General features: G+C 36.7%; 1 protein-coding gene across 2 annotated transcripts; it reads left to right on the top strand.

The window, feature by feature from the left end:
- The first annotated feature begins 12,235 nt into the window (after positions 1–12,235).
- pax2b (paired box 2b) lies at positions 12,236–39,110 on the top strand. Of its 2 annotated transcripts, none has more exons than XM_026914534.3 (10): positions 12,236–13,124; positions 14,457–14,622; positions 15,540–15,737; positions 19,567–19,646; positions 20,056–20,175; positions 27,460–27,635; positions 29,858–29,972; positions 34,292–34,393; positions 35,129–35,215; positions 36,343–39,110. In XM_026914534.3, exons 1-10 carry the CDS (start codon positions 13,082–13,084, stop codon positions 36,450–36,452), a joined length of 1,197 nt encoding a protein of 398 aa, XP_026770335.1. In that variant the 5' UTR covers positions 12,236–13,081; the 3' UTR covers positions 36,453–39,110. The 2 variants fall into 2 exon arrangements, with proteins under 2 accessions (XP_026770335.1, XP_026770337.1); XM_026914536.3 differs by having other exon boundaries at positions 12,237–13,124; positions 36,324–39,110.
- The last annotated feature ends 32,979 nt before the right edge of the window (positions 39,111–72,089 follow it).

The raw sequence follows: 72,089 nt of genomic DNA, 5'->3' as shown, positions 1-72,089 counted from the left end.
TAACCAAAATCATTATATATCTTAATATTATTGTTATTATTGTCATAATCAAAAGTACAAGATATATGTATTAAATGCATAATGATAGTCTGTGTTGGATTTTTGTCTGCATGTTATAGAAATACAGGTGTACACTGTCCTCAGACAAACACAGCAGGTTGTCCATTACATTTTAATTGATCATCAGAAAGAATGGAGAGAGAAATGGAGTTTAAAATGACTGTGGAGCCATTCCCTACGACTCTCATTACTGAGTAACTGCATCCATATTCATTATTGCTCTCCTGTGACTCAGAAAACAAAAAGACGAAGCGATGCAGACATCATCGTCCCACTCACATCTCAATGACATCATGGAACACTGACAGACACAATCCAACCTGCAGTATCAAAAAACACAGTGATCCTGAAATAATAATCAACCAACTGACACTACAACCCATATTCGTTTCATTTATCTGAAACATCGAGAGCAAGGCTTAATTTATAAAAGACCAAATCAAACTGCTCACCTAGTGGATAGATACAGTAGCTTACTGCAAGTTTATTCCAGGTGTTTATATGCTTTGATCATCTTTTCCACATTGGAATGAACTTCCAGCTACATTGAGCACAAACTACTACATTAATCCAGTTTAATGGACATCTCACCACCAGCTCACCTGTCACAGCCAAGCTAGCAGCACTTAAACAGGCAATAATACAAAACCAACATACTAGCAGTAGATTTCATGAGAAATGCATATAATTATGAATAATTAGTTGAAGGTACAAATGCTAACTTCGCCCCTAACTTTAACATTCATTACTTTTCACACTAATGCATACAAATTGCTGAGAAAAACTGAATATCCCCTCTGCAATCAACAGTCTCATGATTGTAAATATTTAAGAATTCATTAACTCAAATTGTACAAATGGTTCGGCATTCAGAACTTTTACATGAAACTTCAATTTTAACTTCCAGTGATTTTTTTTTTTTTTTGTGAGACTGGGTTGCTCTAAATAAAATAACAAGGGTTTAATTTATGGATAAGCTAAAATAGAACTAACTCAAAGCATTCAGCACAGAGATTTATTCACTGAAATGGCACATAGCAAATGCCTTATTGACTTATTGATTTAACTCTATTCTAGGACTGCCTGTACTCCCAAATTTGTTTTCATTTCAAATGATTTATTATAGCAAACATGTCTGACACCATTGGCCTTTATCCTAAACCTAAAATACATGAATTCAGTTGTCTTTGAACAGAATTATAACACCCTACAGTGGTTATAAACTGCATGGTATATTCTGCTGTACCCTGAAGGACAACATGTTTTCTATTAATAGTTGGTATTTATTAGAATGTCTAAGCTATAATCACAAAAAGAAATAGCCAAACCATTGTAGGTAAGTGTATGGATTGATATGATGTAAATAATGAAATTTACTATTTTCTAGTGAGGGGGAAAAAAAAGCAACAATATGCCATTTATTCTGAACAGAAGCTCCACATGCTGAACATTACTGACCAAACAATCAATCTGGGTGTCTGTCTCAGACACACACATTTTTCTCAAACACTATTCCTTTGTCTCTCGTTGAAATGTAGATAAATGTGTGCTTCCAGAGATTGAAAGATCAGTGTGAAATAGTGATCTGCATTTGACCTTGGTTTACAACGTATTCCTCTATTCATATCTAAATTATTGTCTCTGCAACAGCTACATAACACTCTGATGATCCCTCAGCTCTTTCATATGAGCTTTCATGTTCATATTTTATGAATGTAATTTAATAAGAATTTCATATGAATATGAAAAGAGTGAGTATGATGTGGTTGGATTTCGCTAAGTCTTATATAAAGGTACAAGGGCTGGTCTGTATCCTACAGGTTACCGTATGTAATACATTTTTCCTTACAACTTTGCCATTTACAGCTACAACGTTTTTTTTTCAGTACTTCCATTTAAGTTACGAAGCTCATTTTAAAAGTGAACACTTTAGAAACTTTTATTATAAGCAGTGTTTTATTTCTCCAGCATGTCCTTTTTGATTTAATCTGGCTTATTAAACATTAAAGCTATTTACATTGCATAATAAATGCTAATGAATGAGTCTAACTGGCATTTATTGCCTTGCAAAACTTTCGATTTTTTTTTTTTTTTTGTATAAAACAGTTTTAACAGACATGTACAGTAATAGGACTGAAGTGATACACTGATACTCTGTTATGTTAGGGTTAATACAACACAGTATTAAGAAATATTAAATTTTTATTGAAGTCAATAAAGCAATGACACCATTACAATCCCCATTACTTAAGGGTTTTAACGTACAAATACACTAATACAGGAGCTAATGGAGCAATATCAATCCAACACACAAACAAATAAGAAATACAAAAGAAGTTCTTGTTAAAAAGAATATATTCACATACCTGACATAGCAATAGACTTAGACTATTTAACTTTACTGCACTATCCTTAAACATAAAGACACAACATCTAATGTAAACCACACCACACTTATATTAACTTACTCTGTAGATTTGCCAGTAATCTCATGAAAAAAAGAAAACAATAAAATGTTCAGCATCCACTATAAACAGTGCCAATCACAGCTCAGTTTAATAATTAGCATTTACAATCATTGCTAATTTTATCTTTGTAACCAACACAGCTCCTCTTTAAGATTAGGGTTAGGAGTGGAATAAGAGGACTGACCTTTTCTTCAGACATATCAATATAAAATCCAATCTCACCACTGTTCATTGGGCATATACATTTTATATACATTTTCGGCAGCACCGATTCTCTATAAATGGACTGTACATTTCAAAGTAAGTAGCCTTAAATTAATAACTGATAACATCACGCTAATAATGGATAATACCACACTAATGGACAATAGACAGTAACCTACGAACAATGCCTTCAAAAAACTGCAAAGTTAAAACTTGCTAAAGTTTTTTCATTTTCTTTTTTCCTCATATAGCCTTGTATAGTGGATCTAGGCCTTGTCAAATGCAAAGTACAATAAAAAGTAGAAAAAGATTTACAATTGGTAGTTTATAAATATCATCAGTGTCTCCAACTATCAATATGTGATAAAATCCATCAACTTATGTACTTCTCTTGCTAATTTGCACATGCCAAAAACCAAAATAAGTTTAAAATCACACAGGTGTGTACGATGTCCAGCTCTCCAATTCCTGACAAGAGTTGTGGTGTTTGTTTTTAGGAGCTCCAGACTGCATACTAAAACTGTTCCCGGCGTTTTTCTGGTCTGAGAGAGAGACATCGATCTCACTTTAGAGGCACAGACACAACGCTGGATGTGAGGGATGTGGGTGCTGCTGGAGAGAGATGATGCCTATTCTTCAAATCCTGCTCACTTCACACACTCGAGCAGTCGTGAGTGCACACTGCTACTCTCTGTAGGCCTGGACAGAGTCCTGAGGAACTCTACATGCTGAAACTTCGAGCATATGCTGTTGGGATTTTGTGTAAAATGACTGGAATAATTGTAATAGGTAGGTATAGGTTTTAGTTTGTATATTTTATTATTTAAAATAAAAACAGAAGCCTGTATTTCTATGGAAATTAAAAAAAAAAATTTTTTTTACTTCACTGATAGAGCTCTCTCAAAAGAGAGCTCTATTTTGCGCTCTTAAACACACACACCCACACACACAAACACACACACCTTTGAAGGTCTCAGTGGGACAGTGATACATTTAAAGCCCTGTGGGATCAGATGGAATATCTCATAATGCACCATAAAAGCAGAGAGCTTCTCTTTAAACTACCATATACCCTCAAACTCCAGCTTTGAATAGTCTGAGGCAAACAGTACTGCAGGCGAGGTTGCCAGGTCTTAGCAATATTTCCAGCCCAAAAAAAAAAAAAAAAAAAAAAAGACCTGCAGATAGCCCTAAAGTTCAGGCATCAAAATGGAATTTCATTTGAATTATTTGCTTTAAAAGTAGATCTTGGCAGCCTCTGACTCTCTGTAAACTAGTAAACAAAAATAGAAAATCATTAGAGACATGAAAACAAGGAAGTAGTAAAATAGCGTGGAAAGACAGCTCGGGATTGAATACATGATAAAGAGCTTGACAATAGTTTGCAAATACAAAATAAACACAGAGGGTCCAAACATACAACCTAATGAGGAGAACACTAGACAGAGGTAAACACAATACGGGAATTAACCAATGACAACACACCAGTAAAGACCAAAACAGTTAAAACTGTTGATCCAGGATAGAGAAGGTTGAGATCATGCCAATGTGTTTTCTTTGGTTTGAACTGGCTAGGAGTAAGATTTGCTTTTAAAAATACATAATTGGAAATTTCAGGTTATAGGGGTAATATATGGGTTTTGAAATTTAACAAAAATCAGAACCCTAAAATCAAATGTCAAAAATTGCAAATACCAAAATACAGATTTTTATGTAAATTACGCCAAAGGTGAAGCACCTGGGATTGCCAAGGAAAAGTATACACTTTCACACTGGTCTAACAAATAAAAAAAAATATATGTTTTACTCTAGCATGTTTCTACAGTGATTTTAACATGGTACAGCTTAACATTGTGCAGCTTAACTTTTTAGGCAATGTTCTAGCTAGTTCTAGCTACCTCAGGATTAGCTTGCTGGCAAAGGTTAGCTGCTTAATAATTTTGCTATTTTGGTAGAACATTCAGTAGCTACACTTGCCTCATTAAGGTTCATATCTACCGTTTTCACTCCACATTACTCCACGTCTCTTCACTTCATGGACGCAAGTGTGGCAGATGACCACGATTGACTAAATGCTGGGTATGACCACTCTGAAATTGTTTAAGGATGCTTCACGTTTGGCCTAATTTACAACAAATCTGTCTCTTTTTTTTTTTTGAGATTTGTATGTATGGTCCTAATTTCTCAAATAGTCAGGACCGTAACCCGTAATTTTCAATTATATGTTTTTCAAGGCAAATCTTACCCCTAGCAAGTTTAAAAAATAAAACACTAACAAAAAAGTATATTTATTAATATACCGCAGGATATAAATATACCAAAAACTTTTGTCAGCTTCCAAGCTCTATATTTTCTGCAGCACACCAAATGTAGGCCTGTTTTATATTGATTTCACCCAGTGTGGCCTTTAGCTGGGGTCCTAATACCTCATTATAGACGAATCACTAGTTTGTCACTGTCTTCATTACTGTAAAAAAAAGAGTATAAGTACAACTAATAAGCATCTGTGTTAAAGGTGCAGTTTGTAATTTTTAACAGTGTTTCTAGTCGTATAATAATCTTATAGATGATTTTAAATTTGTATAGTCATGCAGTGGATTGGGATAGTTTCTTTGTTTCAGGCTCCTGATTATATTTTTATGGCCTGAGAATTAGTTTTGAGGGAATGAGAAGCCTTGTTGATGTGTGCCCAGCAATTGCAATTCACTTTACAGGAAGCAGAAGGAACAAAAAAATTACAAACTGTTCCTTTAATGTAATATCTGTGTTAAAGTGGGTTTTGCTTGTTTTCTCTTACTATTACAAATATGCATCTAATAGAGTCATGACAACAGTGAGAATTTTATATGATTACAGCTTTATTCTCATATCTCAAGTCATTCCATAAGCATACTAATGTGGTTATAAAACCTGAAAGATCCCAAGAAGAATAATATTCAGGACCAGTGCATCTGGTGTGGTAATGACTGTAGTGTACTAATCAGTGTACTAATGACTGTACCTGTATAAATTGTACCAGGTTCACCTGTGATCGCATGAAGCCGTGGTGACAGCACCAGGCACGAATGCAGCAAATGTTTAGCAGCAGGTGAACTCACCAGGACTAGATATGTTGAAGCAGACTACTACATGGTCTCTCTGAAAGACTAAAGGCACATAAATGGCAATATAAGAACTTTTGTTCAGCAGATTGGCATCATGGTCACACATTTGCAAATTCAGAACAATTAAGATTAAGATTTAAGGTTAAGATAAGAAGTCGGGTTGTGCCCTTTCTTAGAACCTTATTTCAAAAAACATTATATATTCGGATAAAATCCAAGCATCCCCTGCTTTGTTCATGTACATGGACATAACTGTCTCAGTTTAGACAAAAATGTGTTGATACACAATTATTCTGATCACTGAGACAGAGAGCCACTTGTGAATTATGTATATGTTTGTTCAGTGAAAAGAAAATCAGTTGGTTTTGTCGTCTGTGTCACTGCATGGATGAAACCACTAAACACAAAAGAAAACGAAACAAAATCATTAAAAAATCATAATCAAAATCATATCCTTAGTAGTAACTTAAAGCCTTAACACTGGAGATATGCAGATGATATGGTGGTCATTATGGTTATATGGGAGGGGCTTATGTTTTTAGATCGGGTTATGATCCATGTAGTTTCATGTGTTATAGTTGCATGTGTTTATAAGAGCTTCAGATTCATGACAAAGGTAAAGGTTGGGATTAGGGAGAGCTTTCAAGGTCAAATGTTTTTTCTGACTTCTAACTTAACTTTAACTGTCAGCATACATCAAAAATATTCAGCAAACTTCTTCTGTTTCTAATTCCTGCTGAACACAGTCTCTCTTCCTTTTTTTCCAGTGATCACAAAGTGGAAACACTGTATTTTTTTAACACATAGATGTTTATAGATGTACACACACTGTCCTATTACTATGTAATATTAAAACGTGTTCATTTTAAACAATTTTACATTTGTTAATTGCCTACTATTACAATTTTTTAAATTTCTACAATTTCTACTTTTCGTCACTGTCTGACTAGCCCTCCATCTGCAGCCTCTCTTACATTTTCAGTGAATGGTCTGTTAGATGATAGCACCATATGACACCATAATCATTTGGTAATTAAACCATTGCTAATTTAAACATCAAAACCTGGCACTCACATACAAACGAGATGTCATGTGAGTATCCTGGAGATTCGCCAGCACCAGTTTCTATTTTCTTTTAATGGAATTTTCTTTATAAAAATCATTTCCAAAGACAAAAAATATAAATATCAAGAAAACTAACTGTTCATGTAAAATAAATAAGCTTACTTACTTTAAAATTCAGTAGTTGTCAGGGCAATGATAAACTAAGTCTCAATAATAATAATAATAATAATAATAATAATAATAATAATAATAATAATAATATTGTACAAAGAAAACTCTGTGTTTAGGGAATGAGGGGTTTCTACTGACACTTAAATCACCATTAGATCTCTTCTCATACACACACAGACAGAGAGAGAGAGAGAGAGAGAGAGAGAGAGAGAGAGAGAAATAGCTCAAGCCTACAATGGTTTCCCAGAGATGAAGGTTACAGTTTCCGTGATCATTACCTCACTGAAAGTGACAGCAAACATTATATGAGAGCGATCATGAGCTAGTATAAGAAGACCGCTTTATGGCTATATGATGTTTCAACATTTTCCTCTTACATTTCTCTGGGTCTCTCATACAGAATGTGCATAAACCCCCCAAAGATCCACCAATCAAATACAGACATACACCATCAAAACCATTCCAAGCAGGAAACCCAGACCTCTTTTATATTATTATCCAAGTTCACTCATATTGGTGCAGAGCTCTTTAAATTCTTACCCATACTCATTATAGACAGCCCATAGCCAGGAGGGATCTCATGAACAAGAGATCGGGACTCAAAAGGCTGATTTATGATCAGTCTATTAGCATAACTATAGGCAAACTGAGGTGGTCTAATATGCCAGAGGGCAAAACACAGTGAGAAAGCTGTACATCCAAATCTGAGGGAACAGGAGGCCTGATTCCCATATTGCAGCAATACGAAGGAAATCTGTTTCCTGTCCAGGCACAAGTTTATTTCAGGGCACACGCTGACACAGACACACACATACACACTCACGCAGCTTTGGACTTCATACAGAATCTGTGTATGATGCACTGGCTCACAACACCACAATAAGACACAATTTAAAAGATTCGGAAAAACAAAACTTATTTGTCTGAACTGTACAAACCTTGCTGTTTCACTTTACTGTCTTAAATTAGACTCAATGACCTTCTTGTACAAGTGTGAATAAATGAGGTTGTGTGTGAAATGCAAGATAAAATAGTAGTTTAAACATGTAACAACCAGAAGCAGCATAGCCTGTTGGTGTTTGTGTCTACATCACAGAAAGTCTCAATCACTGAAAGTTAGTAAGATGACTGATGATTCCTGACCATACTGCAGGAGTAGATAACTTAGAGGTGGCAAAAATAACACCAATGATATTATATACACTAATAACTACATTTATAGAAAAAAGAACAATTCAAGGAATCTTTAAAGTTTTTCTTGGATAGTTAAAGGTTCTTAACTTCAGATAAGGATTGAGCTCAGAATCCTTTCTGATAGGGGAACACTTTTCCAATTCACAACACAAAGAACCTTATATTCTGAGAATGTAATACCACTACCACCACATCTCCATTATTATTATTATTATTATTATTATTATTATTATTATTATTATTATTATTATTATTATTGTTATAAGCTGTTAATTCTGGCAAATTTTTATCATCATCATCATCATCTCTCTCTCTCTCTGTGTGTGTGGGTGTGTGTGTGTGTGTGTGTGTAAGGTGCTACCACATCGGCCCACAATTCAGTTCCAGCTGTCAGCTGTCCTGTGAAACATGCTCGTTTAGATACTTATCCTAATTTACGTTTTTAGGATGTTCTGTTTTATGACTCTACTCAGAGAAGCAGATTTCTGCAGTATTAATTTTATTATCTGAAATATGAGCGCTGGAGTTGTAACACTTAAACATTGAATATCATGTACAATGACATTTGATTTTTTTCCCCCGGAAAAAGACAGTAACTCTAAATGTACAGGAAGATGCAGAATGACAGATTTTCCTTTATTTCAGGTCTTTAAACATATTAAACATATTAAACGATTAAAAACCGCATAGTTAATACAAACATTAAGAGCAGTTATGATGTGTTATGTACAAACTGAGCACCAGTATGAAGTGAACACTTCCGCTTTTCTAGCCTTTTTGCTAATTAATACACATCTAAATAAAAAAGTAAACCGATTCACCTTTTAATCTGAGCTCTTAATAGTAAGATCAATGGGAAGCAGTTGTAATGATCTAATTAATGATGTCGAAATGAAAAGCTCGCGCAGGGCGGAAGGGAAACTCTCCATCTGTTCAGCCCTCCAACCATTTCACACTCTTCCCATCCACACGCTTTCCCCTGCATACACACACACGCTTTTCAAAGACAGACGATTTATTCTCTATAAACAAGCTATAGCTATAGGTTTATTATTCGCACAAAATACTTCAAAAGGATGAAGACAAAAATCCATAACGTGGATTACTAGTTCCTGTATTGGAGGATAATTATCAAAAGTTGTTTAATTAATTTCGAATAAGAGAAACAACAACAACAACAACAACAACAATAATAATAATAATAATAATAATAATAATAATAATAATAATAATGATAATAATAATGTTATTCTTATTATTCTTATTATTCTTATTCGTATTCTTCTTCTTCTTATTGTTCTTGTTGTTGTTGTTAGAAATATATATTTTAAACAATAATATATTAATATATCATTAATGACGTATATTACCCTTCACTACACAGTCAAACAACAAACAGCTGATCCTGAAAGGTTTGTTATTTAATTTGACATGGTCACTCACATGCAATTAAACCTTAACAACGCCGATTTGGTGTAACGCTGTTGTGCTAATTTTACAGCCTGTCATACGCCAAATACAACACAACATACAGTGAATGAGTGTCTGGAATAAAATCCAAACACCCACAATAAAATAAGAGACAGACTGTGTTCCGTTCAGGACTGTATGGGGTTGTGTTATTTATTTATTTATTTATCTATCTGTCTATCTATTTGTTTGCTTTTTGTTTGTTTGTTTGCATAATTCCTACAAAAGTAAATGTATCTGTGGTATACTGTCGCAGAAAGTCTTCTCGATATGTACAAAGATGTGCATAAAAATTCCTTGGACACGCATGCGCTCTGGGAACATGACTTCTGTCTAAATGACGCATCAATAGTAGGCCTATGTTCAAATAGTACGTCACCAGTGGTTACTATAGTTACCAGAGTACAGATTACTATTTGACACAGCTAGTTAGTACGGTAGTACATGTGTTTTTTGTCTGTTTAGCACATATTCGGGAAGCAGAGTATGGAAACTGGAGGACATCCTTCTCCCTGAAATCAAACTTTTCTCCATGTGCATCATGATGCTGACAAGAAACCACCTCATCTGGTGGGATGTGGAACATGCTGTATAGTCAGATGCTGTACCCATGTGGTGCTTTTTTTTTTCCTGCTCTTTCTTTCAATCCCTCCGAGGAAAGCGGCTGAGAGGAAAAGAGGCAGCATGCGACTGAAGATGGATCACTTGCTGTCAGTCTGCGAGGCCCTTATGAAATTAGTTCTCACGTTTTACATCACGCGCATTACATTCTGCTCTTTCTGTCCTGCCTTATTCCTCTCCTTCCTGTTCAGGCACATTCATTCGGCGGAAATGATAGTAAAATTTGCCTTTTTAATTTTTATTTTTGCCAAATTGTAGGTCTAGTACGAAATCTCAGAATCAGAACAAAACGAAAAAACAAACAAACAAACAAAAACCAAAAAAAAACCCAACAAAAAACAACCTACACATATTCGTGCTATCACATATTACCTTTAAGTTCTTGCTGCATGAAAAAAAAAAAAATCACACAGAGAACAAAAACAATATTCATGTAGTGGGAGCATTCTCTGCGCGCGTGCTAATGTAAACAGTGCGGTAAGAGGACACGGGCCGCTCTAATTGCCTAATAACGGGGTTAAACGGCACAGCGCGAGGTTCACGCGCCGCCCCGTGCAGGCTGACCGGAGTAAACAAAGCCGTGATTCACTCTATCTGTTTACAATCCGTTCGAGATTTTCTTCACACAAAAACACCGACACTTCATTTTAGTACGGAAAGAGGAAAAAACGAGTAGAGCACAAGGGCAAGTGGGGAAAGACGGGAGAGGAGGAGGGGGGTCTCAGAGAAAAAAAATGTAGCTGTGGGGTAAGTGTGCAGCGGAGGGTGAAATTGCAGCCCGTAGTGCTACATATTGTAGCAGAAAACGCCTCCAAAAGCGGTGCGAGCAAGAAAAATCATCCCCTAACCTAACTAGGAGGCCTGCACCTCCACCCCTTTAGCCCTGAGAGATCTCTCTAAAAAACACCCGAGTCCTGCGTCTGCTCCATCCTCGCTCTCTCTCTGCTCCTTTCCGAGGTGCGTTCAATGACTTTCAGCTGTTTTACCTCTAAATAACAATATCACAAAAATCATGCTGATGTCATCGCCTTATGGTGGACATGCTTACAATGAATTAACTCGAGAAGCACAATTACAGGTTGTTATAAAAAAAAAAAAAGAAGAATAGGCTTGTCTGCTCATTTTTGATAAATAAATAAAATAAATAAATAACTTGCCTTACAAATGATATTAGTGCAGTTTATCTGTGATACCTCTAGAGTCCAGTGGCTTCAAGTTCCATGCTGTGCAATGATACATATTTCTGAAAACAACAACAACAATAATAATAATAATAATAATAATAATGATAATAATTATTATTATTATTATTATTATTAATAATAATAATAATAATAATAATAATAATAATAATAATAATTACGTAATTATTATTAATAATAATACTTATTAAAATAATAATAATAATTATTATTATTATTTTATCAAAATATTGTGAAGAATTGCATGTAAAATGACTCTCCATGATCTTGGATAATTCGCTTCAGTGAAAGCGCATCAGTAATGTCAATACCCTATCAATAATTTGTGGACCTCAGTGGAAGTTTTTATCCTTTTTTTCCTCAGCAGCATGAAAACGACAGAGCGCCACCTACAGCGGAAGTGGTGCGACATCTGCGTCCATGGAAATGAAAAATACACTGAGATAAATAGAAATATAATAATAATAATGAACGAATAAAAGCTAGATATCTAGAGTAATGCATTATAGGTATAATTTAATTTAATCCTTGACACTGAAGAAGAAGAAGAAGAAGAAGAAGAAGAAGAAGAAGAAGAAGAAGAAGAAATTTGGTCAAATTTTAATTAAGCAAAAATGACTCATTTCACGCGCATTATATGTCTCACTGCATCACCTTGGCTTTTACAGTTCATGTTATATTTTATCATCAACATTTCACATGAACAATGTTCTGTGTTATAGCTACTAAACTGAATTCATTCAGAGAGATAGCACGAAGGAAATAATATCATCTGCAGAAAATGTAAAGTGTTGCTAGATTGCTGCTGAAGTCTCTAGCTGGAGCAGAGCTGAGAGTTCACTGCGCATCTCCCTCCCCCTTTTTGGAGTGACAGGCGGATGGCCCTCCTCATTTTAGCCGCTCGCTTTTTACGTTGGCGAATCACAAAGTGTTGGAATCTGCTGCCTTTGTCTGAGAAGTCATCCATATAAGCAAAGAGGGGATCTGCAGCTTTTAGACACCGACACTCCCGGCCCGGGGCTTCAGTCCCGGCCCACGCATCTCTAGCCCACGCGCATCCCGTTAGTCTGTGCTGAGAAGGTGACCGAAGGAAAGCCCTGTATAGCTTTCCGCATCTTGTTGTCTTTACCCGAACTAGCCGAGGCCACCCGGGATTTAGGACGCGACCAGGCTCGATGGGACCATCCGTGCTGCTCGCGGTTTCCGTGCGCGCGCGCTGAAAACGCCTGCTTGTGTAAACATCCGCTTCGGTTTTGGTTGTCGGTGTCACTTTACCAAACAAGCCTGGGTCATGCTTGACACCTGACATACCCTCCGTCCTTCTGCGTTTTCACTGAGCGGCCAGTTTGTCAAGAGGGAACTTTTCCCCCCTGAAGTTTTGCGGTCGGAACCCGCGGGAATCGCACTGCTCTTCTTCACAAACACACCTGCGTCTTTTTGCTTCTCTTCTTCATAGTTTGAGCTACAGAAGGAAAGCGAGACGGCGACTTCAGTTGATTACCTGTCTTTTCTTTGCTATCCAATGGATATTCACTGCAAAGCAGACCCCTTCTCCGCCATGCACCGTAAGTTTCACACGTCTGATAAGACCTAATGATGACAATTTATTCATAAATGTATCAAAAAATAACAACTTAGCTGAATTCTGCATAGGCTCTCCTGAGATATCACTATCTCACACTCATAATTCACCATTAAAATTAAGCTGAGGAGAAAACAGTTTATGTGATAACAATCACAACAACAACAACAACAACAACAACAATACTAATAATAACAATAACAACAACAACAACAATAATAATAATAATAATAATAATAATAATAATCATGGTAAATATCCAGATATGTTTGGTAGTAGAATATTTTAAGGACACAGAATTAAAAATAATTCAAGCAATTTTCTAAAATTGATGACAGCCATCATACTGTCTTCAGAGTCATTTCATTCAAAATCAGCGTGGACTATTTTGCATTAAAGAACTCATAAAATCCAAAACCTCAATAAATAATAAAAAAAGACTACTTTTCCATGGAAACAAAACAATCAGCTTTTTCAACAGCGTGATCTGCGGCCGCCGCCTTTCATTCAGCATTATTAATTTAAGATAATGAAGACATTCTTTTTAGAGATGTGTAACAGGAGGAACTCTTAATTATTTATAATAACGGAGTAAGGAATATGAATAAGCTCGTAATGCAATAGCCCAGCTAAGGAGAACAAGGCACTGCTGGGATCAGAAAGAAGAAAACAACATGGAAGAAACTGAATAACAAAAAATATCATTGGAATAATAAGACAAAGAACATGTGCCTCTTACCTCAGTGTTTATTAAAAAAAAACCTCCACATTAAACAGTACTTTGCTGAAATGATGCCATAATTATTTGCAGCACTCTAATAATAATAATAATAATAATAATAATAATAATAATACTTGTTACTTTTTTTTTAATCTCTCAAGTATTTTAAAACATGTAATTTACACATGTTTTATTGTTACAAGGACTTCAAAGATACACAAATATATTCTTTTTTCCTCCAAACTGATTGTGGGCGCGTGTTCTATTAACAAATAAATTAAACAAAAAATGAATTACTTTCCTATTACATGCATTCTACGTACAAATCATACAGCAGTTTGGTTTAAGGCACTCTGCAATCCACAATCAGAGCTTCTATGCAAGGCAATACTCTTCTTCTGTTTTCTAATTAAAGCCTTAACTTGAAATAAATATATACAAAAAAATAAATAAATAAACATGTATTTTGGTTCACATTCTTAATTAAAATGCTTTAATATTTATTCAAATGGAAGAAGAAAGTCTGAGAAATTGAGCTCCATGTGTGTATTCTTCGTGGCGTGTGTGTGTGTGTGTGTGTGTGTGTGTGTGCAGGGCATGGCGGAGTGAACCAGCTGGGCGGTGTGTTCGTCAACGGCAGGCCGCTACCGGACGTCGTGCGCCAGAGAATCGTGGAGCTCGCGCACCAGGGAGTGAGACCGTGCGACATATCACGACAACTGAGGGTCAGTCACGGATGCGTCAGCAAGATCCTGGGCAGGTGAGGGAGAGAGAGAGAGAGAGAGAGAGAGAGAGAGAGAGATATTCAGTTCTCTATACATTCATAATTAAATCCTAAAAGTCTGTCAGAGTTCTCAGAGTCATGTGTGTGTTTTGTGCATTGTGCATGTTGCATGGATGTGAGCAGGGCAGCTGGAAAGACCACAGATTTAGTATTGACCTCAAGTCCAGAAATTTACTACTGCAAGATTACTTGCACATATACAGCCACTTTCTCCTCAACTTAAATGTTTTACTTTTAACAGATCCTGGTACATCTAATAAATCCATCTAATGTCTAATAAATAATGATCTAATATATGCTATCTAATAAAAACAGACAGCATTCACTCTAACCCACCTTCAACCCCTAATAAAACTAGATTTTATTCTAGGCAAATTATTGTTACACTATAAAATATTTAGAATTTAGATGAGGCTAATCACAACTCTGGGCCTTTTTGTCCAATCAGTGAAGATTCATAAATATTCTTAAGAAAATACAAGAAAATCTGTTTGCTTTAATAAATTTATATTTTTACGAAACTGGGTTACGTCTCTTTTTTTAGGTCTAGTTTTATTTTTAACCTTTTTTTTTCTAAATTATTATTATTATTATTATTAATTTTTTTTTTGAGCCAACATGTCTTAATCCAACACATTTCTTAATCAAATAAATAACTTATAACAGGCCACCTCGTCTGAATAATAAGAAATGTTATTTACATTAGTGTTTGTGTTAATGAAGTTGTGTTAATGACAAAGAGTAAATTCTAATTTCAATACTCAGTGTATTAGTTACATGCTGTATTTTGTGTGTGTGTTTGCAGATGTGAGGAATTATTGTTGTGGATTATACTACTGTGTACTGAATTGCTGTAGGTCTGCATGTACCATTATTCCTTCTGGGTGCTGCAGGTACTATGAAACTGGCAGTATAAAGCCCGGAGTGATCGGTGGCTCCAAGCCGAAGGTGGCCACTCCGAAAGTGGTGGATAAAATAGCGGACTATAAGAGACACAACCCCACCATGTTCGCCTGGGAGATCCGGGACCGGCTGCTGGCGGAGGGCATCTGCGACAACGACACCGTGCCCAGCGTCTCCTCCATCAACAGGTACGCAGCACGGCCATTCATTATTAAAGCTCGGACCATGAGGGCGCAGTGGGGGAATTATGGCAGGGAGCAAATATGGCAAAGTAGCAGCAAATATAGAAATTCAAAATAAATAAATAAATAAATAAAAAAATCATTAAAGTAAATAGGGCGTTATGGCACCACAAATATGCACAAATTATCACTATTATATATTATATATTATATATATTTTATATATTATATTTCATATTATATATGAAATAATGAAAAACTTACGAAAGGGTTTTTTTTTTTTTTTTTTTTTGATAGTTATTAAATCCAACCCGATCACATCACCCTCCTGCATATTCTTACACAGTTTATTTTCAGTTGATTGATTGATTGATTACCAGGACATTTTTTTGTACTGGTGTACCGGAAATGGTGTGTGTGTGCTACTGCTCCTATACAAGTTTGGTCAATTTTCGTATCCATATTTATCTCATGAGAGAAAATTGAGTCCCTTTAGTTCCACTTTGGTTTGCAATCCGCGCTGAATCTGGGGCTGTAACCCAAACAGCTCCCTATCATATTAAATAGCATGTCAGACTAATATGGCAGCGGATTTGACGTGTTACTCAGGATGGCTTCCACAGCGCCACCATCACTCAGCAAATAACCCGAGCACAAAGACAGTGAGATGTAGTCGGATTTCATACGAAACAGAGACACAAGCATTAAGCATTGATAACTTTCATACAAGTGGATGAACAAAATTATATCAGAGGAAAAGCTGATGGCAAATAAATAATGAAAAGTTGCATGAAGCTGTAAAATATAGGTACTTTGCTCCTTTCTGTGGAATGAATGAATGGATGAACGGATGAATGAATGAATGAATGAATGCAAAGCAAAGCAAAGCAAAGCAAAGCAAAGCAAAATACTCCACACAGATTTTGTAGGAATTCTAAAGAGGGACGAAGGAGTCTGCATGTAGCTCCACACAATATGTTCAACCAAGCAATAAATAATCAAATCTGGAATTAGGCTCCATTGCAGAAGTCTGAAGTGAAAACGAGACGGTGGTTATTGATAAAGAGCAAAAGTGCACTGGAGTAAAAGCGTCAGGAGAGGAAAAGAAAGGCCTGTGAGCTTTGGTTAAAAGTCACTCTTCCATAAAACCAGCCTCGGCATTATATTTTAATGAGCCTGAATGCCAAAGAATAGACACGCCTCAGACAAGAAAAGGGGGAAAAATCATTTCATGCCTTGTGATTGCTTAAAAAACAGCTTTTGACACAAATGGATGAGAAATTCAAAATGTAGCCGCGTAAATACAATTAAAAGCACCTCTTTAAGCTTTTCTGAATTTCAATCAATTCACGCTGGCTATATAGAAATGGAAAACTGAGGCTTTGTTTATGAGTAAAATTAAAATATGAACATGAGGTTTCCATTAATAAAGAAATCGTGTATAGGCCCTGTTCCATACTTTCTTAGATAATTTATAAACGTTAAGAGTTTTTCGGTTGTCTCGCTGAGGGATTCCTTAAAGGTTCTTTATAAACCCTATAACAGTGTTCCCCTATCAGATAAGATCCCAAGTAGAACCCCTAATTATCCAGTGTAAGAACCCTCGAAGAACTCCACATGTGTACGCTGACAGCGTAGACTGACAGCAACAAATATAAATCTGAAGAACCCTTGAAAAATATCTGATGTGTTGTAATATGCAGATTTATTTTACAACACCTTTATGCAGAACATAATTCATTATACAATAACAATCTCAATAAAATAGTTGTTTTTGTACTTGTATGTGTAAGAGCACACGTGTGTGTGTGAGTGTGCATGTGAAACTCTGAGCTTGGGGCTGTTGACAATGAGAGGATGGTTCAGCTTTAAACACCTTTCTTTGGCATGCATTATTAACTCTTACAGAGTTCCTGTTGCACTGAGGTTTCTGCTCCTCTAGTCACTCACAACACTGACCACAAGATATCAAAACAGCCCTCAATGGCACTCAATATTATTGATTCCCGTGTAAGGCAATTTTAATATTTCTTCAGGGAATGTTCAGCTATGGGAATGCCATTAATTCATTCTCTCAAATTACTTGTTCAATAAGAACCCAAATAAAGTGTTCAGATTTATGGAGACCGCACTAGTGATGGGGTCAAATTATTGTTATATATAGAGAGAGAGAGAGTGAGAGAAAGAGAGAGGGAGGAACAAGAAGAGAGAAAGCGAGAACAAGAAACAATAAATAATTATTGATATGTGATCACTGGTAAGGCTAAATCAGTTTCTTTAAAGCTGTGGCCTGAGGGCAGAAGTGACTGAGGTGACAGCAATGCATAATATCATGATATCAATGGTAGCACTGTCATTTTAATGAGTACATTTCTGACTTTTAAACAGGACAACCACAAGACAAATGTTACAACAGCCAAACTAATTCATAGTTTAACAATTATTTGTAAAATTAGTATTGCCTATGGATCATAGAATGAAAAATACTCAACCTCATAAATGTTTAGTATTGCAATATGTGAAGTAAATTTATTCAGCAAATAAAGAAACAGTAAGAAAGTCTGTATGTTTATGTCTGTAAACTAATTAGGCAGTTACACTCGCATAGCCAGCAAAGGGAAAATGAATTTTCCAGACCAAGTTTTTTATGCCAGATTTTACATGTTTGAGCTAAAACATACACAGTGGCACTTATGATAAATGAAGCTCCAGTTTACAAATAAGTGTGACAGCCTCCTCTATTCCTAAAGTGCCTCTCAGATTAAAGAAATCAGATGCTGGCGTAAGCTGGTGCAAAGGCACTAAGCAACTATTGCCTTCCTGTCACATGTAATTTATAGCCTTCTATTTGCATCTGTTTGCCCATGTGGCTAATCCTGAACTTTTTATTTCTGTGTTTGGATCAATAAAACCTCATCCACACCAGCTATGGGGTTTTCCTCAGGAAGACATAGAGAGAGAGAAAGGGAGAGAGAAGGGAGAAATGAGTGCCTTTGAGTGTTTGAAAAAGATAGAGCAAAAAAGATATGATTAGTGCAGGACAGAGCTTTCATACTTTTTAACTTGGTTAAAAAATAGACACACCTGCGTTCTCTCCCTTGAATAACTATAACCAACGTCCTTTATCTACAATATAATAATTCCAATAAAAACTCACCAAAGGAGTGATGGAGCTTAATTACTTTACTTATATACTGTTTTCGAGTATCTGTACTTCAGAAATGTACCCATTAAAAAATTGTTCCGAAACAATTGGAAGTTGATCAGACAGCTTCAAGCAGTTTAAATTAAGTCGATCAAGCAGATTAACAACCTTAACAAACCTAAGATCGATGGATATGGAGCATTTTGTGTTTATTTGTAATGTTATTTTCATGTTAGCTAACAGTGGTATTGCTGCCAGCTTTAGTGAATGTTTGACAACATTGCTTAGTTTCTTGGAAAGATGCACTAATTAAAAAAATTAATGTGGGATTTGTGTACCAATTTCTTTTTTCAGATATATGTTTCTTCTTGTACTTTTAATTTAATTTCATTTTCAATTAAATAAATTGAAAAGATTTAATTTTTTTTATTTAACCTTATTAAAGAAGGCATTGTTCCTCCCAAGGTTACTTCTTCTTTACTCCATCTATATGATTTGAGACAAATTCCCTATACAAATAAGCTTTTTTGTATTCTATTGTGTCTTGTCACATATTAGACTGTTTCTGCTGCACCTCATGATACATACAAAATCTCATACAAAGTCTTCATTCAGTATAATTAAAAACTATGCAGTTATAGGCTCTACAGGCGCTGAAGCTTTGTGACCTGTATCATTTTTCTTTTACAGGATTATTCGCACTAAAGTTCAGCAACAGTACCACCCCTCTCCTGATGGAACATCTCTCTCAACACCAGGACACACTATAGGTGAGATCATCCTACTGTATCCTTAGCATATATTGTTGTATTAATGTGTACTATGGTTTGATTTTTTAAAGCAGGTTAGGATTTGACTTGGCTAACCGTAGACCTGGTGTATGGTGTTATACATACAGCTGAGCAAAATTTACTTTAGAACATAATCAGTCTGCTTTTAGAAATATAGGCGTACATGTATGAGTGATAGAGTTTAGTCCTTTGTAGCTACAGCAATAAACATGAACAAATACACACTCAATTTGATTGGGTTTCATAGATTTAAAACCTTTTGGATATGTAGACATAGATAAGTATGAAGAATCAGTAAATTATTTATGAATATTCATAAATTGTCTATAGGCAGTTCTCAAGCAAGATGGTTCTTAGCTTATTACTCTTCTCCTGTATCTCTTTATAGTCCCCAGCACAGCTTCCCCTCCAGTATCAAGTGGATCCAGTGATCCTGTGGGTTCCTACTCTATAAATGGCATTCTGGGCATCCCTCGCTCCAATGGAGAGAAGAGGAAAAGAGATGACGGTAAGCACATGGGTTTTCTACATGTGTTATCCTTTCCTGCTGGATGAAGAAGCGATAACTGTAAAGATCTGACCCTTATTGATGCTTCTGGTTTTCCCAGAAATTCAAAAAAACTTGCAGAACTTTTTTGTTAATTTAAAAATAGCTTAATAGTCTTAATAATTAGCAGCTTCTCTATTTTATAAGCATTTTTTAAAAGAAATAATTGGTCAAAGCTTGTTGTATGGTTTTAGGATTTCTTGTTAGGCTTCAAATATTTGCGAATTGATCAAGTTTTGCTAGAAAACATTAATTTAGATAAACTACTGCTAAATAAACTATATTTACTGCTACTGGAAGCATATATGTTTTTGGCGGCACAGCTTTTTCTATTCAAATGAATTGACTTATTTTGCAAGACAAATTGCATTGCTAAAGTCAGAGCTGAAGGTTTTTTTTTGTCCTTTAAAGTCTGCAGTAGCATTAAGTATTATGGATTTTTGTTGTTTATACAATGGCATGCCAGTGTCGTGTTTTACTCTTGATGCAGTTGTAGTCTGACCTTAAATGTTATTTCAGGTTTTTAGAGATTTCTTTTTATAATAAAGCACATGACCTTTGTCTCTCTGTACTCTGGCTGTGCTCTTGTTGGTCTAGAAGTATGAGGAAGCGTTGATCTACTCGACTTTGCTGTGATTAAAAGCTCTTCAGTAATTGCATGTCAGAGTCAACTCTGTGAAAACAAGAGTAGTCAGTCTCAAGAATTCAGCTCACAGATCTCAAATGATATTCTCTGTATTAAAACAGTACATATACACACTTAAAGTGGTCTTTTGAGAGGCAATGCTCTTTAAAGGCTATCGATAGATATCTCTGTAGGTACCTCTTTAGCTGTGAATGCTCTTTAGCTAGAGCATGTTTACACGCCATCAATACTGCACATCCAGTCCAAACAACCACATCAGATCATATCGAATCTCATGACTAATTTGAGTTTTGCAAAAAGCAAACATGAGCACATCATGAGCACCCAAGTGCTGTTATTTTACTCCATGAGGTCACCATTTTTGCAAGGTTTCAATGCTGTAGTGCAATCTGATGGTCCTATGTACAGGGGGTAAATGGCCTACTGTATGTAGCCCGTAGCTGCTAAATCACCTCAAAGAAGAGTACAGCGCTCAGTGTGAAGCTGATACATACGGCAGATGCATTTAGTGGGCGTATGGTACAGAGATCTGGGAAAGAGGTCATTTGCCTGCTTAGAGTATCAGTCACTATGGGATGCTTCCATTTGTTCTGTCTCGGTTGGGCACGGCAAGCGGCAAGGGCACAGCGCCACATTACAGCTGAACCACGGAAATGATGGGAGCTTGGAGACTGGAGATATGTGTGTGTGCGTGTGTGTGTGCGTGTGTGTGTGTGTTCGTGTGTGTGCGTGTCCCATGTGCTAGAAGATGACTGACTGTTTCAGGGGTTTTCCTCCTTCTGAAATGACCCTCCTGATGGGAGCCTATTTTCTTGATTTAAGTATCGGCACTGAGGAAATGGGGGGAAAGAGTAATGGGAGGATAGAGAAGAGAAAGTATGAGGTCTGGGGGGTGGGGTTTATATTCTACACATTTTATGTATGTCTACATGAATGGATGTGACCTACAAATAGATTAACACATACACACAATTGCATAAGCAAGAATAAGAGTATTTTTTAAAGACTTAATTAACGTATAATATTAAAATATATTTGCACACATGGGATGGGTTTAAGGAGGAGTGTGGTTAGTAAGCTGGTTATTATCCACAGGTCCTTAAAGTTTAGGAAATTAAATTAAACGTATTGTGTATCTAAAATGCGCACACATTAAATGCATTAAATTAAATTAAATGCATTGCGTATTTAAAAAGCATGCAACCAATGCCTACTCTGCTTATGAAAGAGAATACAAGACATGTGACAGTTTTAGACTCCTAACTCAAAGCCAACCTCAATCCTTTTGTGTGTTTGTATGTCTACTCATTTCTACTGGTTAATAGATCAACATGATGTATCTAATATGCTTGCACAGACATACACACTTAGGATTTCAAACTACAAACTCAGTGTTGAGTCAGAGCTCTCTCAGCCTATTTCATAACAAGAGAACGTCAGCAGTACTGAGAGAGAGCATTTCCAAATGGATGGAGAGGGGAAAAAAATAACACTGAGCTGTGCTCAGAGAAAACCCTGCTGAGGGTTAAGAGTCACCGTGTCAGCTACAACATAATAGATGGTGTTAGCGGTGGCGTCAGTTTGTTTTTAGCCTGCACTGTGGCACGGTGCCAGGACGAGGCATCAGCTGTTGCCGTCCTTACAGTAGGGCTGAATTCAGCAGCGGGCTCTGAGATAATGCGCCATGACATGCGTTTATGTACACTACAGCTCTGCCAGGGATGGCCACAGGGACACAGGTGTCAGCTCGGCTATTAATCTGCCACTGCCACTGGATTACTGCAAATTAAAAGCAGTGAGTGAGTGAGAGAGAGCGAGAGAGAGAGAGAGAGAGAGAGAGAGAGAGAGAGATCTGCTGTGTCGTCTCTCCCATGGCTGTCCGAGCAGCGAGATGGAAGTGACATTTAAGGGAATTTGCAATTCCGCTGAGAAAAGTAATTACCTCACAAATTAACATCTACCATCCATACTGCTCCCCCAACCCCTTCACTAGTACCTCATATCACAGAAATTACTGTACTGCTGCCTCGTACGCTCCGGCTATTAAGGAGATGAAAGATCACACCGGTCACCCTTACACACAGCCCAGCATGGGTTCACACACCGTGCTAAAGTACCTTGCAACTCTGCTTCTGCCTGGATATACTATAGGTAGGCTCATATCTGACAAGTAAAGATGTGCGGTTTCTTGACCACATTACTTTATCAGAAGCTCCGTTATTCATCAACTCCATTATGAAAAGGTTTAATGTTTCACGCATGAAATCAGAACAAGATTCACTGTGCTGCTGCTAGTGTATGTTTTAACATGGTTTTAATCTTTCAATTCAATTCTATTTTATTTGTTTAGAGAATTTAACAGTAGACATTATAAAAAGCAGCTTTACAGAAATCCAGATGTAGATTTATATCACTAATGAGCAAGCAGGGGTGACAGTGGCAAGTAAAACTCCTTGAGATGACATCAGGCAAAAAGGCTAGAGACAAACCAGACTCAAAAGGGAACTTCTGGGTTTATAAAGCAGTGCTCTTCTATAGCTGTATACTATAAGATCAAACAATACTAAGTGTGTTGAAAAGTTGGTCATTACTGTGAAAAGGAGTCCTCAGATGAACACAGCACAGTCTTTATGATAAATCAGCAGTAGCTGATTTAATTTACAAATTAAATCATGCAAACTTGTAATAAAACTGTATAAAATCATGACATTTACAGTTAGGGTTAGGAATGGAGGTAGCACTCAAACATTTCCATGCAGCTTCATTCATATCAAAAACAAAATCTAACCACATCTCTCTCACTCTTAAATTCAGATAAATGTATCATGAGATCAGGTTCAGGGGTCAGGGCTTAGAAAATGTACATTTTAGAGCATTTACAGTATACGGAGGAGTAAAATGATTCGATTTCAGTTTTGAAATCATGACCTTGAGTGTACAGTTTGTATGAGACAACAAATTATTTAGATTTATTGAATAAATTATTTATGACTCACTTTCATCACAAAAGCTCATTTGTATATTTCTAAAGAAGCATTTGAAGACTGTTATTTTTTATCACCGAAACACTAAAACAGAGATGAAGTAGAATGAATGTTAACAGTTGGACTCCATTCAGAGAATTTCAATGGGTAGGAACACTGCAGGGAACTGTGAACCTGGTTTCATTGCTCAACTCTTATTGCATATTTACTGTAAATTAATTTACACAAATACTACTAATAATAGGTAAATGTGCACATTCCTTCGGGTAATCTGAAAGCACTAGTTTAACGAAAAATGTTATTTTCCACAATTTTTCCTCTTTCCCCAAAACAGTTAAATCTTCATGACATGTTTGTTCTCCAAAGTTTGCTTCTTTAGTTTTGCACTGGAGTTGAGAAATTGATGTAGCTAACAAATTAGATATATTTATAGCCACCAGATTAGCTTGCCTAAATGACCACACACTCACCACACACCACACTGAGTAATTAGTAACACAAACAGACTCGCTTATGTGGTTTCTGACAGTGTATGAAAACGGACAAAAGAATGTTGTTAGCAGCTACCTTGAAGCAGAAATTGTATGTTAGAGGTTGTAGATGGGACATTTACTATGTAATAGTGTAGTTCATACTTGATTTGTATATTTATTTTTAATTAATTAATTTATTTTAGTATGGAGTTATTAGCAAGTCTATGTACAAATAATATTACTGATCCAGACATGCTTCTTGCATAATGCTAAAATGGTGGCTATAAGCATGCATCACTTGTTAGCTACATTAGCCATGTACATTGCATATGTTTTATTGTGGTGGGGGAACATTGTGTACATTTCTTTTATGTTCGAAAGATAAATTTGAACCATCTATGTGACTGTATATGATGATGTTTCAGGCATGCCTGGTCACTTTCCATCTATTTCCGTCCACATTTTCCTATTGCAATCTTTTCACCCCCTCTATTATCATCTCTGTTCCTCTTTTCTGTCCTTTCTCTCAGTCTTTCTCTTACTGCGAGGTCATGCCCTGTGGGTGTTGTGCATCCCGCAGTGTTTCAGAGCTGCTCCTGCACTCTGATAGAGTGGCCTCCCTCGTTACCTCAGCTCTAATACTGCCTCACGTCAAAACGAATCCAGTGCTCACACTCGCAGATCAATACTCCAGCAGCAGGGCAGGCGAGAATGCGACTCGGGGCCGGAGGCTCAAAGCGCACAGCCAATCTGGCTCCAGGTGAAGGCTATTACATAAGCACTGATGGGGGAAAAATGCAGACTCCATCTCTGACAAGCCAAGGCGTTCTGGTGTCTTGATCACTGCTTTATCAGATGCTTGATTACCCTCCAAATCCAGAATGAAGACACTTAGTGTACAAAATACACAGCAATTTATTGTTACCAAACACTGTGTTTATGATACAGTCTCAAAGATTCCTACCTGAGATATAAAAGTGCCATATTCTCATATTTTATTCATTTAAAAGCATGTTATTCAGCAGCTACAGTGAAACTAATAGAACAGTAAGTACGAATGGCTCCTTTTTCATCTTTCGGCACATTTTTATAGCTTTTGTGTTGGATTTGCAGAGAGACGCTCTGCTGACGATGACATTTGATAGCTGCAGTCAAAATGCCAAAGCCACATTAGCCCGAGCAGTAATTGGCTTGTGTGTGTTTGCTTGTGTATGTGTGGGTTTGTGTGTGGGAAGTTTGTGTCACTGGTGTGCATGACAAATGCACTTGTATTGATCAGGTTTGTGGTCCTGGCCCTGTAATGGAGGGTAATTAATGACTCCATTTGCCCCAGCGCACACTAGAGGAAACGATCCCCCTGCCATTAGGACCCACTAGAGCTGCCTGCAAAGAAAGCCGGCTCAGAAATAGGCATGGAGGAAAGAAAGCATATGGATAGGAAAGATTCACAAGGCAAAAGCTAATATCACGTCTCTTCTGAGTTACAGAGACAATTAAAATTCCTTCAAGTCAGTTTGAGTCCTAAGTCTTCTCAGTGCAATATGACATCCAGTCATCGATTTGTCATAATTTGATGACCAGACCCACCCACACATGCACACCAGGTGAATGATGGGTGAGGTGCTCATGCCCTGGGTTCTGTGGTGGGAAGAAGGTCACGGAGAGGAGCACAGAGGCAATAACGTGCTGAAATGGAACCAGCAGACAGACATGATTGATCAATTGAATTCAGCAGTGGAGAAAAGCACTGGATTAAGCTCAGCATTATAGGCGCGATGAGTTAGACCATGATGTTCATCTCGGCTTCATTTCAAGCGTCCCCCCCCCCACCCCCCCCACCCCCCTCCCCCCCACTCTTACACACTCTCAGCCTCCACTCTCTCTCTCTTAACACCTCACTCACACTTGTACACTGTCTCTCTCTTTCACAGCTGGGCAATCGATAGTGCTTGTGCATATCATACATTATCAGGCTCATGAGCCAAGGAGACAACATAATCTGTGGCAAATTTAGACTGGCAGCTCCACAGGACAGCAAAATACCATTCCAGTGTGTGTGTGTGTGGGTGGGGGTGTATGTGTGTTTATGTGAGGCAAGACAGATAAAACACAATTGTGATGAGGAAGGCAACAAAAGCAGACACCCCTCTCCCCTAAGAGAATGGCTAATCGGGTCAGCGGGTTATGTAGAGGAATTGCTGCATTTGCGAATTGTTGTTTAACCAGTGTGGGGACTGAATAATCACTTTATACCTGGACAATAGTTTTATTTGACCTGTGTCAGCTTCAGGACTATAGTAAATTAATAAACCCGGGGCATACAAATCACTGGATAAGCTAAGGAAACAATTAAGATCAAGCATTTTGATTACAAACTCATTTAAAAGCACAAGCATCCCTACTTCTAATATACCTTATGGCCCTTTTGGATAAAGTTAACTTCGCCTGGAGCTTTCACTTCTTCACATGTACAATTTAAACTAAAATACATGTACATTTTATTTCCACCCAGCTCGCCAGTATTAGTAGTTCTCTCTCTCTCTCTCTCTCTCTCTCGCTCTGTGTGTGTGTGTGTGTGTGCACTCCGAGGAATTTCCAGCCAAAATATCATTTTTGAACAAATTCAAAAGCGTTCTGAAAAATCTCCAATTTTACAGGCAGATGTTGCTTTTCACTTTGGGAAACATTTTCTGCCCACTGCTATGTGCCATATTTTGTCGTCTTTGCTTACCCATCCAGAGAATATTTAATTACTTCAAGCAATCATGAAATGACAGACACTTTTGAAGAATCTTGCAAAACAGTGTAGTTTCTATGGGTCGTATCACTTCATCACAATAGTTTTCACTGAGCTCATTAGAAAGAAAAAGAAAATGAAGTCAATTAAAAAGAGGGCAAACCCACAGACTAATTACATAATGTCAGCTACGGTCATTATAAAGCTTTTCTTTTTTTTTCAATATGCCACAATACGATGATTTTAGTTTTCTGTAATTAAATGCATTATCAAATAATAATCAAAGGCCTTGGGTAGGTTCTGGTACATATTCTTCAAAGATTTATATAGATGCCGAAAAACTAGTCAACATACTGTAAGTTGTTCTCAGTTGTTTTACTTTCATTTTATTTTCATTCTCTGTAGATGGTTCAGAGGGTTCAGGGCAGAACAGTGATTCCCAGGGCAGTGTGGAGAGCCTAAGGAAACACCTACGCGCCGATGCCTTTACCCAACAGCAGCTGGAGGCCTTGGATCGAGTGTTTGAGCGACCAGCCTATCCTGACGTCTTCCCCAGCACAGAGCACATCAAACCAGAGCAGGTGAGCATCTTTTTCCCCCATGCCACTCTCTTCATTTGTCTACACAATGACCAAAACAGTGGAGCTGGTTTGCTAAGCAGAACATAGCAAGTTGAATATTTTCTCATATGTATGAATCTCCAGTTCCACTTAAATGTTATGGAAGGTATATACATGCATTGGCAATCTTCCACCTGATGACACTGACTATTTTCTGACATATTTCCCCCACACGTTATGAAGCATTTTGTCTCAGATAAGCCTGTGATCAGGTCTAGACTGCTTCTGTTGTACAGTCAATTACATTAGAAGGGACAGGCAAGAAAAAGTGCAGAACAAGAGCGAGTCTGAGGAGCAGCTGTGTTATTAAACAGCAATTTATCATCCTTCTAAAGGAACATGGTAAAATCTTACACTTTATTGATCTTGTAATAGCAAAAAAATAAAAAACCCAAACTGCTCTCTCGTTCAGCTTCGTAATGTCACTAAAGGATGTCCGAGGAACTATGCATTTTTGCATTGATAAAAAATGAGTCATAGAAACACATGAACACTATTTAATAATAAAAAACATCCAAAATAGTCTAGCTAGTTATCTGCCTATTCATTTGTAGTTACTTCCCAAAAGCAGGGAATCATGTTGCTATTAAAGCAGTGACGCTTAATGTAGAATTTCTACCATACTGCTCACTGTACAGTGTCAGGTTTATTGAAATGGATAACCTTTATTTACTTTCAGTAGACTATTAAAAATAAGTGACTATTAATTTTCCCTTGAAAGCAGAAGTCTGAGCCATAAGGGGAACGACCTAATTGAGTTCATTTTAATTTGGGGGTGATCGCGTGGCATTACTTCAGCGATTAATCAGGCCGACAGCACTCACCTCCAGAAGAAGGCCTAATTTGCAGCTAATTACAAAACTGATTTTCACTGCAAGATCAATACCAAAACGAATTGGAAATGACTCGCTATCACAAAGACAGTCAAAGAGGGTGTTAAATGTGTGGGGGAGGTACAGAAGGAAAGCAGCAAGGGGAGTGAAAAAGGAAAATATGGCCAGATAATGTTCCAGAAAAATCAGCTTTAATTTGTGGCAGTATTAATCAGAGTATTTTCTTATTTGTAGCTTTCCCCCTAGCACAGACCTCATTATGCTCAGTCTCTCTCTCTCTCTCTCTCTCTCTCTCTCTTTCTCTCTCTCTCTCTCTCTCTCTCTCCCTCTCTCTCTCTCTCTGGTGTATGTAAATGTAGGGTTATTAGTTAGGTGTCTGAGTGCTGTTGAGGGCATTAAAAAGCCATTTTGGAGTTTCTAAGCCCGATGGCCTCTTCCCTCCCACGCTTCTGCCGGCCATGTGCTCATCCTTTTCATATCTTTCTCTTCCCCACGACCATGGCATCTGCATGAGAATACCGCTGTTCCGCACAGGGGCCTCTTAGGAAAAGAGAGGAACATCGGCTGGGGCCACGACGAACAGTTGTAGTAGACAATTAGAGTTTATCTGTGATAGAGACAGACATGGCTGGGGTCAGGGGCCTCCCCTGTGACACACACACATGCACGCACACACACACACACCACACACACACACACACACACACAAAGATCTGGGCAAACACTATCAGTGTGCAGACGCCGGAAGACTCATTTTATTAAATAACAAAAAAAAAAGGAGGGGGGTTGTCTCACATCTGTTGATACGGTCTGAAGGGTTTGTTTGGTAAAAAGGAAGCCACTCTCAGATTGAGAGCATCCATGAAATGATAAGCAAAGAAATAGATAAGCAAATAGATGCAGTTTTATGACCCCAAAGACCAAGGACAGGTTTTAACATGGGTACTTGAACATAACTCATCAGTGGTGTGTGTTGCACAGATTATTCCATCTGCAAATATTACCTTAAAAGGTAAATTTAAAAAGTAAAGAAAACAGGAAGAGTAGACAAAAGGTTTCTCATCAATGCCTCATCCTTTAAGCCACATACAAACAGGGACCTATTATATTGTCCTCTTTTCTGTTTATTCATTTGGCAGAGGCTTTTATCTAAAGCTGCTTATAGAGACAGGATACAATCCAAGCAGGGAGAAGAGTTTGCTGAAGTGACTTTCGGGCAGTCCGGGGATTTTAACAGTCAACCTTCCAGGCATTAGCTCTGACTCTTAACACATAAACACACAAGAATGAAAGAAAGAAAAAATCCATAACCATTACATATTAACCATTATTATTTCTCTGTGCTTGCAGAGTAGTGAGTATGCCCTTCCTGCACTGAACCCAGGACTGGATGAGGTTAAACCCAGCCTGTCCTCCAGCAGCTCCTCAGACCTGGGTGCCAGCGTGTCCCAAAGCTACGCTGTAGGTAAGATCAACTGGACTCTAACTAACATCCTAAATGAGCCACATGTTTGGCACAATATCACATACAAACCATTAATGTAAATAATTCACATATTTCATTTAGTAATGGATTACACTAAGAAAAAACTAGCAAAAATTAAAAATGTCTTTTTTTTCTAAGCACGATCTATAAGCAAGAAAGGTGGTAGAAAATAAAAAAATTATAAGATAGTGAGATGTTGTTCTTCTACTGTAAAAAGTCAAACAAATCAGCTTTACGCATCAGGAGCTTGGCTTTGTCAGTCAACAAGGACAATAATGTGAAGCTTTGTTTATTTGCTGTAGGAATTAATTTCTGGTCACATGTATAATATACAGCAAAACAGACCAATCAGTAATATTTAGATGAATAAATGAATCTTGTGACTAGACAACAGGATAATGTAAAACTCTTCCTGGACAGCTTTTGAGCCTTTTTTTAATCATCAGTGTTATTTAATAATAAATAATAATATGTTTAATTTATATAGCACCTTTTCTGAGCTCAAGGACGCATTACAATAGTGATACAACAATACATAAACAATGAACAGTCATGGACAAACATACAAAAATGAAAAACACAGTTCAGATAGTACAGTCACTGAGAGCAAATACATAGCAACACGTTAAGACAAATACCACTGAGAAAACAAATAAGTTTTAAGTTGAGATTTAAACTCAGAGATAGAAGTAATGCTGCGAAGAGTCAGTGGTAGTGAATTCCAGAACTTGGGTGCTACTATGCTATACGACCTGCCACCCATAGGCGAGATCTAGGGACAGAGAGAGGCGAGATCTAGGGACAGAGAGGAGTCCGGACCAGAAGACCTGAGCGAGCGGATAGGGGTGTAAGGGAAACACAATTCACGGAGACAGCGAGATGCCAAACCATGAAGTGATTTAAATGTAGGATTATTTTATATTTAATGCGAAACGAAACCAGTAACCAGTGAAGTTCAAAGAAGATTGAGGTAATGTGAGCTGAGCGCTTGGTATGTGTAAGAATTCTATCAGCAGAATTCTGAACATATTGTAACCTAGCAATAGAGTTAGCAGGTAAACCAATGAAGAGGGCACTGCAATAGTCAAAAATTTAGTCCATTCTCAAAGTTAAATAGGAAATGAGAATGCATATTTGACTTGTGTTTTAGCATGTGTGTCTTTATATCCCCCACGGTAACTACTAATACTAATAGGATGTGTGTAGGATGTAATAATCAGGTGTACGGTTTGTGCCCGAGTTAATGGTAGTGCTACGGTTTACACTTGAGTGATAAACAGCTGAGGGAAACTCAAGCCTCCATTTAGAGGCGGCTGAATGATCTCTCGCATTTAGGCCCAAATCCAATTTCCAAATGAATAGTTCCTTTACAAGGGGAAAGGAGCACAGATTATACTCATCCTCAAAATGTTTTCCAGCACCAATTAAAATGGCCACAGTTATTGATCATGTTGATTTTAGGCAGGGGGAAAATTTGCATAATCTATTAAAAATAAATTATTCATAAGGCACAGGGTGCCAAAAGAGACAGGGATTGTTGGCGAAGTGTGAATACTTTTCAGATAGAGATCTTTTGTGTCCTTTGCTCATCAAATAAAGATTTTGCATTACCTGCATCACCAAATGAGAGAGATTTACATTTAATTTTGCTTGGAATTAAATTCAGAAACACTGTATTATTTATTATTTTGAAGTAAATAAAATATTTTGAGAAGATCCTGATAATTAGATGATTGTATATATTTGTTTGTAGATTGTAGATGTATTAGATGATTGTATATATAAATAATGTAATTAATTCCTTCATTAGAATCTGGATCAGCTCTTTGTTGCTAGACATTTAGAATAATTTGTCTCTGATTCAGTAGGAAAAAGTTAATGGATGAGAAAATTATAACAGGTCTGATGCTACTAACCTGTGAGGACAGTGTGAGAATAGTTCCTGTAGCTTACAACCCTTACTTTCTCTCCTAACAAAGCACCTGTCTTTGTCCTCACCAGGGGCGCTCACGCTCTCAGGCTCAAAAATTAATGCTTAGTTCCTTTCCACAAAAGCAAACTAACCTTTGAGCACACATTTGATAATGGACGACTTTCACTGTGCAGCCAGGGAATTAAAGCAATTTGACTTTCCAAACATCCTTTGCTTAGTCGTAATTAATTAGGGTGCAGGGGCTTTTGCCCAGTGATAAATTGCTCCATCCTGAATATAGAAAATGGAGGTCAGAAGATCCCTGTGCCATGTTGTTGCAAACACGAAGGTGTCCCTATCATAGAAAAATGCTCCAGATCGACCCACTGCCCTAAAATAATCCTTTTCCTCCTCCTCTTCTTCTTCTTCTTCTTCTTCTTCTTCTTCTTCTCCTCACTCTTGCTGCAAACACAAAGGTGTCCTTTTCATAGAAAAATGCTCCAGCTTGACCCGCTACTATTACTACTATTACTACTACTACTACTACTAATAATAATAATAATAAAAATGATACATTGCAGTGTTTAGGATACTCGATATATAAGAAGGTAATTTGCAGTAAATGATGATAACTGGCTTGTAGCTATAGGTGAGGGTCTGGTTTGTCTTTTATCTTGACAACAGGATAAAATGCCTGAGTGGTAATGTTGGGCTTACGATTAAGAAAACCTGTCTTAAAGCTTTTGCAGCTTTGAGAAACAGGATTATAGCTCATTGTTCAGTGCTGTATGCACAAACCGTCTTATGTGTGGATTTAGTATGAGAGTGTTTAGTAGAATCTCCCTCATGGCTGAACCTGTCAATCTGTTTCCCAGTTGTTTTAGAATCCCTTTTCTCACATTTTTATATAATGAATTAAACATTGTAGTATTTTTTTTAATTTACTTGTTGACAGAAATCCTGAAATACTGTTAATGCCTCTTCTAACATTTTTCTATGATATATTCAAATGAGGACTAATCATTGACTGTATTTGGACTGGAAAAATATCAACTTTCACACTGTTTCTTGTTGGAAAGCTGTTGAATCAAACTCTGATTGAAGTTAGAAATGTACTGGCATGGCTAAACAGTGGTAAATTCACATTGCCAAAGCTTGCGCATGTAAACCAATGTAAATAGAGATAAAATATTCCTACTAATAAAACTTTAGTTGCTGACTCCTTTGGTACTGAAGAAAGTTCCTTAAACATAAACTGCCCAAATTTCCACTAAAGAGACTTTTTTGGGGGGTCATTTACCTTGGATTTTTCACTGAACCTCAAGGTTTTCTGCTTTGGGAACATAAAAAGAGAGAATGTGCGTGTACCTGCATATAAAGGATTTTTGGAAGTTGGGAAAACTTTTAACAATATTTGAGAAAGGAAGTACTGCAGATAAAAAAGCAATGGCAAAAGCTGCTTCTTCCTGGTACTCTCTATGGAACAGACTCGATGGTCTGTGATTGCCGTAATGGTTGCTGGCCTGCTCATTAAAGTTGCACTGGTGACCGACTTTCCCCTAGTCCCCTGCCACCTCTCCCTCTTCCTCCCTTTCCCAATTTTTCACTCTCTCCAACAATGTCGTTAAGGGGCCCCTGACTGGCTGCTTCGGCTGGCTCGGGGCTACACGTGGCTGCCTAGGACAGCTAAGCGTCAGCCCCAATTACCACTCTGAATGCAGAGCTTTTCTGTGTGCTCTATAGAAGGAATGACTGTCCGGAAGGGTCAGTATTGGCCATTGTGACTCATGCTTGCAGTTGTGCTCATCTCTGAGTCATATATGGGGTGATGACCAGCATTTAAAGATGTCTGATTGTAGGCGACATTAGAGATCTTCACTACTGGGTCAAAGTTTATTTGTTTTTATGCCTTTGGCTAAGTATAGTCTTCTCTAGTACATATTCCTGGTGTCATCTTTTTTTTTTTAAATTTACCTTTAAATTTAAGGGCAATCATTATTAAAAGTCAATAGTTGGTAGAGATATTCAATAAAAAGCATTGAATTCCTGGAATTTGGGGGAATAAAAGGAGTATCGCATGCTTTCTCTGTGATGGCATCACCTGAGATCAACTAGCCAATGAGAATCAATAAAAAAAAACTGACCTGTGAGCTAAAATATAAAGGTAGTAAAAATGCCCAGAAATAACTTTGAACTTAGCTATTAGAGAATATACAAACATAAAATTGGATTTGCAGTGTTTGCCTTTCCAAGAGATTTCTTCTCCTTAAAATGAGCTACAGTGAAAATAATTGAAAATACAGTTAATAAAAATACAGACTCGGACCCTTAAAGAGAAGTCAATAGCTGTCACTAATGAGGTGTGTTGTATTCTCTCTGTGTGTAGGTAGAGATATGGCCAACACAACCTTACCTGGCTATCCACCTCACGTCCCCCCTACAGGACAGGGCAGCTACCCAACATCCACACTGGCTGGAATGGTTCCTGGTGAGTAATAATCTTGGATGTTTTACACACATCTTTATTAACAAACATCCTACTGTCTAGCAAAGAACTTTAGAATGTATTACTTTCATAGATTTGGACTGATTCTTTGCTATTTCTCTCTTTGTGAAGCACTAAATAAGGGTAGATAGTGAATGTAGCCTATATGGTCACTTCCTCTGCTTTTGAATTATATAGACAAGCCGTCTGAAATCTGCCTTTCCTTTTCTCCTGTCCTTCCAGAAAGAGATTTAGTGATGGGTCCCAAAACACTGTTAAAGTCAAGAAAGCCATTCTTCACCTTCTTCATTTAAAGCCTGCTCTTTATAGTGTCATAAAAATGAGAGGGTGTTATACCAAAACAACAGCTCACTGCCACGGTCTGAATTCCTACACAATGAAATTCCACGGCACAGAAAGAAAGAAACTTGGGGAAGTAAAAAAAGAGCACAAGAGCAAGTTGTCACCAGGGAACCTACAGTCAGAAAGAAAAAAAAAAGAATGAGATGGGAAGAGAGAGCAGAGCGAAACACCAACATGAACAAGAGAGGAGCACCACATTGATTTTAACATGAGATTACTGTTCACCAGAGACCAGCAAAATGAGGGCAAATTTTCAGGCAGCAGAATAAAGAGGCTATTGGTCCTCTCTGTGACTCCCTTGCTGATTCTGAATGTACTGCATTTCTTTGATAAAGTACAAGAACTTTTTTAATGGCCTTATATGTCTTGCTGCAGGGAGCGAATTTTCAGGGAATCCCTACAGTCACCCACAGTACACAGCATACAACGAGGCCTGGCGCTTCAGCAACCCAGCTTTACTGAGTGAGTATTACTACACTTGGGGAAAAGCCATTTTAACACTTACATGTACTAGTAATATAATGATGAAATGTTTATACCCCACCACCAATGCCAATTCATTACTGCACAACTCGATTTGTCCAAAAAGTTACAAAGTTAAGTTTAGGTTTAGGGATATTGTTGGACGTCATTCATATAAAATCAAGCAACATGCAATCACATCACTCTTAAATTCAGATGTGACTTGTAGTGTGAATTCTAGTTTGGAACAAATCTTTGAAATAGTCCCGGAACTTTAAGTTACAATTCAATCCAGAATCCAACATAAATAAAATGTAATATATATATTTTAGAATAAATGGAAAAAGAATGATTATAAATCTTACAAATCTGAACTAGTAATGATCATGTAATTGGATCTTGTACAATTTCATTTGAAAAAAGTCAATCACTCCAAGAAACTAAGTGTTTTTTTTTTCTTGAAAAAAAGTGTTTTAAATAACACCCTTTTAGGAAGCTAAAACCTCTTAACTATCCAAAGCCCTTAAGGAACCTTTTTTTTTTCTAAAAATGTAAAGATCCTGCCACTAATCTTAACCGTTACAACTTTTTACATGAATTAAGTCATGTGAACTGTTTCAAATTTTATTTGTTTAAATTTTTTTATTTCAATTTATATAGTGTTCAATTTATATAGTGCCTTTCTAACACTTAAGGTTGCTTTATAAAGTATGTAACAAAAAAAAATAACACAAATTTAACTTTTAAGGATGAGAAAAGTATAATAGCTTTGGACAGTTTAGGGGTGATGACATTAAAGGATCTGCTAACCACTGAGGAAAGCTCTGAAGAACTTTGAATGTAATAAAAACAGCTTATTTTGATTACAGGATGAGACAGATAACCAGTGTCACTGATAGAAATGCAACTGAGCAGATTGCCTGCCGTGTGTTATTACTACATCAGCTGCGTTTTAAATGTTTGCAAAACACTGTTTCACACTGAGACGATTTTTGATACAAATGCAAAATAATTTTCCATTATACCTATGATTCTACCTGTATATTTTAGGTCTGAAGTTTGCGAATGCCTTATTGAAATGGTACGTCCCTCTTTTGTTAACTTCCAGGTTCCCCTTATTATTATAGTGCATCCCGAGCCTCTGCACCACCAGCTGCTACCGCTGCTTACGACCGCCACTAGACACCATGCAAACCAAACCCAACATCGCCTCGGACTTCCTGTTGTGCCAGTGTGAACAGCGGAGCAGATTGGACAAGGGCCGCTTTGAACATGTCACATGATGATGAACGAGCCAATCAGGACATCAGATGGCTCACTCATGTTCAGCCATCCAAATCCAACCGGCCAACACTTACAATGGGTGTCCACATCTCAAAGACTAAGAGAAACCTTGTGAGAAATTATATAAATGTGGAAACTGACACAATGAGGCAATTTGAATCAACAGATTTTGCTTTTCTTTTTCATATTTCAGGTTTTTTTAATTGTTGTTGATGAAAACGTTCTTTTCTGTGACTGACTGTCACATAGCAGCACGTCATTTCCCTGCTCATATCACACTGCTCTCTCTCTGTCTCTCTCTCACTCTGAACTGTGCAATGCAGTATTATTCATCTGGACTCACAGCTTGGTGCTTCTTTACATATTCACAAACACACACACACACACACACACACACACACATAGAACGGAGCATACCTAAACTCAGCATGTCAGCTCCTTCTTCTTCAGTTCAAAGCCATGAACTGAGGATTAACACATTGCCTCAGTGAAAAACAGTGATAATGTGACAAGAGAGGAAGAACGAAGAGATTTATCCACAAGAAAGGATAAGCCTACTGTATGCCCTGGTTTCCATCCACCCAGACTGGGGAATTAGTAAATATATATTCCTAACTTAATTTTTCCATTTTTTATATAAACTTGCAGGCTTATAATCCTAAATGACAATGCAGTATGCATGATTTATTTTTGTTAATTGTGTGAATTTTCTGGATATGGCAATACCAGGTGTTATCATTTTCTCTTAATTTTTGCACTACACATCATTCTTACTTCAAACATACACTGGTACCCGATATTCAATATCTAACCAATTTGTGATTACACTTAAAAGGGACGAAGTGAAGGGATCTAGTGTAAACCACACTGTAAATTATTATGTGAAATCCTGGCAGCTTGTGTTACACGTGACAAGTGATTTTCCTTTAAAAACAGTCCAATCCACTGATGTCAATCAGCTTATACTATATTTATTATAACTTTGGTTGAAGGTTTAAAAGGCACATTATGAAGAAATATTTCACACATACTACTGATCCAACATGGCATCTAATGCTCTAAATGTGTTTACAAAACATTTCTTCTGCTCCATGTTTTCAAAAAAATCTTCAAATTAAGTGTTATAGCTGACACTGCAGCAGATAATGCATTATTGATTTCTTAGTAACTCAAAATTGGCTCAATGCTTAAGTTAAACTTCTAAGAAAAAAATAATCCCGTGCTTTAGGATGATCCAACTTTCTTAAAAAAAAAGGGCAAGTTATTTCGTCCAACACTTTAAGTGCAATTTCTTGTCATTCAGAGCTTGTTCTACACAATCCCTTCCACATCAAATCAATCTCGCTCAAATGGACGAGAATTTCATGGAACACAAATGTTTGACATAATAAACGCTAATATATCAGAACTTACATTACACTTGCCAAAGACTTTTGTTTAATGTTTTATTTGCAGTCTAATGTATTGTGATAACAGTATTATGGTAAAACCATTTTAAAATATGTACCTATGCAGAGGAAAAAACGCTGTCATAAGCATATAAAACTACTGAAATGATTTTTTTTTCTGTTTATTTTCCATTATTTATATTATTTCTGTTAATTTGTTATGGGTTCTTGTTTTATTATATGATTTATTATGTAACATTTCCCCGTCTGTAAATAGTCATTTAAAAAAATATTACGTATTGCTCTGAAGCAGTATCATGCATATTGGTCTTAACTGTCAACTATAATAATATAATATGAAGGAGAAAGATCAATATAGGAAAATTGCCCTGTTGAACAGAGTTCTTAAAAATAATGGTATCAGTTTGCTGTTGGATGCGAATAGATAATATTAATCATTTTCACTGATTAATCTTTGGCCTGGAAATTGCTATGCATATGTAAAGGAATATTTGTCTAAAACATAATAATTATTCACTGAAATTAAGATCATGCCAACTTCATGAATACATGTTTTTTAGTGAAATATTCCTTCCATGCCACAAAATTATGAGCACTAGAAGGACCAGCTGCACACCAACTCCTTCTTTTAAATAGTGCGCTGGCTGAAACACTAAAAGTTTCATGACCAATCAGATGATAATCTTTCAACCGATATATTATTTTCTGCACAAGTGATGAAAACTGTATTCAAGTCATTCACAACACTCACCATTTATTAAGTAAGGAACAATTGAAGGACTTTATTAAGGACATTCTTCCTTGTCTTATATTTGAATTTCTCTTGGAATCTGACTACAAACTTTCAGTTTCCTGAATGAATCCATGACACTGAAACACACTTAAGACTGTCACACATAACTGAGAGCTTAAGGATGTCTTGACTGTGAAGCGATGTGGATGATTAATGACAAAGCCGTATTACTTCAATCATTGTTTAAATATAAGTCTGAACTTTTGTGCATATGAAAAATAAATTTTATATGTCAAATCAAAGACCTCAGTATGTGATGTTGGTTTCTAAAATATATAAGCAATTTATACAAGTGTATTTTAAAGAGTCATTGTTCCATGAACAAAAATATAGGTCAAAGCTAATTTATAAATAATCATATATAAATTTAGAAAGGAATAACACATGACAGGGCATGAGAAACCAGCCTTGAAGAACCAGAAAGTGTAAACTCCTCTGTCCTGAAGACGCTTCAGTACCGGAAAACTTACTGACTGTTACAAAGAGCTGACACCGGAGACTCCTTAATGTTAAATAAACACCTTGTTACAAAAACTTCACTGATTGCACTGATAAATAACAGCATGTTTTTATTCTTTTTTTATTATTAATTATTAGACTTAAATTCCATGGAGCATCCATAAAACAAGTCCTCCTGAATGAGGTGTTACTATAGAAATAATAGAGTATTAAAACAAGCACAATACAAACCATATAGCTGGCATGACTGTCAAGTTGGTGTTATAGAAAATTAGTCAACGCCTTTTGACCAATAAGAATCAAGAATTCAACATTGTGGTATTATGTAGTAAAGTTTATTCATATTAGATACTTTACCTATTACTATTTCATTCATGAAGGGTAAGTGGTAAAACATTCAGACTAAGTTTGCAAATAAAATACCAAATTAATCATAGATGCATTTCAAATTGCTGAATGTCTCCGGACGAACCATTTCAAGCGCTGGACTAAAGCCTTCACCTGGAGCTTTATAAACAGCTTTAATGCTTTTCTAAAGGGAAATTCTTCTCACCCAGTCCAAAATGTAATTAGGAAATTTAAAGCTATGTGAATGAACTTCTTTAAGGTAGGAAGAGAGTGAGAGGCATTTATAAAGAGAGCAAAAGTAATGTTTTCTTCATGTTTTGGATCACTGAGCACATAAAGCGTTTAACCTCTCTATGCATTGGAAAGCAGAAATATTATTTCTAAAATGGAGCAGAATTCAATTAGCGTAACTGAACAAAAAAGAGAGAGAGGTATTAATGCAGGAAATCTCACACAAGAAGCCATTTCTGCCCTTTTGAAATGTCTCTTAATCCTTCCAGCTTCTTGGAGAATTCTTTTATATGTGGTTATTGATCATGAATAGGTGGAGGATGGAGGATGATTAACATTGTAAGATTGCTCATGGATTTCCTTTGTACAGAGGGAGTGATCCAAGACGTTCTCCTGCTCTCCCTGCCTAAACGAGTTCACTTAATGTGCTGAAGACTATTTCAGTAACTGTAAACTGGCCATCACATATTTTCCTGTAGTAAAATTAAAGAACAAAATAGCGCATAACTGTTTATGAATGCAGCATCAAACATCTTAATGTCATTAAGAATAAATTTATGATAGTGAGAACCCTATATCACTATATTATTTTATACATATTTGGTTTCAGAATCTGGGGGTTAAATTAAAATTGTATTTTTTTGGTGGTTACAAAAAAATGTTCCTTGTTCCATTAATTTGATTTACGGATGGGCGACAACTTTACTGGCATTGGTGTCAAAGCAAATGAATACAAAGTTCTTCTGACTAGTCTCCAATGATGAAACATTTCTATCCTGATGGGCGTGATTTCTTCCAGGATGACTCCGCCCCATCCACAGGGCACAAGGGCTCATGGAATGGTTTCCTGTAGATGAAAATGATGTAAATCATATGACATGGGCTTCACATTCACCAGCTCTCAACCCATCTGAACACCTATGGGAGATTTTCGAGTGATGTGTTAGACAGCGCTCTCCACCATCATCATCAAAACACAAACTAAGCAAATTATTTTTAGATAAATGGTGTTTATGCCTCTAGTACAGTTCCAGAGACTTGTAGAATCAATGCCAAAACACATTTAAAGCTGTTCTGGCTAATACTCTATGTGCGTATATGTGTATACAGATAACACCTGCAGCTTTAATAGATTATTTATTAGTGTTGATTATTTATCATTTCAAATTAATATTGAAATATCTGGCTAAGAGGTATAAAACAGTGAATGTATTATAATTAAAAGACAGTTTCGTAAGTTAATTTAATAAATCCTATTCATGTTTGATTACAACTTTAATAGTATTTAATAAAATATTGACTGCTAAAAACACTGGTATAGATAACATGAATATAGATAAGGTTTTAAGCTTTCAACAATTTAATATTCATATTTTTATTTTGCCAAATTGAATTGAAATGAGTTGATGTTACATAAATACACACAAAAAAGCATATACTAATTGTACACTATTTAACTGTTTTTTCCATTTTTTCCTACCAGCTTTATTTTTTTATTTGATGAAACTAAAAAATAAACTTGAGTCTGTTTGGACATTATGGACATTTGGTAATGTAGGTAACTGATGGACATTTGGTAATGTTGCATGTAACTTTACCAAATGGCCCACACTTGCATCATTTAAACTCATACTTGCATCATTTGACACTTATGTAGTGTACATTATTAATGTCATTTCAAAGTGGTGGTGCTTAATGAAGCATGATGTGAAAGCGCCTGTAAGATTTTTTTTCTTTTATATCAGACACACTAGTGCTTTCTGTGTAATCTCACGATGTTCACAGTGTTCGGTGTAGCCAAATCTCTAATGGAATAAAAAGAACCATAAAAACTAATAAATCAGATTAGTTTTCATATCTATGTGTTTATGGACTCCAGTTGTTTCTTTCTCCCTGATTTGAAGTCTTAATATTTCATACACAAAGGGATTGAAATGAGAAATTTGAGATTAACCCTGCTAGTCTTTTTTTTTTTTTTTTTTTTTTTTTAAACATTTTTCATTTCCTGTATGACTAGGCTTGATTGATTGTTTTGCAATCACTACAGGATTTTATAAATGCCATATCGTGTTTCCCTTCATCACATCCTAGGCTACAGAGCTATGCCAATATCTGATAGATAAATACTAACAGATTTTTAATTTTACCATTTTTATCAATAAAAATGTACTTTGCATTTATTGAGATTAGAACATTTTTGCATGTATATAAAAATATTATTTTAGTAGAGCTATTTTTTCTTTCTTTTTCTTCTTCTTGTTTTTTTTTAGAAAGAGTCAATTCTCCGTGATTCAGGAATACATCAAATATGATGAAGGGACATACTGAGAAAGAATTTTTCAAATAGTGAAAAGAATATCCACTTTAAAATCTAAGACCTGCCTGAGCCAGACAGGGTCTGAATCACTTCTTTTGCTGAAAATTCAAAGAAATATCTTCTTGACCACTTTGCATGTCTCTCCTGCAGGTGATGTCTGAATTCTCTTGTGTCTTTAGGCTCTATAAAGCTAACAGAGCTAGTGAACACAAATCATCATCTGTGTATTGAATGACATGGCAAATTTGCACTTTACCAGCTTTTGACAAAGTAACCAAAATATTTTTTGAAATGCAGGAAATAAAGAATGAAAGTAAAAATAATGTGACGTTTATTTCAGAAGTACTTCAACAAACCTACTTTTTCCAGACATTCTGACAAATCTGTGACACTGATGATGTCAATACACTCACTTACTCAGACAGAAACGAAGCATTTCATGGCTGTGAAAAACACAAACTTTAGTTTCTTTCTATTGTGAATAAAAACTAAGAAAAAATATCAAGTATAAGAAATGTGTTTTGGACCTAATGCCACTAAGATGTTTGAAAAGGGTAAGTCATTCTGTGTTTAACGATGTGAGTCTTATTCCTAAGTGATAAATTGAGTTTCAAAACCAAGAAATTTGCAAAAATTCCAATAAAATGCATTCATCGGGTTCTAAGGGTTAATGCAAAAGTTTTTCTTAAGAAAATTATAACAGGAGTACATGTTCTAATAAATAGCTTTATTTTGTGCTTTTTACTGTTTATTATACAGTACTTACTCAATTAGTTATAAAAAACTAGTAAATGAGAAAGATCCTCATAGCAGAATGTACACCTGTGCAGAATGTAGTTACATTATAGATTTTTTTTTTTTTTTTTTTTTTGCACTAGTGTGATTTTCATATGTTGAAATCTTTTCTTTTCCTGATGGTGTCAGAGTCAGTTTCATCCGTTCTCACTTCCTCTCTGCCTGTTTGTTTTGTTGCTCCCCCGTGAAGCTTCATGGCCGGATGTTCCGTCAGCTCCGAACTGTCGTCTGTGTTTGTCATTCAGGCCTTGTTAGTGAGAGGGGGAGAAAACCCACCTGATTTCTTCCATCCCTCTGCCGAGAATTCCCTGTGGTAAAATTATTCCATTTAGAGGCAAAGTTTTTTTTTGTCACTCTACTGTCTAAATTGGCATATCTGGCTCTTTCACAGAAACCAGTAAACTGTGAACCTGGATGCAGCTGCCAATCAAGCGCAATGTCTCTTCAGCATGCCAGATGACATCCGGAGCAGAGGGAAAAAAAAGAAAAAGAAAAAAAAAGACAGACGCAGATTGAGATGGGATAAGCGGATTGGCTTTCATCAGAGGCGCATTACAAAAAAGGCACCTGCTACTGTCAGGTCTCCTCAATATTATGAATATACACATACATAAAAAAAACCCACATACACTAACATGTTAGTGCACACATCAAGATTGCAAAGCTGTGGATTATGGAAACTTACTCATATACGTCATTATTAATACATTTTAATGTAGTAATTCGTTCTTGAACCTGAACCAGTTGGATTTTATTTGGTAAACAAAATTTTATAAATTCATCAGAAACTAAAACAAACAAAACAAAACACACACACATAACCAGAAACAGGAGACAATAATAACGATTTTGTCTAAATTGCTAACATTATGCAGCGTTCATGAAACATTCAAATAATAAGACTATTATATAACATTTTCTTTATTTTCAAATCTTAGGTTATCCCCTTAAACATTTGTATTTCAACTTAAAGCATATGATTCGATATTTACTATTAATTATTCTGTAACAACGAAGACCTAATAAGAAAGGGAGGCAATTATGAGAGTAAGAATTGTCTGACAAAGTCACCCCCCTCCAGCAAAACCACTTATGTTGCTAATTTTTATCTTATTTCAATTTGTTACAGAGAATATCTATTCTGTCTCTGATTAACAAACAAGCATAATATGCGGTTTTGGTTCGAATCCACACTAATAAATTTATAAGAATGACTGAACTTACCCCTGTCCCTAACCTTAACCTCCACAGCTCTTCATACAAGTCGAGTCATGTAAACTGTCATGAATTTACAAGCGTAAGACCATGTTGAATCTGGTTCACTGGAAAAGCTGACTCCAGTTTCTAATAATGTCATTTCAATAATCAGTTTTAAAACTCGAAACACCAATGATGCATGTACAAGCATATTATTTTGCTTTCAACATAAATCTTTATGCTCCACTGCAATCTGTAAATAACTGGATAACTGTCACAGAATAATTACTGACTGTATCATTACTTACAGATTGCATTGTACTGTATGTCTGTAGGAAATGTCAGATTGTGATACTTATACATCTGGGCAAATACATACTTCATATAGAGTAAAGAACTGGATTCAATGGTTTGGTGTGTGCTACTAGATAATGTCTAATAAGATCAAAATGTAAGAGGAAGAGCAAGACCACATCCTTCCAGTATTCAGGTAGTTATTTACATGTTACACATTACACGTTACACAAATGTAAAGTAGCAGTAATAGTACCATGACAGAAGCTAACATAAATTTGTTTATCCATCTATGCGAATTTATTTATTTCCATGTTGCTAGTTTCAACTATTCATTACTGGATTCCTCATTAGTAATCTGCACTCTTTTGGCTGCTTTACAGAGTACAAGAATTCCTTGGTAGTGTGTTAAAATACGTAGTCTTCATGACAGCTGAAATACAAGTTCTGGCAAGGAATGTTGTACTAAAATCTAGCTATTAAAGGTGTTACAGTACAGTTTATTGCATTGTATTACTATTGCGAGAGAATCTTAATTTAATAATTTGACTTGTGACACAAGTGAACATGACTGATATCACACAGTTTGTCACAGTATTGAGAAAAAAACTGTTCTTTAAGAGTTGATGACTTGATGGCTAAAGGTTCTTATAATCTTAAAATGCTTCTACTTAAAACACATTTTGATAAGGCAACTACTCCAGCAGGAAAAGTTTCTTGATTTTTCTTCATTTCTTCTAGAGTGTACATCTTTCTTTTTCTAAGTGTATTAATTGGATTTAATTCAATTTCTTTACCTTTCGAAATACTGAAATGCTTTGTGAAAGCAAGTGATGGGAAATAATATAACTGTAGTCTGTATACCATTTGTTGCATGAATGAAATAGATTTGCCTGCTTGTTTCCAAACCTTAAATGAAAGTGGCAGAGCAGTGGAGCAACAGGCCTGGCGCAACACAACTGTCGTTCTTTCAACACTAAAAACCCCATCATAGTACAAACCCATCTGATTTTCACAGCCCAATGCACAAACGAATAAGCATTTAACAGCCTCCTATCTGGGACTTGTTTAAAACAAGGCCGTGTTATGCCACATCTTCAGTTTGTCTTATCAGTTCATCTTCGCCACTAATCCCCGGGACGATCTCATTTGCCATGGTATCGTGCTGGAAATGGAGGCATCAGATGCGCATTTCACGTCTTCATATCAGGAAGAGCCCTGTGACATTACCCAACAGCAAATCTATCTGCTGCTTTATGTTCTGCATCTAATTGGATTTGGCAATAAATTATGGCAGTCCCGGGGATCCATCATGTCCTACCTCAGCCCTGCGAGGCAGCCGAGCGGCCCAATTTGTTATGTTTCCTGAGCAGCAATTATGGGTGATTTTTTTGACCAGAGCCAACAGGGCTGTGCAGGAGACACTGTGTGTACAATCCTAATATCCCAACATTGATGGATTGAACATAAATACACTCCTAGAGTGGAGTGGAGTGTGCAAGAGAAGAGAAAGCAAGAAAATTCTATACTAGATTTAATATTCCATTGAAATGTTATGTAAACCTTTAAATTAAAACTGTGGTCAAATTTCTTAATCTCAGAGGTCATCTGGAATATATTTAAATGTACTGTTAGTCATTTGACAGCAATCTTATGTGGATCAACTTAGCAAGTGTGCAAAGAGGTGCAGTGATACAAAGTACTGGATGAATCTGTAAGACTCCAGACTGATGCTAGTTATATAGTGGAAGTGTTAGACTGAACGTCTAGTCAGTTACTAAACAAGAACATATTTGAAACTGGACTGCACTATATAGAACAAGCATCACATAGAAACTTACATGAGAATATGAAAATAGTAAACTAAAGTTTCAGAAAACATCAATTCAATCAGGGCTGAATCATGCAGATTTAAAAAAAAATAATAATAAAATTACAGCGAAGATATTGTGGTACAATTCAATATTCAACATACACTACAGTTACTACTACAGTAGTCCCCTTAGTGAACTTGGTTTTGAACTGTTAATGTCTAACAAGGAGCAGATTTCAACAGGAATGAAACATGGCAATGATCAAGAAACCAAAGGTCTCTCAATAGGTCTCTCAATAAGTATATTATTCCAGCAAATTCAAAAGAGATTAAGCAAATCATAATCAAGTACAGTCTTAGTGGCCATAGTGCAGCTGAATATAACTCCTACCTACTATCATCAAGCAGTAAGTTGCAATTCTTCTTTGGGGAGAAGTACAGCAAGGATCACTACAAGGCATGTCAAGTGTACAGTTAGCAAAAGAGTTCCTTAAGGATTTTTTTGGATGGGTAACAATGATCGTTTTCTATAAAGCTATTTTCCATCTATTGCCATGGCATTGTGCTGGAAATAGATTAATCCAGTTATATCACTATTAAAGAAATGTGCACAAGTGCAAAATGCTGAAATTTTGACATAAAATCTGACATTTTCTTACAAATATGCATTGCAATCTATTAGTAATGGTTTAGTAAGTGGTCAGTGACAGAGATTGTCCTCTTTCTAACAGGTTTTTAAAATGGAAATTCCCTGTTTTGGGGCTAGAAAGGTTCCTCCAGATGAACAAACGAAAGAACACAAAATCTATGGTGCTAGATTTAACCTTTTTTTTTTTTTTTTTTCTAAGAGTGCTCCAATTCAACACACCAAAAAGACAACATAAAAGTTAATGTTTTCTCAGATATTCTAGATGTACTAGATGTGTATATAAATGATTTAGTAATATTGTACAAAGTGATTCATGCAAATAAAATATGCTAGGAAGAAAAAGTACTGAGAGAAAGAGAGACAGAGAGAGAGAGAGAGAGAGAGACAGAGAGAGAGAGAGAGAGAGAGCGAGAAATTGAACAGACTGTGCCAATGTTCTGGCCAGTCCTGTCAGAGCCAAACCTCATTCTCCATCACTGTTAGCTAATCACCTCTAATGGCTATTGTGTGATACATGATGCAATTAAAGGCTAATGCTTAGTGCAAATGTGATTATATTGGGCAATCTGATTGGCATTTGGGGATTCGCATTTCAGCACCACGTTGCTTTAAAAGTCCAATCAAATGCCTGACCATTCTCCATCAGAAGAGCTTGGGTTGCTTCCAAAATGTGTCAGGACAAAATCCTGTGTCCATTACACTGATCATGGAAAAATACATGAAATTATTGGAGAGAGAGAGAGAGAGAGAGGGAAAGAGAGAGAAAGTAGTCTTCTATACCCCTCTTTACTCGGCCCCTCTCTCCTCTCGACCCTCCCCCACTCCTGCCCCATCACTGTCAGGCTAAACTCATGATGAATTGCCCTGTCAACAGAATTCATTCAGGGACCAATTAATCCAGCAGAAATGAACTAGAGCCATCAGATGTTGGAAAACTCAGAAAGAGTAGAAACAGTGCTTTATATGCAACAGAGGAAGAGAAGCAAGAATGTAAGAAAAAGAAAAATGGGAGGGGTAGGGTAGTCAAAAATGTATTTTGTAGGGGTGTTTTGAGTGGAGTACAAATGACTTGAACATAGAAAAGTTATGTCCAGCAGTTTCTGCTTGCTAGCTAGATGGCTAGTATGTGAGCCATTATCATGGACTTGAGCAATCTAATTTCTTTAAAAATTGCATTTAAATGTTAATTATTTATAAGGTTTGGTATTCAAATGGAAACATTAGTAGAAGAGCTAACTCTGAATTCATAGCTCATAAACATCAAATGGAGAAAAAAATGGAGTAAGTCAAGGTCATTGTTTTATCTTCAGTTTTTAACTTGTTTCAGGTTTGTTTTTTATTTATTTCAACACACTATTATGCCAACTCATCAGGAATATAATTTTAAGCCCCTCAAACATAGTGCTTGGATGAATCCCAAATGGTTTCCACTTCACTATGAAAAATAATGGCATAGGATATTATAAAATGGCATTGTAGAATTTATATACTACAGTGTATACCTGAATAAACCACAAAGTGAGATTCAGCAACTGAAAAAAAGTAGGAGGAACATAGGTGAGTAAAACAGAGGACAACATTGTCTTGACAAATTGACCCAAATTGGAATAAGAGCTATTCCTATTATTATTCCAAACTATTCAAATTATTATTTAAAACTCTTCCCTATATTATTCTAAACTACATGTCTAAGTAGTTTATTCAAAAGGTTACTTCTGAATATGTGAATATAAGTTAAATATAAATGTAGTGAATATTTACTCTTATAAAAGAGGGTTACTCAAAATTTCTTTTTTCTTTAAATGGAAAATGGGCTAGAGAACAGAAAGCAAGGACACAAAATAAGAAAGTAGAAAAAGCTCTTTATAGGAGACAAGTGAGTGGGTAGGAAGGAGTTAGAATTTTGTGTGTGTGTGTGTGTGTAAAAGAAGTGAGAGAACTAGAAATTGTGAAAACAAAAGTGCTCCAGAGAAGTGCCTGTGTCTAGGGACTGCAGTGAAAGTTAGCCTGACAGGACTTGGTCATTTAATGCTTTAGTGCTCTGAAGACAGGTCCTGTCATAGCGGCCAGTGCTACAGAAATCCCCTGGTAGTCCGTTTATTAATTATACTGAAGAGTGAGGGGGCATCCCACTGTCTCGTTCCAGTCCCTGTCAACCCCATCAGCTGTCATTCGGCCCTCTATAAACACTTCCTTTAGCATCACTCAGCAGTTAACACAATAGAACCAAGACCTCCAATGCAAATAAATGCACAGCTTTTTTTTCTGAAAGCTGCCATGCCTTTTCATCTAAAGAGCTTCATGAGCCTCAAGAGACTAGAGGGTTATATCTGACCTCATACATACTGTAGTATGACAGGTGATGGATGATACAGCAAGATTTGAATGAAATGAAAGACTGAATTTCTCTTAAAGCTGCAATTAAACTAGAATTTTGCTTTTTATATTTCTTTGTGAAATAGATGTGGCTAAGGTGGGACTAATAGATGACCAAAAAAATTGAGTCCAATGTACAATTTAGCTTAAAAATTAATTCTGATTTTACCTAACCACTTTCCTTCTCCTTCTGCCGAGCTACACTCCTGAGCTGCCGGTGATCCAGACCTCCCCCCCTTCACTCTGGACCTGTCCACCGGCAATGCTTCACACTGCCACGAAAACGCTTCAGCTGTTTTCCATGGACTACACCAACACACATTGTGCTCACACACACGCACACTACAGTGTAAACCCATATGAGGATGGGTTCTCTGTTGAGCCTGGTTCCTCTCAAGGTTTCTTCCTATCACCATCTCAGGGAGTTTTTCCTTGCCACCGTCGCCCTGCTTGCTCATCAGAGACGGCACACACACACACTTCACTTTACTTTTGTTTGTGTAAAGCTGCTTTGAGACAATGACCTTTGTAAAAAGCGCTATACAAATAAAAATGAATTGAATTGAATTGAATTGATTTCTCACAAACTTTATAAATGCAATTCACCTTTTCTACATGGCAATATATGCTTGCCAACATGTCTGATTTTATAACTAGCAAACCAGCAAACAGAAAAAAACCCTAAAAAGCAATAACAGTTACACAATCTAATCCACTCTCTTGAATGAATGAGTTGACGTAGCTGATTCACATGGTAAACCTCACATGGTAGCATCAGTCTCTATACAAAATGAGTTTTTTCACAGCTGGAAAGAAAGTGACAAGAAAACCAAAAATGTAATTTTGCTTAAAATAATCTAGTGTGATGTTGCTTTTAAGGTCTTATGACAGGCTTACATTGTGCATTGGGAGAAATATAATCAGTGATTGAATCTACAGATTCTACAGGAGCCAGGCAATTTGTTGAATACTGCTGAACAAAGCACTGTAGACCAACACACACAGAAAAAAATTATACATACATATATATATATATATATATATATATATATATATATATATATATATATATATATACACACACACACAGTTCACTATTCAACACAAACACGCAAAATCATGTCAAGACTCTTGACAATGCACAAAGTGATAAGCTCTTCTAATGTGTGTGGAGTCACATGGCTTAAATACTCTAGAGTTAATTAGGAACAGGTGAATTAGTTATCTAGGCTGGTCGGTTAACAGGCCAGAGAGCTAAGAAAGCTGTCCAGCAGGTGATGTAACTTGAGATGTGACATGTAAAAACAAGAATCCTTTACCATGCTGCTGATATAAAACAGGCATCTTCAATCTTCTCTGCAAGTGCCTGTTGTGGCTGCAGGCTTTTACACCACCCAAGCAGGAGCAACAACTGATTCCACTTGTTTAATTCGTTTGTCTTAATCACCAATAAACTATCAAGTGTGCCTTCATTTTGGCTGTAATGAAAGCCTTCAGGTACACCAGCTCTTTGTGGATAAGATTGAAGATCCCTGATATAAAACAAGCTTTTTAGATTTGTTAAGTTTTTAAAATGCTGTATAAGAGGGTTGGTCATACTGTGAAGCTTGAGTTTCATTAATCAGCAACATCCAGTGTGGCAAGAGAAGTTATCGAGTTCTCTTCATGACTAAGAAGTGAGCAACACCTCTGTCACACACGTGACCACTAATAGGATGGGACGACAAGGGAGCAGATTTTAAAATACATTCTATAAAGCCACATTTGAACAAGTTGTGTTCAAATGTAATGTTTTTATTTATTGTTATTTGTTGTTCTGGCATAAAATTGTGAGGAGCTTTGTCTGACTCTTCTCAGTGATTTCTTGGACAAGTTCTACTCCTCAAGTCTGTTTGTGTTGACTTGATCTCTTGTCCCTCCAAGGGATCATCTAAAAAACTTCCTTTAAGTTAATACAGTAATGGATCAGCCCTTAAGATGGCACCAGGCATTCCCCCATGGGGAAAATGGCATGTGGAAAAAAAAGTGTTGAAACAAGGCAGTATGCTGTAGCAAGTACTAAAAAGGTTCCTGGAATTATGGCCCTGGAACTGGTTGCTCTGGCAGAAATGCACCTCAAGTTCCTGAGTCACTGAAATGGTCTTATGTTCCTGAAATGTTTCCTACAGTAAACAAATGCACTTGGTATCTATTGGCAACGATATCTCACAAAAAGAAGGAAATTAAACTCCACTGCCTTGCATCATGCATTCTGATTATTCCTCAATTAGTTTAAATCATATTTGGCCTTGAGCAGGATCATGGCCTTAGACCACTAACCAGGTCACAGTGGTGTGTGTATACACAATCCATATGGCCAGTGTCAACATGTAGGACACACAATACAGCTGCACACCACAATGCTGCCAAAAGTTACTCTAGATCGAGCCCATTGTGCCAGAGTTGATCAGAAGGTGAATATTTCATAGGCTCTTTTCTCTGCATGTGAATTGACACTGCGGGCAGAGCAGAGGCCCGGCAGCTGCGAGGCAAAGGATACAGGCAGGTATTCCCTTACCAAGAGCAGAGGATGTGGCCACACACACACACACACACACACACACACACATATACACCTTATCCAGTTTATAAAGCAAGGAGATCATGATAATATGAGCATATATTACAATTTGCTCAACATTTTCAGATTAACAGATTATTTTCCCCATTCCAATCCTTCAGCAACATCCACTTTAACCTTAAACATTGTCATAAAATAGGTTTCTTTTTCAGTTTAAGTCATTTTGAGCAAATGAAATGGTTTTACAAAAGAAAAAATACCCTGACTTGCTAATATCTTGCTGCAAATTCTACTTGGTGTGTATCCACCTCACAATGCTGTGCCAATTTTTTTAGTTTGAATTTTTTTTTTTATTTTATGACATGGAGAATTATGTGGCACAAAGTGAGACAGATTCTCTCAGGATAAGAGGAACGAAGAGCCCAAATACTCTAAGGATGTTGTGCTGGTGAATATAATTAATTAAACAAGTCTAATTAGGAATGAGAGAGCAGGTGCAGCCTGTGGTGTGACGATGCTGACAGGGAGACAGTGATGAGAGAGGGAGAGAGAGAGAGAGAAACCATCCGACTAAAGACCTACAGCATGACATGAGGAGGAACGAAAAGACAAACCAACTTTCTACATTTTGTGATGTGAACCCTCAGAGGAATACAGAGGGAGACGAAGGAGACCAACGCGCAGTAGGGGTCATTCCTCTCCTCCTCAGAACACACACACACATTCCTGTTAAATCAAATGCAGAGTTTATACCAGTGAAGCGAGAAGCCCCTGTTCTTCCCAATCCTCATCTTGTTCTCATTTATGATCAATGCTAAGACCAAAAAAAAAAAAAAGATACATAACAGCTCTAATCTGATTTCCTTTTGATGTGCTATCCACATTTTTGTGATGAAACACATAATGCTAATCTCAATGAAATGAAGCATCAAGATCCATTTTTCTTGAGTTTCAAATCTCATGAAAAATTCGAACAATGAATTTTTGAATGTGTTTGGACAATGTTCTTGGTTTCAAAACTGCACCACTAACCCAAACCTTTAACAAACAATAAATAAATAATTAATAAAATAACAATTAATCAAAAACAGGAATTTTGACCCTTTCACTGTAATGAGAAATTAAAATAAATAAATAAATAAATAAATAAAATAATAATAATAGTAAAAGATTCAAAACCCATTTATAATAAAATTGTTTAAATCTGTCAAAAATGCACAGCTATAAATGCAAATTTAAAACTATTACCATTAAACAATAAAGATTTTTACCAAAGACCCAGCAAAAAGTTTAAATGAAGCTGTTCTTATGGAGCAATAGAGTAAAAAGTAAATCAGGATACTTACTCTTTCTTGAATATTTTGTGGTATCCAGGCACTTCCATCTTTACTTTGAACTACACTGATATACCTTAGATTGACAAATTCATTTAAGCATTCTACAAACATTCGTCATATTTAAGTTGCTTAAGTTTCAGTTTTAATGATTATATATATGCCTAGTAGTAGTTTAGCACCAATGGGATTCTTCTTTACACAAAAAGAACTTGCTTCTAGAACATGTAGAAAATACCTCATATGTTGTGTCTCTTTAGCTTGTAACACATCTAATAGGCTTATGCCACATGATTCCAGAGACAAACATGACATTTCACTATATATAACAAATGACAGAGGGATGGTATCAGCCATTACCTAAGAATCATAGCAGAGCCAAGACATGTGGAAACAAACAGTTTTTCACCATGTGTAATACACTGAACACATGCTAACCTTGACTTTTAAGAAGGAAGAAATGGGTTATGCATTATGTGTGTGGAATATCTGGGACCAGAAACACTTAAAAAATAATAATAATAATAACAAGAGGTGATCGTCTTAAATAGGAACACTTGGCATGTGCGAGTGTGTGTAGCAGAGTCCACATTGTTTAAGCGCACTCTGAAGAGGGGCGATCAGCCCATTTTATCACAATTTGCTCCTTAACAGGTTACAAATGTGGCATGTGATGACAATAACGAGGCTTGATGTCACTTAGTCTGCAAGAAGTGTGTGTGGAATAGTAAATCAGTGTGTGAAAAGAGTGAGAGAGGGGGGAAGGCGATTCTGTTGCTGTCCTCAAGCTTTCCACCTGCAAGGTGACAGGCTCCTTGGTCACAAAAAGCTCTGAGCACCCAAAACCATAATAAATTACAGTACATCCAATTTGTGTCAAAGGAAATGTGAAGCAAGAGCCAGGAAAATCCAGCAGGGACTTTATTATCCCTTTTATTCATTCACTTAAGTGAGAGTCTGGGAGAAATGTTGAGGTGTAGAGAAATACTCCAGCATGTACTAAAAAGGTACAATTTTATTGACTCAGGCACTTAATTTTTGAGAATACAAGGAAGAAACAAACAGCAGTACATTTCCAAGGTGAAAACAGTGGCATTTTGATCTCATTCATAATATACTGAAGTCCATGCTTGTTTTGAACTAGGATGCCACTGGATTTGAAATTTAAGAGCCCAAATAAAGATTCTAACTTGTGGTGCATTGCATAAGCCCAGTTAAGTTTTTGTCTCTTAAACATATTCTAATTTTGTATTGCAGTTGGAGCAAAATGAATATCACCATGTTATCTTATTTGCTGTTGAGAAACAGATAGTGCTTGCTAAATTTTTGTTGAGAGCCCAAGGAATGGAGCTAAAAAAACATCAGAAAGGTGCCAAATTTGACTGAAGGACACGGTGCAGACATACATTCACAAGTGGAGTGATCGAATTGTCATTTGTAGTTCAGGAACCCAATACAAACCAGATGCTGACAGTCAGAGATGTGTTGGCCTTGGGTGATTGTCAGAAGATGGGGCATATTAAGGCCAAGGTCCTAAGAATGAAAGGTGCACCAGATATTGTCCATATTTATGAAACTGCTCTTACAGTTCAGGAGTGGTATATAGCTGATGCAAGTGGAACAACAAAGTGTGGACAGACTTATCTATTTTGGTGGAATTAAGTTACATTTCAGATCAGCCCATTTCAGCCCAGTGGCAGGATTTGCAAAATGGAATAGTAACAGGCTATACAATCTCCCCTATCCTCCTTCATCATGAGAGTGAACCTCCTCATAACGGCAACCAGGAAAGAGGCTAGAGAACCAAGAAAGGAATCAGGTGTTCAACAACCAATGATTAGAGGTTTCATGGACTACTTGACTGTAACAATGCCAACTCACATTGAGGCAACATTGGTCCTAAAAGTCCTAGGCAACCTGGGCCAGGATGAATTTCAAGGCAAAAGGTCAAGAAGCATGGTGATTAGGAGAGGAAATTTGACCAGAAAGCTGCAGATCCAGGGAGAAAACATTCCAGTAGAGGAGAATCCAATCAAATGCTTTGCAAAGTGGTTTGATAACTCCCTAACAGACCAAAACATCATCAAGACTTCCAGGAAAATTTAAGCCATTTAAGCAAGCATTATAACAAGTTGTCCAGTTGTCCAAGCTGAAAGCATACTGAAGCTATGTGACATCATCAGGAATCCATGGACAGTTTGACATGTCCTTCGATATACCCATTTCCAACAGCCCCAAAAGAGAGGAGAGTCATGACCCAGCTTAGGTTTGTAACCTGGAGGAAGAAGGTTGAAGATCAAGAGTAGTGGAGTTTGCTTCACAAGGAGGCTGGATGAAATGGCACCTGCCAAAGAGGAAAATCACACAGACACATCTGTTGCAATCAGTTTACACACTCCCAACTCCAACAAATTTGCATAAGTGGGGCATGAGGGAGGATCCACTGAGCAAGCTGTGTGAGGAGAGGAGAGACACAAGATGCCTAATCCATGTGAGAAAAACACCAACTGTCAAATTTGTGAGAGAGGAAGAACAGCTACCAACCACAAAAAGCCCAAAAAAGAACCTACTGCAAACGGCTGAGTAATGGGACGTGATGGTGGACGTAGAAAAAAAATGGGTGTTCTCCCAGGTTGTCTAATCAACTCTGAGGCCAGACATGATCATGTGGTCTGAACAGGCTAAGAAAGTCATCCTCATCAAACTGACAGTCCCATTGGAGGAGGGTTGTAAGGAAGCTTTTGAAAGGAAAAGAAAGAAGTACAAAGACCTACTGCAAGAATATAGGGGAAAAGGATGGCAGGCATGGCTGTGTCTGGTCGAGGTTGTCTGCAGGGGATTCCCTGCACAGTCACTGTGGAGAATGCTAACAGCCATTCTAATAACAGGGATAGAGAGGAAGGCAACAGTTTGCAGGATGGGGGAGGCAGCAGAAAGAGCCTCTTTCTGGCTGTGGAATAGAACAGAAGGAGCTAAACTGGAAGCCAGGAGGAGATAGGCAGTGACTTGGCTACCACTGCTGACCTGCCAAGAAGAGACTGTTGTGGTTCCTAGTCAAAACATGGACACCCCTGAAGACATCACTTCCTGGCCAAGACATTGATCAATGAAAAGGGGACTGAAATTGAAGCTTCCCTAGATGTACTTACTTATTTCACATGTTGCAGTGGGACAATGTTACGTGTTCACTGACCTTACCACTCATCAGCAAAATGCATTTGACAACCAAATGCAGCATCAACATTGTAAATATGGAAGAATTTGATGTACCTGAGGCAAAAGTTTCTGCATTACTTGATAAGCTTCAGACAGTTGAAGAGGAAATTAGTGCCATTTAGGGGTGGTGAAAATGAGATGCCACAGATACCACGAAAGTCAAGAGAACTGTACTAAGAGAGCTCACACTCATTGTTAGAAATTATGCAAAGTTGCTGCAGAGAAATGAGAGCTATGCTTGCATGTTGAGTGGCACAGCAGTTGAGTTATCTTAATGTTAACAACATATACTATATGGCCAAAAGTGCATGGCCAACTGACCATCACACCAGTATGTGGGCTTTCCCCCAAACTGTTTCAGCAAAGTTCAAAGCACGCAATTGTGTAGAATGTCTTTGTATGCAGCAGTATTAAAATTTCCCTTCACTGGAACTAAGAGGCCCAAACATATTCCAGGATGACAATACCCCTATAGACAAAGCAATGTCCATAAAGACATGATTATCCAAGGTTGATGTGGAAGAACTTGAGTGACCTGCACAGGGCACTGACCTCAACCCCAATGAACCTTGGGATGAATTGGAACACCAACCGTGTGCCAGCCCTTCTCGCCCGGCCTCACTAATGCTCTTGTGGTTGAATGGGCACAAATCCCCAGAGCCACACATCAAAATCTAATGGAAAGCCTTCCCAGAATAGTGGAGGCTGTTAGAGCAGCAAAGGGGGACCAACTCCATATTAATGGCCATGATTCTGTCTGTAATGCGATGTTCAGCAAGCACACAGGGGTATGATGGTCAGTTGTCCACATTCTTTTTGCCATATAGTGTACATTGATCCTGACTTCATCAATGCTGTTGAAGTGTTTGCATGACCAGAAGCATGACCATTTGTTGCAGGACATCCAAACTCTTGAGGAACATTGTTTGCAAAAGCTGACTTATAATGAAGGAATGGTTGCCAGTCATGTGTGTGTGGCTGACCTATCAGGTGAGAAATTGCCAGCAAGCACTGGTAAATAAGCCTACTGGTCATTGGTCAGGATTGTGCAATGGAATAGCAGGGTGCATTGTAATGAATGTGTGCTCTTGGAGAAGTATTATTTACTGATGTTTTATGTATGAAGCAGTTCTGATTTAGATTGGACAAAAGGGATTCTTTTTAATGCTGCTGTTATTTCGTAATGTGAACGGTTGTCTTGTACTTTTATTGCAGCATATGTAGGAAGAAATGAGTCCACATTGAGTTAACAGTAATGCCACCATAGTTCTACCTTGGTCCGTGTTTTTTTTTTTTTTTTTTTTTTTTTTTGTTTGCTTGTTTGTTTGTTTTTAAACTTTTTAAAATTATTTTGAAGGAGATTGGAAATGTTTTACTTATAATTATATTCCCGTATGTGCTGAATGAAATAAGTGCATATTACTGTGCCATTGAATGCAAATTAATGGTAATGCCATTTTATATGTATACTGGGCAATGTTTCTTTAGTTACGTTAAAGCAGGACGTGTACTTTGGCTATGCCATTCTGTTTTTGTTGTAATTGTAATTCTTACACCATGTAGTACTTTGCACCTTTAAGTAAAATATCCTGAATTACATATTCATAAAACCAAACATTCAAAATAAACAAAAGACATACTCTTTTGCTTACTCAAAAGATGCTATACTCTATAGATTCTGGGTTTTTTTTCCGCCCATGCAAATGTTTAAATCATTAATCATTAAATGCAGGTACTACACAAATGCCAGAACAACTTTGATTAATGACTTTATTTTTGTTTGACATGTATCAAAATAACCTACAGAATGGTAGAGAACCATTGAGTGTTCTGTAATTTAACTCTGCATGAAAGTCTGTATTGGATTTCAAAAATTCATTGAAACATGCATTTAGTGAAGTGTACTTTGACATTAGATTCACTTGAGGCATAATTAAAGATGGTGAAATGTGTCAAGAAAAACACAATAAGAATGCAAAATTTTAGTTTCTGGGCATCGGTCTACTTGTGAGTAAGAAATACTAGACAATATTATCACAAAAGCCTGGTATAATCATAGTGCAGGAAGCAGAATCTTATAGAATATGACAGAAAAAACAAACATGTTGGAATATGGATGGGAGAAAACAATTATAGTAGAGCACCATGCTATTATTTTTCAGGTTTATTGATTTTCTGTTCCATGTTTAGTTGTGTACTATCACCTAGTGTGCAGATGTCCTAAGCAGCTCTCAGATACATAAATTTCATCAGTAGGATTGATCAATCAGTGAGCGAAAATGTCTTGTTTATAACCAGGGTCAACTGCTGACAAATGAATTTTTAAAAAATTATTTTTACAACATCTCATGTCTCTAAAGGTTTCTTAATGACTATCTGAAAGCCTCTACACTGAACACAATTTCACCACCTGCTTAACCCAACCAGTCTGGATAGATGTAAAAACACAAGATTTACCTCCAGAGAGAGTTAAAGAGACGTCTTTAAAGACGTGTACAATGTACAATATGTTATTGAGTAAACACTGAAATAAAGTAATTTCCCAGGCATGCTCTGCCAGAAAAGTCTTGAAGACAGACAGCTCGATATTTTCTCAGCGTGGGAATTTGTCAATTGCAGCCAGCATGGTTGTGGAGGCAACGAGTGAGAGTTTTTTAATTATCGAGGGGACGGTTGAGATTGTGCATCATCATTAGTCAGACTACACAGTGGCAGTGAGTGGCCGTGCCTGAACTAAATGGCACAATTAGCAGGCGAGAGGTGCTACCCAGAGGTGCGCTGAATTTGAACACCTTCTTTCTTAATTCATCTATTTTGATCATTGGAAAGGCTGAGCCGCAGACCTTTTACATTCAATTACATTAATCAAGCTAATTCTAAGCAAAACATCAACATTTTAATCAGGAATTTGTAAACAAAAAAGAGAATGCGCTAAAGCTCCTTTTTTTTGACACTGCCTCCCCCTTTTGTGAATCGTTAACTGAACAAAGATAGGAGTTAAAAAAAAAAAAAGACTAACCCGTATAGTCTATCCAAAAGCAAAAGATTAGTAAGAACTACTGCAGATAAATTTAAATAATCTTCGTTTTCTGCCAAAGTCACCATTTTTGTCGGCACCAAAGGTCCCATTTTATAAAAAAGTGGACACTCTGCTAATCAGTTAATTTTTACTGACCAGTGCAATTCAATTTCATACTATTACAAATACCATAGAAATATTTGAGGGACCCAACTGAACAAAATTGTTGTATTAATGTTATCAAAGCAGTTGTATCGTACTCCTGAAGAAAAAAGTGACCAAAAATACGTCAGTGTTGGAATCTCTAGTAGTATTTGCATCATGTTATAGAAATGCTACTGTTTTCATGGCTCAGAAACACAAACATGGAGGAATTCATTAATAAATGGCAGTGTCACTGGGAACATACTATGATCTGCTGAAGAAAAAAAGTAATGATGTCAAAATAAATAAAACGAGTAAATGTGGGACTATGAAAGGGATGAAGGGGGACACTGAATTAGCTACATTTCTCCTGAACAAGTGATGTGATTATTATTATTATTATTAAAAACTGTTCAGCTCTTTAGATCCCAGATCACAGCAACAAATCAGTAGTTATTTGGTATCACAGTATTTTGTACATTAGCTAACTTTGTCATAACTAGCCAAATAAAATGAGATTAAAGTTAGTTACCTAGCTAGCTACAGAATTAAAGTGAATGACTGCCATCAGCCACTGTATATTCTGGGAGGTGGATATGGAAGGGAGGTGAGGTCAAGAAGTATACAAATCAATGATTTGTAAATCTTATTGCCCAAATGAAATCCAATGCACCTCTAAAATAATATATGATACATTGCACATTAAACAAAGGATACATCTGTCTTTTTACATAGTTCTTCAGTTCATTCAGCTAGAACGGATATTCAGAAACATGATAATTGTCCTTATATGATACGTACAAGATCTGATCTAAAACCACCCATTGTACAGGCAATTTTTCATCATGTTCTTTTTCATAAAAGCATTTAAATAGACCTATCAGATTACAGAGGGTCTATTAACTAATGATCTGTTTTCTCAGAGACACTGTGAAAAAGGAGTGGGGTGGAGAACAAGTGAAAGCTACTATAAAAGAGCAGTCAGACTAGGATGGGAATTTTTAAAATTGGTAACAAAAGGGAGTTCATTATACCAGAGTTAATTGTCTCTTGGGCTTCAACTGCCCCTTTCTGTGGGTAAACCATCACTGTGCTTTAATTGTCTTATTACTTGCCCCTGAGGTTTTCAAGAAGTGGGATTACTTTGTTTAATTTAAGTGCCACAAGATGAGGAAGAACTTGACGTCTCCACAGATTCCCCCTATGTATGCCAACCACATGCGCACACACACACACACACACACACACACACACACAAAATTAGTCAGTGCCACCAAGACATTCCAATGGCCTTGAAGCAGAGACAAAGGAAAAATGTTTAAAGGAACACACTTTAAGCTACACTTTAAATTAATAAGTCAACAGCACTTTGCCTCTGATTTCTTAACTTAATTTCGACCCTGAGGTGTTTTTTTTTTTTAATAGCTGTACCTTCTATGCTACATGCTACAGTTTTCTGCTTCTGACCTCAATACTTAACAGAGCCCAGGGATTTACAGGCAATCACTGTGTTTGTGATCAATCAACAATTTCTATAATGAGAGGGCAAAGGGCACATGCATTTTTAAACGCATAATCAGGATTAGAAGATATTTATTAATTAGAGGCGTGTTACTTCATTACGGGAAAAGAAACAGCTTTTGTGGTGCTGAGGTTTGTTTAACACGGTGTATTCTGTAGGGAAATGCTGCAGTGTTGACTATAATTAACTTTACTTGAAGCAGAAGCAAGTGTTAACACAATAGTTTGCATCTTTGTCTTTCAATAAATTCGGAATTGATGGCAGCGTTACAGTCTCGCAAACAATTTGAAGAATTGTAAAAATGTGAGAGCAATTAATTAATATACAAAAAATAGCACTTGAAATGGTGGTACTATTTTATCATAAGCATGGGGATGTTGTGTATTTTATTTAGACACAAAAAACTTTAATGAAAATGTACTACTTTTTAAAAGGAGTGCATTTTTTTCCTGTGATGTTTAACATGACTGGATCTTGGACCCTCCTAGATGCAGATCATCTGAAAATCCTTTAAATTCTTACGCTTGTGCTTGTAGACTGCCCTGTTCAATTCAGACTACAAATCTGGACACTGAGACAAAATATTTTGCTGTCCCATAGCCATTTCTGTGTTGGTTTTAACGTACATTTAAGTATGGAGTTATTATCTTCTTGAAAGATATATAAATAGTCAAACATCTGATAAAAGAAAGCAGGTTTGTGGTAAAAATCTCCTGGTATTAAACAGAGGCAATCAGTCTTCATAAAAGTGATCAGAGCACTAAATACAAAACAGCCCCAAATCATGAATGACATGCCACAAGATCCATTTAAAGTTGTGCTATAGTAGTAATAATTCACATGAGTAAAATTAAAAGCAGTGATTAAGAAAGAGTAAATAAGTTGTCTGGACAATCAGTTGTCTGAAAAACTACTTGAGTAATTAATTTACAAATTACTATTTAGTATGTCTAAATAGTAATTTGTAAAGTGACACAACTAATCTGCAAATTTTCTATATCTGAGGAATGCATTTTAAACAATTATATTAACTAACCAAGTGAGCTATGCTGAAGTGAACACCACCTTAATTATCAACAGTATATAAAGAAAGGTAACATTAGCTGGCTAGCTAACGTCACCAAATGTTGTTGGGGATTCAGTAGCTTGCTAGTTTGGTTAGCTAGTTAGCTAGCTCTTGTTAATTCATACATGTTTCTAGCTACATAGTTAGCTATCTAGCAAAGATGCCCCTTACACATTATCCTGAATGTTACCTATAGGCTGTAGAAGCATTAGATATTGTAGTGGACATTGTAGTGACATCTTAATTTAACACAGTACTTTCATACTGTAAAATATCAAAAGATCAAGCTAGGTAGTCTAGCTCACTCAGCTAGCTAATGGCTTACGTGTGCATGTTACCACAGGCTGGATGTTGAGCTGCCGATATCTCTACAGGTTTTGGCTCGTATAATTTGCAGATCATTATCACACTTTGAAGCATTTCAAAAAGAAGATACCTGATATATTGGGACAGTGATGATTATGTGTCTCCACTGTCTCAGACATTGCTGCTAATCCTAAGCATTTGGCGCCTGAAAATAGTTTAAGTTGATTTGGTCAAATAGAATTACTGTATATTTACACATTCTGGCTGTGAGTACTATGATTTATTTATACTAAAAAAAAAACACTGTTACAGTGAACCATGTACTCAAGTAATGTAATGAAAGTACATGTAAGTTGTTACTTTCCACCCCTGCACACCACCAAAATAAGCCTAAGTCTTTGCAAATTCATATGAATCTGTGGTTGTGAGATAGAGTAAGTCTATCTAGAATAGAAAATTGATCTCCCTGTCAGTTAGCCTTTTTTTTAAAAAAAATTATTATTATGGTGGCTCTCTGTCTTGACTTCAAATAAAAAGATCACAACCTGACTCTTGCCCCTCGTTGGGTATATATGTGAGGAGTCTTCCTCTCTGGGTTAACAGGGTTTAATTTAAATCCAAAAGTCCTGACAGCACATTTTCTGAGGCTTTGGCCAGGCTGCTCTGCATAAGTGTTTGGATCAAAGACTGGTTATTGCCTGTATTGAGCAGTTATAACCTCTGTCCTGTCTCATTATGGACAGTAGGAAAGTGAATCTGCTGCTAAATGAGAGGCAGCTCTTAGGGGGAAGGGAATTCAAAACTATGCAGAAATGACTAGAGAGAGAAAACTTGAACAGTTCTAGTTTTAGGATCTGGTCAAAGGACTGAATTTATCAAGTGACATGGAGAAAATAAAAAAAAAAAACACTTACTTACTTACTTGTCATATTTCTATTAGCTGTTAATGTTGCTGGCACATCATATTATATGTATGTTGTGTTTGACAAGAAAAAGTACTCAAAACTCAAGCTTAAACACACAAACTCTAAATGTGCCAATGCTGATTGTGAGACCGCACTGGTTAATTGTTCTTTGGGTAGTGTGAAGGGTGAAAGGGTTATTTAAGGGTGCAGTGAAGAGGTTAGAGGCTGTGTAGAGGGCAAATTAGCTTAAAGACTGGCCAGCTGTATTTATCACTCCTTTCTACACACAGTAAGATTAGGATAATGCAATTCAATTACCACTGAAAGGGGCTACAAAGTGCAATGCACTATAGATGCAGCTATAAATGTTTAAATATCTGTTTTAAAATGTCCAAGCAGTACATTAATACTTTTTCTATTTCGAGATTTCCTTAGTGTTTTCCTTAGAAGATTTTAGTGTTCTATAGCTGCTATCTTTGTAAATTAATAATGCACTGCTGTTTTGTCCAATGACACAAATGAAACTCCCTTTCTTGCTTTTATCTGAATCACCAGCACCACAAGTGTCAATAAAAATATTTATTTCCTTCATAATTTCCTTTGTTGCTGCATATGCCATCAACCTGATCTGATAAGAAATTTGAAAGAACAGTGGTGATGTGGTTGAATTTTATATGAAAAAAGTTGTAGGAAAAGGTGCAAACCCATAACTTTAACTTTAACTTCATCACATTTGTATGACTGTAAATTACTAAAATTTGAAAGGGTCATAGTGAAAGTTTCAGCTTAAGGATGGATGATTATCTTTAAGAATTGTTTGATACAGAGAACATCATTGTTCAGTTATGATTTTTTTAGACCCCAGTGCAATAAAACATCTCTGGACTTACACATTATTACCACATTTACCTTCTAGCATAAGGTGGAAAACTAAATTTCCTATACACAAAATATGATTCATCTTCCAAAAGTTACACTTGATATATCTGGAAGACATTTGCCCTAAAGGCTTGTTCATCCACACAATTTTTGCAATTGCTCCAAAAGTTTTCTATAAGCTTTCTTATTCAGTAGCATCCCAGAGTCCTAATTTTTGTTCTAATCTCAACATGAATTAACTTTAATCATGGCATATAAAAAGCATCATGCTGACAACTTACTTCTGATGACAAGGGTCAAAATTAGTAAGCTTTATATTGAGAAGGGTTTGTTGTAATCAAGTCTATCTGTGTTCTATCTGTGTTCTATCTATGACTCTAACTGTGTCTTAAATTAGTCCCAAATTTAAGTAGGAAACAATTAGCTTCTCCACATAGGGCTAATTGGTGTTGGATAACCATATTCATTAAATAACTAAGTAAAAACTTCAATTTGGTTCATTTAGTAATACATTTTTGTTTAAAGACCCCAGTCAAAAATCTACAGAACAGAGAAAATCAGAAATTTCATCCACCGTATATACTTTGCTAGAAGAGAGTCACTGAACTAAGGAATTGATGGGGTTTAAGATTGAATAATTTATTTAAAATTCTAGAAATATGCTTAATAATCATGTTGGCGTACAAATAAATTTTAGCATAAATAATTATTCCAGTTTTAAATATAATATAATATTATTTTTATTTGAGTGTCTTGATACAGTTAAGTGTATTACTACTTCTAGTTATTTAAAATCTAAATAAAATAGGGTCATTTAAAAAAAAAAAAAAAATCATTTCACTTTTTAATTTCTGTAGATAAGGATCTTAATCAGTCTGGTATTACCACAATGCATGTGTTTTAATTCAAATTTCAGTCTTGATTTTTAGATTTAGTTCATTTACAGTAGTTTAAATAAATAAGCTTTAGCATACCTTGGTTTATTTAACATACAATTTTGCTCAAATGCACTGTTACAATACTGTTCAGGGTAGAAATCATGCTAGATGCAGTACAGCACAGTTACACAGTCAAGTGCAAAAGTTTACACGCAATTACAACACAAAATAATAAAACATTTTTATTACAAGTACAAATAATTTTAATTTACAGAAACAATAAATTTTGTGCAATAGGTTTCACAGTTGTTTCTTCATTATTACAAGGAACAAAAATGGTCAAGTAGCGTATGTTAATGAAAAATGTACTAAAATCTGAATGCAATATAAATATTCTGTAATAACTCAGTACATGTTTATTTTTTTAATTGTTGAAAGTAAAGAGAAGCTTCTTATATTATTATCCAACAAACGTATAAACATATAACTTACAAACATTTGTGGTCAAGAGCCATTCATTTAAGCATTAAGAATTATGCTAAGAATTATGCTAATTCTTAGCATAAGTAGGTTTAGTGCTAAGCATGCTAGCATCAAATCAGTGTTTTGTTCACAAACGAAACACATATATCAGTGGCTAAATTTAGTCAGTCGGTTTTGTCTTTTTGCAGGAAATTAATATGTGAAACTGCTGCTTTGTAAAAGAAATCATCATGGCAAATACATGTAGATATGCACATATGGAATATATGATCAGAAGCCTGCAAGTTGAAATGCACAAACATTATGCATTCCACTATGCCACTGCCACGCACGCTGAGGCAGCTATTACTAGTGATAGACATCCTCCCTGCGCTGGAAATGAGCAATTGACCCTGCCTGATTCTCCAAAACTGGCATCGCATCATAACCTGAGGGAACGTGTTGTCATGTGAATGAGATAAGTTTATTTTCCACGATCCAGCATTTGTTCTGACAGGCAGGGAGTCTGCACGGTAGCAAAAAGGACCAGCGGGGATTCTGTCCTCGACGCACGGTGAGGAACGAGTGACGGGTGCGCAGCATTTGGCCATCACCCAAATCTCTGCCTCCACCTTCTGTGCAGGCCTCCAGCGTGGGAGAGAAGCAGGAGGCGGCAATATTGTGGAACAAATTTCCCCTAATGTGAACCTGCTGGGCTGGGACTCGGGAAGGTAAGGTAGGCTCTTCTGAACACACACACACAACTTCACACACAAATATGGTTGCACTTCTTTGTTGCAACCTTCATGGCCACCTGACAGAGGGGATATGTAAGATTTTAAGCAGACTAGGGTCAGAGCTCCTGTGCTACATCATTTCAGTAAGGTTGCCAAACCCTCACTCATGACAGATCTCGAATTAAATCATTATGCTACCTACAACTGCAGTCGATCCCCTACTGTGTAAGCAACATGTTAGGCCTTACCTGTCCAACAGAATGTCACAGTGACCTTCTCTACCCTTGAGATCAGTAACAATTTTAACTCCGAATAACATGCAGACTAACATGATTGTCCATGGAGTTTGTTATTTGTTGGGATTTGCAGCAGAAATATATATTATATATAATATGAAACGGTCACACTGTGCTCTACAATGACCACTTCACTTTACTCCACTACACTACAGTATACTTCACACAACTTCACAGATTTAAGGTACTTCATTTCATAGCTTTTGGATGTGTAATGGAATTAGGACACTAACTAGTGGAACACAAATCGCTCAAATTACCTGGAAACACCCAGAATGTATGTGTACAATACAACAAAGTCATGATAATCTGGAGATAAATAGTGTAAAAAAAATTGCCTTTTGTTGTATGACAGCTTTCTCTGTTATTGCTTCTATAAGATATTGAATGCTACATTCTACTTCGACAAGTTACTGCTTTCTTTCCTGTTTATTTACAGTTCATTTTTAGCCTGTTCACACACACCAAAAAAAAAGGCAGTCTTGTTAAAGTTTTGAACATCTCATAATAGTTTCTACTTAAACTTTCTTGGCTACAAAACAGCAAGAAGATCCTATGCATAGTACTTAAGAATAAAGGGGATAGGAGTTTAGTATTCCACATCCACAAATGAGCAGTCTGCGTTATTTTCACACTGTAGGCTCAGGGGCTGGATGGGGTGGTGGTGGTGGTGATTTCAATAGCAGCAGCAGGGTCCCCAGCTGTCCCATTTGAGCATAGATAGGTGGCGTGAGCTCAGGGACCACTTAACCTCAGCAGCGTTTCAACTCAGGAAGTTCAGCGGCTGTTGAAATTCTATGCAGAAGCCCCACTTAAAATGCAAACTGTACACCCAGGGGGGAGGACCAGCCATGCTCCCGAATTAACTGAGGAGTACAGGCTCCGCACAGTGGCTCTTTAGACGTAATTATTCATCAATATCAGGTGTGTCAGTGAATGAAGTGTGGGTTAAAAAAAGACTTTGTTTAAATCAACATCCTCTGATTAAACATTATCCCACTTGAGAATTTAATTTGTGTTCATTTATATTTTCCAGAAAGTGAAAATTAGCTTGAAATGTAACTGTTGAACTCTTAATCTGGCATTGTAAATTCTTATAGAAAACGAAAACCAATGCACTCTACTTTTCTATGACCACTAACAGACAATGTAATAATGTTCTTTAGGAGTATCAGACAATTCAAATTCCATATCAATCATTTTAAACTGTAAAACAGAGCAGTTTTGCAAGAGCTAGAAGGCGGCAACCCTCTTTTGAAAACCCAGGCTTCACTGTGACACACATTATTTCTGACAGCTCGGACAAAAAGCCGCTGTTTTTGAAAGGGAGAACAGCGCATTGTCCTCGCTGGAACCCTTCTGGACGAGAAGGGCCGTCTAATCAAGCGGCCGTCTTTCACTGCGAATGGAGGGAGGGAACTGAGCCCAACCTCTACCCCAGGGACCCTTCAGTCGGCTTTAGGGGCCAAATGAGGTGTAAGTCTATTAAAAGGGAGTTTGTGTCCCAATCACAGACCCGCTGGGAGCCTCTGCCTTGTCATTCAGGTGCGGCTAATTTTCCTTATGGTCCACGCAGCCTGATGTGAGGCCTCAATGGAGAGGGCTGAAAGGAGATCAGACATTTACAGATGATTATAGAGATCAGACAATGGCAGAGATTAAACCCTTTCAGACAATACATACATGTTAAAAATGACTTGAAGGCAACATTCACTACAATCTGCATACTTGCTAATGTTTTTCTGAAGAGTAAACATAGCCTACACATTAGCAACAAGCTTTGCCACAGGATATCTACAGTGATTTCTTGAGCATTTAGAATGTATGATAACACTGATATTTAAATTAAATTTAATTATTAAATTCCATTGTGTTCATTTCTTTTATTCATGTTTGCTTGTCTTACAGAATTTCATGGACAGAGCTATGGGTAAAAAATATATATATATTAAATTTGTATTATGGATTATATATTTACCGTGGCTAAATATATAATATGTGGATTCCTATAGGTCTATCCAAGCTGTCAATTATATGGGGAGAAAAAAACAACAGGATATGGAAATGCTTGATTGGATTCAAGCCAGTATTTGTGCAATGAATAAACACTGCTTTAGAGAATATACAAAAAAAGAGAAAACTTTTGAGCTCATTTTATTCACTATTAATATGTTTTTAACGGTGTTTCCTTAAAACTGTGGCTTATCCTGGGTTTTAGGATGCAGACATGCATGCTTTTTTTTTAATGACACATTAGATTTTATTGTTCTACAATTGTTCTTTAGTATTATTCAATACATTCATTTAACTTAACTTGGCTCCTTTTTTTATTTATCTTAAATCTTTCTAGGGACAGTTTTCTGTTAAGTGAATCTTCTAACTTAAATACTCATTGCATCAAGTGAACATTAAATAGCTGGCGTTGTTTTTTGAGCACAGCCATAGTAATTAAGAAAAAAATACACCGTACATTTCAGGGCTTTCTTATTGATGGTTCAGACTTGACTGCACTATTTGTCCATGATATATGACAGGATCTTTGTCTATGTATGAAAATGAAGCAGTAAATACATGCATATTGATCTAAAAGCTCGTTTTAGTGAGATCAAACACTAAACTGCATCATTTAGTAGCATGCTGTTATTTTTGGAGAGCAAGCTTAAGATGATGATTATGAATAGTTGCTATACAGCAAGATAAAATGTAGCATAAAATCAAGCAAACAAGGGCAATGTGGTTGTACTTTGTTAGATTTAGTCATCAACTTTATGTATATAGCACATTTAAAAGAGTGCTGTACAATAGCAATTTGAAAATCCAAACAGCTAAACCTTGACCTAACTTTTGGAACTTTTCATCTAAATCTGGTTTTGCATGGGTGAGGCCACGGCTTGAGGCAGCCCCAGGAAGCATGGACCTCTTTTGGTCTATTGAGTGATATAATATCTTATTTGATTGACTATTTCAAAGTACTTTTCACTCTCCAATGAATAAGGGAGGCGCTACCACATTTATTTAAATGTCAGAAAATTATATAATAGAAACTCACACATACAAAGTAAAAAAGATCATGAATGAAAGGAAAAAAGGGAGGCAAAGAATCAGTATCATTCCATCATTACGAAAGGGGAGAAAAATTATCAGGCCAAAGAAAAAATTTGGCCACAGACCTTATTCAATCATCACACTGAAATGGGATTGGTACTTTATCAAAATGAAAAAAAAAAAATTGCTGGAAAGTAACAATTGCATTCAGAAACTGCCATACTAAAAGAGCTAATTAAAAGGAAAGCAATTTCACTATTGCACATTCAAACTCTCTAATTGAAAAGAAAATAAATACCAGCAGGAGAAAAGGGCCTGAAAGATTGAGGAAGGGAGCCGACATTCGGTCACTGAGGCAGATGGCAACAAATAGCTGAAAATTGTAAAGTCAATGGCAGCTCCCAGAACGGCACTCACATTGTGTTCATTGATGACTTAAGGACCAATTCCATATGGTATCAAAAAGCTAATTGAAGCTGTTTTTTAACTGAAGTTCCAATCTGGTACGGGTTCAATTTAAAAGTTTTCAATTTTTAGAGTAATTCTGAATTTAATTTGCATATATAGACTCTCATAGAAAGATTCAGCGAAAGTTGTAATGTGCTGTGCATTTAGAAATTCCATGCTGTTGTGGCTTCTTTTTTCCGGCCTCATTCTTGACTTTGTAATTGTTTGATCGTTCAACTCAGAGGTCTAATTTACCCCCTGCTAGGCGGGCTGTGTGTTACGCCATTTTGTGAAACATTTAGCTGAATCTGAAATGAGCCACTGGCAGAAAAAGGCCTGGGTTCCATGTGCGCTCACCTATTTATAGTCAAGTCTGTGTGCATTTCATCAGCATTAACCCTTTGGGCAGTAGCCACCCATATGCTTCTACCCCTGAGGTCAAACTGGGAGAATTATAAACCTGCTGTACTTTATCACCTTTGTATTATATTCTGTTATGTTTGATTTATGTTTTCTGTATATAAACATCTAAAATGTAATAATAATATGACCTTAAAAAAATTATATTGAAGTCTCAGTCCCATTTACGCAAAACTATTTTTTTTATATACCATGCCTAATATGTTGAAATACTAATATAGACTAATATAATACTAATATATCTGATTTCAACAAATTACCAAATTGAAGCACAAACTTTGACATTTCTCACCCTAAACTGTCCATGAATGCTCCCCTTGCATCTCGTTTGTCTCAGACTGGAGTCTCCTGCTGTTCTGTCACTCAAAATATGAGCATTATTAACCATAGTCTTTTTCCCCTTCATACAGAGCCATAGGAAGCCTGTTAAATAGGAGAAGTCACCTCTCCAGAGGATATCACTACACCCAACAGCATGAGGCCTTTTTTTTAGTGACATTTATATCGCTGCTCTCCAAACCATGGTCAGGATTACATAAATTTAACAGTAAATATAGTCTGTGTGTACAACACCAACAAATGAATTCATTCATCTTTAGTATCCTCTTTATCCTGGTCAGGGTCATGATGGATCCAGAGCCTATTCCAGGAACACTGGGTGCAGGGTGAGAATAAACCCTAAATAGGATGCCAGTCAATCGCAGTGCACAATACAAACACACACTCAGACCTAGGGGCTTTTCAGCCAGTCCACCTCTCAACATGTTTTTGGGGGGGTTGAAGGAAACCAGAGAACCCAGAGGAAACCCATGTGGACACGGGGAGAACATGCACAGAACTGCACAGACAGTAAGCAGAGCTGGAGGTGACTACCCTACCAACAGATACATGCTAGATGCTAAAAAAAAATCAAACATAATAGGCACCTTCTCACAGCCTAGCTCCAAATGAATAACAAAGATAACCCCAAAAGTGCAACAAGAAGGATGGAAGGAACCGAGTTGTGAATGGCTTCTTTGGTCTTAGTAAATCACAGGAAAATGATGCATCTGCACAAACTTTAAACAGGGCTATACATTATTTTGAGCAGATGGCACTGGTGTTAGAAAAAGTCCATAATAATCAGGACAAGCTGATATAAATGAGCTAGAAGTTTCTCCTCTCTTTCAAGTAAACAAGACATACAGTAAGGCTTTCTTTTTTGATTCTTAGCAAATGGCTTAAAGTGGATTTTTTTGTTTCTTGGAACCAAGAAGAGCAGCATCACCTACAGTCATAAGTAAAAAATACACAGACTGGTATGAAGAAACAAGGCTGGGGCTGATTTCTTTTGAGGCCATACTGTAGCTTCATGTAGCCTATCAATGACAGTCATGTGTGGTGATTACTCTTGGTGAAATGCGCCTAGATTTTATGTGCACTGAGGCTGATTTGAGCCCAAATCACTGACACGTCCATAAATCATCAGCAGTGATTGAGAAAGCGCATGTGAAATACAATAACAGGTTCAATAAACATGAACAAGGTGGAGAAGTTCTTTGTTCAAGTAAACAAGTTTTCTGTTTAAGTAAACAGATGAGTAAACAATTGTTCAAGTAAACCAATTTGTGGTTTGAATAAACAGGGTCTTTTTTGTTCAAGTAAACAGTAGAGTAAAGTAATCAGTGTATGTT

This window comes from Pangasianodon hypophthalmus, chromosome 12 (assembly GCF_027358585.1).
Source record: "Pangasianodon hypophthalmus isolate fPanHyp1 chromosome 12, fPanHyp1.pri, whole genome shotgun sequence".
Taxonomy (NCBI): Eukaryota; Metazoa; Chordata; class Actinopteri; order Siluriformes; family Pangasiidae; genus Pangasianodon; species Pangasianodon hypophthalmus.
Note: the sequence above shows the minus strand (reverse complement) of the source record. Positions and strands in the feature narration are given on the sequence as shown.

What these genes read in the sequence shown, in the direction of transcription:
- pax2b (XM_026914534.3), top strand. Translation starts at nt 13,082, where the DNA reads ATGGATATTCACTGCAAAGCAGACCCCTTCTCCGCCATGCACC. An exon ending in AACACCAGGACACACTATAG is followed by an intron (nt 19,647 to 20,055) that starts GTGAGATCATCC and finishes ATCTCTTTATAG; the next exon opens with TCCCCAGCACAGCTTCCCCT. An exon ending in GAAGAGGAAAAGAGATGACG is followed by an intron (nt 20,176 to 27,459) that starts GTAAGCACATGG and finishes CATTCTCTGTAG; the next exon opens with ATGGTTCAGAGGGTTCAGGG.